At 34.0% G+C, this 72,089-nt stretch overlaps 2 protein-coding genes across 5 annotated transcripts; both read left to right on the forward strand.

The window, feature by feature from the left end:
* Positions 1-29,903: 29,903 nt before the first annotated feature.
* On the forward strand, positions 29,904-32,427 carry LOC120085183 (oxygen-evolving enhancer protein 2, chloroplastic). Its single transcript, XM_039041072.1, has 4 exons — positions 29,904-30,255; positions 30,723-30,955; positions 31,649-31,699; positions 31,967-32,427. The coding sequence occupies exons 1-4, from the start codon at positions 30,003-30,005 to the stop codon at positions 32,225-32,227; spliced, it is 798 nt and encodes a 265-aa protein (XP_038897000.1). The 5' UTR covers positions 29,904-30,002; the 3' UTR covers positions 32,228-32,427.
* A 7,215-nt stretch (positions 32,428-39,642) lies between these two features.
* LOC120092403 (DExH-box ATP-dependent RNA helicase DExH6) lies at positions 39,643-59,979 on the forward strand. 4 transcript variants are annotated; one of them, XM_039050513.1, is made up of 16 exons: positions 39,643-39,941; positions 40,938-41,028; positions 41,261-41,540; positions 41,707-41,781; positions 41,981-42,025; positions 42,767-42,857; positions 42,982-43,040; positions 43,479-43,646; positions 52,194-52,246; positions 54,562-54,595; positions 54,773-54,862; positions 54,940-55,941; positions 57,469-58,575; positions 58,687-58,872; positions 59,048-59,481; positions 59,642-59,979. In XM_039050513.1, exons 1-15 carry the CDS (start codon positions 39,827-39,829, stop codon positions 59,234-59,236), a joined length of 3,585 nt encoding a protein of 1,194 aa, XP_038906441.1. In that variant the 5' UTR covers positions 39,643-39,826; the 3' UTR covers positions 59,237-59,481; positions 59,642-59,979. The 4 variants fall into 4 exon arrangements, with proteins under 4 accessions (XP_038906441.1, XP_038906440.1, XP_038906444.1 ...); XM_039050512.1 differs by having other exon boundaries at positions 39,827-39,941; positions 58,687-59,481; XM_039050516.1 differs by lacking the exons at positions 39,643-39,941; positions 40,938-41,028 and having other exon boundaries at positions 41,521-41,590; positions 58,687-59,481.
* The last annotated feature ends 12,110 nt before the right edge of the window (positions 59,980-72,089 follow it).

The raw sequence follows: 72,089 nt of genomic DNA on the forward strand, positions 1-72,089 counted from the left end.
ATAGGGAAAAGCTGATTGGAACAAGAGACTAAAGCAACCTTATCCATTTCTGGAGATCAAATAAGGCATCATGTACTACAACCATTCTTTAGGGGACACCCACGATGCATAAGGCAATGCATGAAACTTTATTCTACGTAATGAGAAAGATCGAGGGATGTGTTGTCACACGTCCCGCTCTCACTTACTATAAACACTCTCTCCATTCACCTTGTTATTGACCTACCTAAATGCCACCCGTAGGGGGACACCTATGGTGCCTTGAGGCCGAGAGTAGATCTCACAGTGTGAACTTTTAGGGAGAAACGTGTAAAGGTTAAAATGAAGTATCATGTACCCTATTTTCCTCCCACTGGGTGTTCTACCTAGGGTTAATTAACTTAGAAAAATCTGGCTACTGATTTTATCTAAGTGTTTGTTTAGTTTGCTAAAAAACAACTTTTGTCTTTGATGATTAAATAATTTTGATTTAAGTCTCCTTAAACTCTTTAATAGACTTGCATCAAACTTGCATGCATGTAACAAAACTATCTAATTCACCTTTCCAAGTAGGTTCCTAGGTAGGGGAGCGACGTTTCCATCGACTTAAGTACCCCAGCTTAGCCAGAATCCACCTTAGACAAAAGGTCCCTTATAGATACATTTGTTACATATTTAATCTTTTATCAAGAATCAATTTAATCCTATTAAACCGATTTAAAAGATTAGACTTAGATTTCTAATCTCATTAGAAATGTGATCTTAGGTCTATCTCAATCATATTCTAAAACAATTTTAAAAAATGATTACAGCATAAGGTTTGCATGCAACTCTTTATTATTGATTTTAATTCTAATTTCATTTAATTATAACAATTATAAATAAATGAAACAATTAAAACCAACCATAACATGATTGATATATATTAGTTAATTATAACATTTATAATTTAACCTAAGGTAATGTCATGCTTCATGCAATATTCATTCATTACTAATATATAACATTTGTATAACTAAGTAATGAATCATGTTGTAGCATACATTCCATACAACCATTCAACTTTATATTATAACACTTATAATATAAATGATGCATGGATATGCTATAATACATGCATACATATACTATAACATTTATACTATATGATGCATGAGCATGCTTTATGTAATTTAAATCATGCATACTAATATATTATGACACTTATAATATAAAATGATGCATGAAAATAAATGCATAACCTATGGTGGGTTTTAAAACTATATGACATACATTATGACATATAATATAAAACATACATCACATGTATATTTATTCTAAAAGTTGATAGACTGGGATAGAACCTCTCTAAAAAAAAAATAAAAGGCTAAATATTACATAATTGAGTCAACCGGTTCAGAACAAGTGAACCGGGTCTTGAATTGCTCAAACCGAACCACCCTTTAAAGACCACCTTGCAGCTGATCGTGTAGCAAACGCAACATGTTGGGGTTGATGCCCTAAATCTCATAGGGTCTTGTAGTTTGTAAATATGTGTATGAACAAACATTTGTGATGTAATAATATGAGATATGTTCTTCACTGTTGTCTATGAAATATAAGATATTTTAGTTGCATTAACCACAAACCAATAAACTAAGATCCCTGGTTATCGTTATAACTTAAGCATGTATGTGGAGACATACAAGTAGATCATGTCTTAAATGATAACCTAAATGGTCTGTAGTATATGGATAAAGGAGGGAAACCTTATCATGGTGACACTACGGATACGACCCGCTTTGTAGATGTTACAAGTGTCGTAAAGTGCTACAGATGGTCTGATTCTGATCATTTATATGGAGATATACGAGCGGGGGTATCATATACAAAGGAGTTTGTATAAGACCGGACCACAAAATCTTTAGTCTCATTATATAACATCATTAATGACAGAGACTTTCATTCACTAGGATGACCATAGAGAACATGACCTTAATCCTGAGTGAGTTGGGAACTCCTGCCTATGAAGGCGGTCCTTTGATTTGCATAGGTCCAAGTGGCCAGATTGCCGACTCAAACTTACCACTTTGGGGATACGTTTGATTGAGGAGCTTGGAACTCAGCTACATAAGATGGAATTCATTCCTTCCCCAAAGCAGGGGTAAGTAGATAGATTGCTCTCTTAAGGACTGGTTTTGGGGCTTGAACAATGTGGCGCCACACACTTTCTCATGGCCCAAGAGGTATTCACTCATAGTAGGACTATGATGTATTGTTCATTAGAGGACTCAGTGGTACTTAAGGAGTTAGATTTAACTACAGAGGTAAAATGGTAAATTGGTCCAGCTGTACTTACGAGTGATCTGTGAAGGGTTATCGTACTGTTGATTGGTTATATCCAATGGGCACATAAATATATTTGTAGTACAAAGAGTGTAATTGTCAGTCTTTAATGGATGCCTGACAATTAACGGATGGTGGATATCGTGATTAAAGAGTTTAATCAGTTATTCACATATCATTGGAGCTTCAAGCTACAAGTCCATAAGATCCCCTTGGTAGCTCAATGAATTCAAGTTGAGAATCAGTTTTTGGGTTAGTTTGAAGTGTTCAAATTAACAAGAGGGAATTTGATTATATATGATATAATTAAATTGGTTCAATTATATGTGATATAATTAGTTTGATATATTAGATATATTAATTGGAGGAATTGTTATAAATATTATTTATATTAAATAGAGGAGAAAAGAACTATGGTTTAAATATTACATGTGATATTAAAACTATAGGTTATAAATATAATATGATAAGTTAGTTATTATATTTATTTATAATAAAAACAATTGTGAGATAATTGTTTTAGTTAGTTATTTCTTTTCTCCATTAACTGTGCAAGTGGGAGGTTAATTTCAGTTTTTAATAACTGAAGAATAAAAATGAAAAGAGTTTTCATTTTTTGTTGATCGAGTCATTATCGCATTACTAATCGATTGAGCGAAAGAAAGCTGTACGATAGCCCTTTCGAGAGACTAAACGACCAAGAGAGAGATTGCTAGACGATTGCTCATGAGAGCGAGAAATTGCTAGATGATCGAGTACCCACTGTCTATATGATAGACTAAACCTTTGTCCCACTTACTTGATCGTGTAGCTCGATCATATACATCATTCTTCCCTCTACCAAATTCACACAGAGCTCACACCTCCTGGATTCTCACTCCGAGAATACCACGAGTGGTAGTACTGAGGGTTGCCGTTTAATGATCAGATAGTTCGTGATTACACTAGGTGTTCATTACTTTCGTGATCGTGTAGACTTTGTTGGGACGCCTGACCAGTGTAGTTCGAGGGAATATGTGAAGAAGAGTTCTTCAGAAGTATGTCTCTTGATTCCCTTTATACTAAGTTAAGAAAGCATGCTGTAATTTTCTCTAAGATACATTATTGTTCTTGTATGTTTGTGAATGCGTTTATACTTTCACAATGAGCTTGGAAAGATCTTGCTTCCACTCACTGGTTCTCTTGAATAAGAGATCCTTCAGAGCAACTATGCATCGAGTATGAAATACTATGTGATCACATAGCTAATGACTATGCGATGAGCATGATAATCTACGTGATCGTGTAGCACACAAGCATGTGTCGAGTATCGAAATAACCGCACAATCATGTAGCCAAAGCAACACAATATTGTAGCAAACTCTACATGATCGGGTAGCATTAGCTATGCGATCATTTAGCAAATGCTACACGATCGTGTAGCAAATTCTACACGACCGCATAACAAAAGTTACCTGATCGTTTAGCTCTAGCAACACGATCTGGAATCTCTGTTTCGTCTTCTCCATCGAAACAATGATCTGTAACCCTTCTTTGAAGCCTTTAAAACACCACGAGCGACTCAAAACTTAACAAATTATAGACTTAATTGTAATATTAGTGCCCAAAAACGCAGGGGCCCTTTACAAAACAACTTTGTAAATTTAAAGAAAGCCTTAAACTGAGAGTTCCATCCCGAAAATATCCATTAACAATTCATCCACAACCATTCATTACATAAACAGAATGCAGATTATAAAAGCCATCAATAGGTAAACGATTCAATACAAGAATTGAATTTGGAATCAGAAACCAACACCTGTCTCTGATACCAATTGAAGAAATTCTTGTGAGGAGAACCTTGAGTGGAAGTGGATTGACCAAATTCCATTAATTATTGAATACAAAGTTTACAGTAAACATACAAATAGATATGCATTTAAATTAAATTACAGCATGCTATACAAGAAAATGTTTCACGAAACATTACCTTTGAAGACCTTTTCTTCACGAATTTCCCTCGAACAGTCACGAACAACTTGAAAACCTTCTTCAAGAATTAATCTCGAACCAAAACCCGAACATTACCACAGTGAAACCTTGGTATTCTCAGGGTGAGAACCCAGGAGTGATGGACTCTGACTATTTTGGTTTAGAGGGGAAGATTAGGTGGAGGAGGAGGATTGAGAAGTATCACACAAGGACTCAAAAGTCACAGAACACTTCTGTTAACAATTCACAATCGTTCAATACCAACAACATTTGTAGAAGAAAAAGAAAAACTATTTTTCTTTTATTCTACTTGCCATAAAACATAACCACCACCCACTAATGTGGGTGGAGAGAAAAGATGGGGAAGGGAGTCAACTCCCTTCATTGTTATTCAAAATAATAATAATAATATAAATATTAAATTATATGTTATATCAAATATAACATATAACATATAATTTTAATATTGAATTACATACAATATAAACTATAGTTTCTTTTCTCTATTTTATAGCATTTAATATAAATAATANATATAACATATAACATATAATTTTAATATTGAATTACATACAATATAAACTATAGTTTCTTTTCTCTATTTTATAGCATTTAATATAAATAATATTTATATTAAATTTAAGAACTATGAATCTCATTCATAGAAAATATATTTGAGTCTCATTCAAATATTTATTTCCTCCCATTAAGCTATAATGTATCAATATATTATAACAATTATATATCACATATAATTGAAATAATTTAATTATATCATATTTAATTAAATCCCTCTATTAATTTGAACAATTCAAATTAATCCAAAAACTGATTCTCAACTAAATCCTTTTGAGCTACCAAGGGGACCTTATGGACATGTAGCTTCAAGCTCCAACAGTACATGAATAATTAATTAAACTCTTTAATTACATTATTCATCATCCGTTAACTGTCGAACACTCCACTAAATACCAACGGTTGCACTCTTCACACTACATATATATTTCTGTGTTCATTGGATATAACCAATCAACAGTACGATGACCCTTCACAAATTGCTCGTAAGTACAACTCGGCCAAATTACCGGTTTGCCCCTGTAGTTACATCTAACTCCTTAAGTACCATTGATCCCTCTAATGAACAATAGATCATAGTTCTACTATGACTAAACCCCTCACAACCAGGAGAGGATATGGCGCCACATTGTTCAAGACCCGGAATCAGCCCTTAAGAGAGCAATTTATCTACTTACCCCTGCCTCAGGGGAATGAGTGAATTCCATCTTGTGTGGCTCTATTTCCAGCTCCCCAATTAGATGAATCTCCAAAATGGTAGGCTTGTTGAGTCGGCGAGCTGACCACTCTCACCCATACAAATCAAAGGATCGCCCTCATAAGCAGGAGTTCACAACTCACTCAGGATTCAGGTTATGTTACTATGGTCATCCTAGTGATATATAAGCCTCTATTATGAATGACGTTATATAATGAGACTAAACATTTCGTGATCTGGTGTTATACAAACTTCTTTGTATAGAATATCCCCGCTCGCATGTTGAATACATGAATGATCGGGATCAGATCATTTGTAGCACTTTACAACAATTGTAACACTTACAAAGTGAGTGATACTCGTAGTGTCACCAGGATAAGGTACCCAGCCTTATCCATCTACTATTGACCATTTAAGTTATCACTTAAATATGATCCACTCATATGTCTCTACATTCATGTTTAATTTATAAAGATAACCTTGGATGTTAGTTTATTGGTTTGTGGTTAATGCAACTAAAATATCAGATATTTTATAGACAAAGTGAATAAAATATCATATATTTTATTAATCACATAAAGAGTTTGTTCAATAATGTTTACAAACTATAGGACCCTACGAGATTTAGGGCATCAACCTCAATAATAATGTCGTTCATAATAGAAATTTATATTTCACCAAGATGACCATAGGTAACATGACCCGAATCTTGAGTGAGTTGTGAACTTCTGCCTATGAAAGCGGTCCTTTGATTTTTATAGGTGAGAGTGGCCAGATCGTCGACTTAACAAACCTACCATTTTGGGGATTTGTCTGATTGGGGATCTGGGAATACAGCTACACAAGTGAACTCATTCATTTCCCAATGTCGGGGCAAGTAGTTAAATTGTTCTTTTAAGGGTTAATTCGCGAGCTTGAACAATGTGGCCGCACACACTCTCTCCTGACCCGAGAGGGGTCTGGTCATAGTTGGACTATGATTTATTATCCATTAGAGAGATCAGTGGTACTTAAGGAGTTAGATGTAACTAGGGACAAAATGGTAATTTTGGCTCAACTGTATTTACGAGCAATTTATGGAGGTCATTGTACTGTTGATTGGTTATATCCAATGAATACAGAAATATATCTATAGTGCGAAGAGTGCAGTATATGGTCTTTAATGGAGTGCCCAAGAGTTAACGGATGGCGAATAATTTAATTAAAAAGTTTAATTAATTATTCATGTACCGTTGGTGTTTTAAGCTACAAGTCTATGAGGTCCTCGGTAGCTCAAGAGTTTAATGAAGATTAGTTTTTTGGATTAATTTTGAATTGTTCAAATTAATTGTATATGAGATATAATTAATTAAATTTTAATATTATATGATACAATTACTGTAATGTATTTGATACAGTATTTTTTTGAGAGAAATTTAATATTTAAATATGATTCAAATATTAATTATGTGAATTTGATTCATAAAATCAAATTTAATATAAATGAGATTTATATTAAATATTATTGTTGAGAGAATTAAACTATAGGTTATATTGTATTGGATACAATATTTGAACTATAGGTTATGTATTATATTTGATATAATATACAGTTTAATATATATTAATATGATAAAGCAGTTATTATATATATAATATAATGTTTATTATTAAAATTAATATTTTAATAATAATTATTTAATATCAGATTTTTAAGGAGAGAGTTGTAATTCCCTCATCATTATTCTCTCCACAACATACAAGAGTGGGTTTTAGGGGGCTTCAGCCTTCTTCTTCCTGGAAGAAAAACACAGAAACGTTCAAAGGAAAAACTCTCTTCTTCCTCTCCTACTTTCTTCTAAGAAAATTAACCCTTCTCTCTAAAATCCAAATTAATCAGAGCACCAAACACTCCTGTATTCTCATCCAGAGAATACCGAGGACACCTTTGTGGTAGTGCCCATTTGAAGTTGGAGGGTTTTCAATTGAAGATTTGGTCTTCAAAGGTGAGGGTTCCAAACCCTTTTCATTTGCATGCTGTAATTTATTTGTGAATTGCATAATATCCTTTTATTTGCTGTAAATTATAAGGTCCCTCGTAGTGTTCCTTCAAATCCAACATTCATTCATTGGTGTTTGAATTTTTTTCTCATTTGTTTTAACATTCACCATCATAGACATGTGATCTTCTAAATTTACTCCCAATTAACCAGTAATATAAAAGAATTATACTTATTATTCAAATTTTACTTTTATAAACACAAATAAATTATCCAAAATAAACTTCAATTCTTTTCTTTTTTTTTTTTATGTCAATTTGACATAGTTCACTTGTATAGTGGTATTAATGCATTATAACCTCGTTAAAAGGTCGGAGTTCCAATCTATGTTTTGTATATGTTGTTGAACTCAAATCTTCCTCTTCATACCTTTCCGTTTTGTATGACCAACAAGTTCAATACTTTTAAAATAACTCATGAATCTCTTAGAGATTCAAAACTTATTAAACATTTTTTTAAAACAATATTTTTAACAAGTTAAAAAAATACTTTTTACCCTTGCATTCTCATAAAAATAAAAATTTAGTCTCTAAAACCCTAAACTCTAGTTTATAATAATTTAATTCATATACATTTAATTTTGTTACAACTTAATTAATGAAGTTTTAATCCATAACTACATTTTTTAAACTGTAACAGTTTAATTCTTATTATAAAATTCTTAATCAAAATTAAATATTAAATTTTATTATTTAATTATGTAGAGTCCGTAGCTTATATACAAATTGAGTTACTAATTAGTTTATTGATCTTCCTAGTCAAGAAATTTCATTAAATTTTAATATCTATTTTTACGATAAGGACTAAATCGATACAAACTTTAAAGTATAAAAAGTCAATTGTTACTAAAATTCAAAAAACTAAATTATTATGAAATTAAAAATACACAAGCTAAATCGTTATTTTGATGAAAGTTTAGAGATGATTAAACTTAATATTTGGATCAGAAAAAGGAGCAATTGGTTTAACTCTTGAGGTCGTGGACTTTCTGTCTTTTCGTTGATAAAGAATATTATGACTAGATTTTTCAATTAAACATACTTTCTTTAACATTCACAAAAGCTTTATTTTTTTTAATGCATGTGTTAATCACGTGAACGAACAATTTTATTCTTTACGTGGGATGGAAGAATCCAATTTGAAGATTGATGGTAACGTTTGTATTAATTGAATTAAATTCATGTTGACTACTTAAATAAATAATAGATAATTCTCAAATGAATTCTTTTCTAAAAAACATATTTTTTATCTCTAAATTTTTTCGTCTAGTTTTCATATGGTCTTTAGGTTTTAAAATATTACACAAAGTTCGTTTGGATCACAGATATTGTTTTATGGGTATAAATATTAAATATATGAAATTTGAATGTCTGGGATAATTAGATGTTTGTGTTTTGATATCCAGGATAATTAATGCTCGGAAGTTAAATGCTTGTGTTTAGTTCAATAATTTGTATATTGAAACTAAAAGTAAATAATTACTTATGCCCCATTTTGTAGCAATTTTGTTTTTTGTTTTTGTTTTTGAAAATTAAGCATATATCATCCACATTTTCTTTTACTATGATTTGCATCTTTCTCGAATATAATGGTTGGAAGTTAATAAAATTATTTTTCTATTATGTACAAAATGGACCCTTTTAGTCATTTTAGACCATGAGGCTTCCACACAATCCCATGCAATCATTTTCTATACATAATAGAAAAATATTTTTTTTTTTAGAAAAAAGTTGTCACACGGTAGATTATTATTGGGTACGATTGGAGCTGCACGGCAAGTTTTTTTTCCTTTAGTTTTTAAGTTTTAAGTTTGATTTTAATTTAATCGCTAGATTTCAAAATGTTTAATCATATGGTTAGATTTGAACTTTGTATTAACACGGTTCCTATATTTAAAGGTTTACACTTTTAACTTCCATTTTTCATCAAATACGCACCTTCAATTTAACTAATTGAAACTTTTATGAAGTGAAATTTTAAGATTAGTTTGACAGTGACGAACAAAAAATAATGAAACTTAATTAATTATAATTCTTTTAAATCAATGCATTAAAAACTAAAGATTGAAATGTGAGTATTTAGTGAAAAATCGAGGTTAAAAGCGTAAATATTGAAATATAAGAACCATATTGAAATAAGACCCAGTTCTCATAATGTAACATTTTGAAACATATAAACTAAACCCAAAACTCATACCAAAAAGGTGCTTTATTCAATTCTTAAATTGAACAATTTATTCATAAATTAATTGTGATGGTATTTTTAATAAAATCATTAGTTTTTTTAGTACTATTAGAATACAAACATTTAAACCACAAATTTTGTAATTTCTAATACATTCGTATATCGATTAAACTATGCTTGATTTGGCTAATAAAAATATTAATTCATACTCTACCGACAAAGTATCATGTAGAATACAATTTGTCTAATAAAACACAAATTCCCATAATATTTTTGTAAAAACTTATTTTTATTCAATAACTTGGGATGAATATTCAAATTAGATATTTTAACTATTAGAACATATATACATAATACACTTAGGGTATGTTTGGTGACCCGTAATAGGATGGGATTGTAATATAATGTAATTAAAAAAAAAATCCATGTTAGGATTGAGCATTTTAAGTCCAATTTGTAAATCAAAAACCATTCCATTCTGACAGTTTTCAATCTAACCCTTTTTTCTCATTGTTTTCATGTTTCACGATCTTAGTCTTGTTCCGTCTTTGATTACTTACGTTTTTTGATACTCCTCTGATTTTCAGTAATCATGATTACATTTCTGCTCCCCAAACACACTCTTACTAGTTAAACTATGCTAACACGATTGGTATGTTTGTATCAAACACAATATAAAATTTAACAGGTTATGTTTACATATCATTTTAGTCTAGGTAGGATTCTCGTTCCATTTTAGAATTTTAGTTTCCACATTTTCCGTCCATCTTAAAATTAGTTCCAATGGTAATTGGTTAAATAATAATAGCTTTTATGAGAGAAGAGATGGTTGATAGATTTTTTATTTTGAAAAATTAACAACAAAGTAGTTTTAAGGATTGAGTTTAATACTCCAAGTACTTTAACAAAATTTGGACATCTTAACACTAGAATAGAAATGGATGTGTCCTCCCTCTTTTACGGTATGAGATTAGATCCATGTACATGTAAATGTTGTATTAAAAAAATATTTTATAATTGTTTAATGATTTATGAGTCGAATTTTATTACATAAATATTAAATTTCATTTCATCCTCAATTGTTTAGAAGAAAAGTAACTCAAATATCTTGTAAAGATGGTGAGATATCTCTCCCATTCACGTCATATCCCTAATTTTTTTAACAAATATTTTATTAGATTTCTCAAACTCTTATACCATATTAAATAAGCATCGAATTCTATATTAAAATCAATCTACAATAGAGTGTGTACTTCAACGGTTACTGTACTTCAACGGTTACTGTATACTCTAGATTACATATATTTCTAAGAAAAATCCCAAGGTTTGTATTTTATTCTTGGGAGGGTGTCTTATATGGAAAAATTGAACTTGGCTAGTTCATCGAACTTTATGTGTGCATACATAAATGCAAGGGATGGGAAAAAAAACAGTGGTTTTTTTTTTATATAGTTTGGACCAAATGATAGTTGAAGTCAACGATGTTTGCACACATAATCTCATGTATGTATTGTACAAACTTTAGCATTATAAAAGCCAATCTAAACATAATTTAATTAATTAACTAAGATATATTTTCTCCAACAATAAGTTGGAAGGTCTAAAATTTCTACCTACACGTGAATATAACATTTTTTACCTTTAAAATATAATTTATAGATATTCTTTGGAAAAAAAAAAATCAATATTTATAGGCTAAATATACCAAGTGATTTATAATGCAACTCTTATTTTGATTTTTTTTTCTTTTCTTTTTTTTTTTTTTTGGAACTATCAAGTTTACCTTTAATGTGTTGAAAATTCTCAACAAGTAAAAAAAAAAAAAAAAAAAAAAATTGAACTTTGTTAATGAAACATGGTTAATAAAATGGCTTTTTATAGGGATGATCCAAATTGGGATGGAAAAACGAGATCTACCTTGCTTTTTGAAAATGTGAGTTTTTTTATCCTTTGTTGACGTCAACATCATATGAAATTAGCTTGAAATCCTAGCGTGCATGCGGAAATGGTCAATCTAGCTCTTAGCTCTCTCATTCTTGCTCCCTCGCTTCTCTCTCTCGTTTCCTTTCTTTCTTACATAGATCACTCTCATTTCTCATTGTCTCGCTCTCCTTAGTCTTCACTCTTTCACAAATCCATCTCTTCCCTTTTCTCAGTTTCACTCTCTTCTCTCTCGCTCCTTTCTGTCTCGTTCTTTGATGTCTCGTTCTGCAAATTCATCGAAGAAGAACGAATTTGAGCGCTCGTCGGAGGAGGAGGAGGAGTAGAAGAAGAACAACAAGATAGAAGAAGTAAAGAAGAAAAATAAAAAAGAGAAGAAAACACAAAAGAAGAAAAACAACAAATAAGAAGGGAAAATAAAAGAAAAAAAGAAGAAGAAGAAAATGCAGAAGAATGGGAGAAGAAGAAAACATAAAAGAAATGTTTGAGATTTGATTGGTTGGCTTTATATTTTTCTAAGACATTGGTTTTTGTAGTCGTATCAAATAAAGTCTTAACATCTGTTTGTGATATCAGAGTATTTTCCTTATCTAGAAATACCATACTATATTATTCCATTCAATATTTTTCTTTATCGAGGCGCGACTTTTCTTTTCCAAATGAAGATTTGTTTCCTTTCTTGGATTCGATTATGAAAGGAGAATTATGCTTATCATTTACGGTTGTCATTTTTGTTAATCGAGCAAGTCATTTTCTGTCTTGTTCGAAATATTCATCTTGATGTTTTTGCTCTTTGCTCACTACATTCTGCTATGCAAGTTCTTCATTTTTTGTGTACAACGTCGCTGTATGAATCATTAAAAATGTAAAGATTACTCTCTCTTAGGGGGAGCTTAAGCATAGTTGAAGAAAAGAGATTCTCGATCTTAGGGGGAGCTGATGCTTTTTATTGTATGCAATAGTTAAATGCTCTATAATGTATTCAAGAACGCATTATTTTGCCTAATTAAATCCAAGTGTAGATTTAACTAGGAGCCTGGTGAGTCCAGGGTCGAACATAGGGATGCTTGCTATTGATACAATAACGTTACTATTTCGATCTTGATGCTAATTTGTCGTTAAAATAAAGGCAATGAATTTATGTTCCTAAGTATTGAAATGAAAGATGATGAATGCATTGGAAATCACAATCATAACGGAAGCAGCTTATGCAATGCGATGGAGTTTTCTAATAGATGAATTGTGTATTCACTAACATTCTATAAGTAAATGTATATACCATGCGTTCAAGCAAACTACTCGCAAATCATAACTACACTTCTCAGTGTATTTAACCACATTGTCCTATTTCTAGGATGCATGCGGTCAGTTTTTAATGCAAAAGATATTTCTTTATTTCTAAAGGTAATCTCCTTTTGTTTTATGCAGTCTAAATTCTTTACTTTTTCAAACATAAATTCAGTCGATTTAAAGCAATATATCAACCTATTCAAATAGCTAATAAAGCATGCATAAAACATGTTGAACACATGATCAGGCTTTACTTAGTTCATATGAGTTGCAATGATTCTCAACCCATAGATAAATTAGTTATTCGTGGATAAAGATGAAGAGATAGAAGAATAATGAACTATGAATGCATTCATAGTGATAATGAAGGAGGGATCGAATCTTGCAGCAAAAGCATTCTGTGAGAACGTCTTACATCCCACAACTTCGATTTTTACATAAACATAATCATTGAATTAAAACAAAATATAAACATGTAAACTAGCATGCATTAGGAAAAAGATTAGAATGATTCTTACCTTCGTAGATTCTCTAATGTCATGAACAAGCCTCTCCAAGGTTCCAACGAACGGATCTCCAAACGGTCTTGATCACGAACAACTCCTTGAGTGATCTTGAACACTACCACGAGAGTAACTTCGTTATTATCTTAGAATTCCAATAGAGAATAGGTGGTATCCAACTATTAGAAAAGGTGGAGGAGAATAAGGTTTTTGAGAGTAGAGAGTCTCATAAAGAATTCTGCACAATAACACTAGGGTGTTGTCAGAGTTTCTCTGCAATGAGACTGTATGAGAATGTGTATTTGCAGAGGGCTAAAAGAAGGTCTTATATAGAGAAGGGTCAAGCCATTTTCCTAATATATTTTTCTTTTCTATAATTAATTAAATAATATTTATTTAATTAATTAGCTCATTTAATTACATAATGCTTATTTAATCAATTAGCCCTATTTAATTTGCACAATTAAATAACACTTATTTAATTTTAATTTGCACAATAATTAAATAATTATTTATACATTAAACCCAATTTAATTTATATATTTATTATCATATATATCCTATGTATATGTACAAAATCTCTCTATTAATTAATTATTTATGAATCTAATTCACTTTAATTAATTAATTTGAATCTTATTCAAATATTACTTTTAAATTTAATTGTGGGTCGTATCCATAATTAATTATATATTAATCTCATTAATATATAGTTTCCTCAAATTAATTTGAACAATTCAAATCATCTCTCTTGAGTATCCTCTAGTAAGCTAACAAGGGAACCTGGTGGACCTGTAGATCAGAAGCTCTAACGATATGAGATTAATTGACTAAACTCATTAACCAAATTAAATCAATATTCGTTAACTATGGGTACACTCCACTGAAGACCCACAACTGCATTCTTCTCACTACATATATATTTCGATGTTCGCGGATATAGACCAATACCAGCAAGTTAATCCTTCATGAGTGTTCGTAACTTCATCTGGGTCAAATTACTGTTTTACACTTGGGTTACCTTTGACTCCTTAAGTACCAGTATTCCTCTAGTGAATAACCTGTTTATGGTCCAACCAATAAACAGAAACCCCTTTCAGGCTAATGAGAGGGGTAAGACTATTTGTTCAAGTCCCGGAGATACCATTCAATGGAACATGCATCTACTTACCCTTAAGGCAGGAAGAAGCAAATTCTATCTTGTATTATTATGTTCCCGACTTTTCACTCGGTCATGTCTCAAAAATGGTAGGCATATTGGGTCCGCAATCTGGGCACCCTCACTCATACAAATCAAAGGACAATCCCTCGTGAACAGGAATTTATGATATACTTAGGATTAAGACTAAGTCGCCTAGGTCATCCTATTCAAATGGAAACCTAACTAGTCAAGGTGTTACATCTAGCAGTTACTATTTCGCGATCCAGTCTTATACAAACTCGTCGCATAGAATACCTCTACTCACGTGTCACCTACACGAATGTGTTGGATCATTACGTTTGTATCAAATACAAAGTAGGTTATATCTATAGTGTTACCAAGATAAGGTACCCAACCTTATCCCTGTACTATAGATTCTTTAGGTTGTATCTTGAACATTGATCCCTATATGTCTCCATATATAGTTCAAGACTCATAAGACAACTTTGTATGTTAGTTTATTGGATTTAGGGTTATTAAGAAAAAGTAGACAACAATACAAGTAATAACATTTATTGAATTAATATCCATAACTCTTTATCGATGACGGTTAATTAATAACATTTATCATCTACGAGTTTTAAAGCATAAAACCCAACAGATAAAATGAGTTTTTCAACGTTTTATATAATATGAACAACTATAAAAAAAGAAGATATAGAGATAGAGATTGAAAGTTAAGCCGTAGGTGACAGTTTCTTGCTCTTTCCAGCTCTTTAAACAACTGCTTCTTAAGAATTATGTTGAAGAAGATGGTTTCCCTTCTGTTCCAAGAGAGCTCTCGAGCTTTCACTCAAGATTTCACAAGGACTCGAAAGAAATATGTGAAATGAAGATTTTTGTAAAGTTTTTCCAACGTCTCCCCTACTTTTCTTTACATGGAAATCTTGTGGGGTATTTATAGGCGTCATGAGGTAGCTTTTCCATCTCTCATTAATGATTGTTCTGATGGCATGCATTAAATTCAATACCCCGACACGCCATCTGCTTCGCATCATAAGTTCATTGGTTTTACCGTGAACCTTTCTGTCTTTGATTTGACTTCCACCCCCTATGCGTCATGTCACCTTCCTTTTTTCTATCGCATGAATCTATACGTCTCCAGCTATGTGGTTTCAATGTGGCATCAGGAATTTCCCTCGCGATGAACTGTTGATCGCATGACAGGATTTCTGCATTTCAAAAAGCATAATTTTATAACTTTTAAGGGTTATGAGATGTTGTATACATGTAATCATATAATATAATGAAATCGTGAATTTCTTACCGCTTTTGTCGCATTGTCCATGATTTTTCTTAATTGTTTTAGATAAAAGAGGTAAAATAATATGTATTTCTACAAGTTATCAAGAGCCTAAGACTCGTTTCAGAGAAGAAGTTCTCCATCTTAGGGGGATCCTAAGATTCACTAGTGAAGGGAGTTCGGACTTGAGGGGAAGATAACAACGTTGAAAGGAGTCTCACACATTGTCGAAAACCGAAGTGTTCAACACTAATATTACCAAACTTAGGGGGAGCCTAAATACATTTGAGATGGAGTATTACATCTAGAAGAGCCTAGGTGATCAATGAGTTGAGCTCTACGTGAGTTGTTGTAGTAGTCGTGTATTGCAGATAAGTTGTAACATCCCAAAATTTTAGTTGATTTTTTTAATTTAATTATCTTAAATTATTTGGGTGTTATGTTGAGTGTTAGGGCTAAAATCGAATTATCGAGACTAAGATGATCCAATTTAAATTAGGTGTTCAAGATTTAAAATTTGGTTTTAATTCAATAGTTGGATTTAAATTTGAGTTTGAAATATTTGAGGAGATTTGGATATTTTGGGTTTAATTGATAAAAGGTCTATGAATTCAGAAGATATTCGTGAAACCCCCAATTTCAGCGTATGCACTACCCCTCCCCCAACCATCTTCTTCACAATGTTTCCTTCTCTCTTTCTCTACCAAATTTTAATCGGTTCTCTTCCCTCAGCAAAATGCCAGCCACATCTACGCACGTCAGAGCTTGCCCTCGTCGCTAATCGAAGCGTTGTTTTCCAACGTTTCCATCACCAATAAATTTTCATCGATCTCTCTCTCTGTCATTTAGATTGTCAGTGGGTTTTCTCCCAGACACCAATCTCTCTCTCAATCTCTCTCTAACAATCATTGCAATCATATCCGCCTATACTAGAAGGTCGTCCATGGCCGTCGCCGAAGAGAGCAAAATTTTGTGGGTGTTATTGTTTTTTTCCCCTCATTCGATCTCTCTTAGACAACCACTCCTTTTTTTCTTCAGATTTTGTCACTGATCTTTTTGCAGCACCACCCACTGGTGTCTCTCGTGTTATCGCCGCTGTAAGTTTCACAGACGTAGTGAGCTTCAAGATGGGTATCTTTTTGTTTTTGGATTGTTTTTCAGCATGTTCTTCCAACACCCAATTCCATTTCATTTGTAGTAATTCACTCACTTCGTTTTGGATTTAGATAACTTTTTTAAGAGGAACTTACACTAGTGAGATTTGAAATCAAATGGTGAGTTTTTGGTAATTTGAGGGGTTTCTTGTTTATTCCTTGAGAACCCAATTAATTTGGCATGAATTTAATTATTGATTGGATTCTATATTTTGGGTTTGAAACCCATCAATTTTGCTTATGTCTAGATTGAATTTTGTAATTGAAGCTCAAGTGTAGCTCTTGTTAAGCCAACACTTTGGGTAAATAGATTAAAATTCTATGGATTAAATGTATGAATTAGAATTGGAAGTTAAATATTAAAATTTATTTATGGTTCATGCTTTAGGATTTGATTCATATGTGTGGGAATTAGAAGGATTGACTTGCTTGAATAACAACGTTTAGGCCTAAGTTGAGGTAAGTTACCTACTGTCGTTCGCCTTCGAACCCAAGCATGTATTAAGTATTGGTTCCTATGTTGGCTTAGACTATTATGACATGCTTGTTGATTAGTTGAAATTTTGGAAGCTTATGTTTATGCCATGAAATTTCGATACTATGTATTGTTGCAATGTTTGATTGATTGATGAATTGTGAGACTGTTCTAAAACCTAAGCATGATCGAAGACTTTGATTTTATGTTTATGCCTATATGAGACTAATAATGACTGTTAGCACTTCTATTGGCCTATGCACATCTCATGTTACGAGTTTTCGGGTTCACACCTTATGCCTATGTACGGTACTCCCTTGGGATCACCACTTATGTTTATGATTGTGCCCTTTGGGGTCACTACCTATGAAAACGTGTCTTTGGGTTCACTTCTTATGCTTAAGTCTATGCCTATGATGCGTTTCGTGCACCTGAGTCCCGACAAGGAGGCTAACAGTTCACCTAGTGGACCTAATAGTAGGCCGCTTACTAGATATATTTATATATTCATTCTTTTCTCTTCATGTTTTTCAGATAAAGGTAGAGATAGACCTACGATTGATATAAGGGATCCATGATCTGGCCATTGAGACATGATGTCGCTTACGCACTTATGTTTTTATTTATTCAATATGTTTTGGTTTAGGAATACAACATTTAAAACTCTTGGTTATTTCATTTATTTGCTCAATTTGTTTTAAATTGAAGTCAGAGGCACCTCAAACGAAGTTTTCAGGATTTTATTATTTGAGCTTTATTTAATGAAATAAAAGTTTTACTTCTTTTATTTATTTATTTTTTTCTTTGTGAAATTTATTGTCAAGTCTATGCATGCATATAGTAGCATCCTAAAAGCATAATAGAAAGTTGGATCATTATAGTACTGCGTTGTAAACTGGTTGACTCTTTAATATTAGCGGATTATCTTTCTCGGGCACATTGCCCCCCAGACATAGGTAGATTTCACCGAATTAGGTTATCAACTTCTGTGTCTCTTTAACTGCTTACTTATTGTTGGTATTTTGTTGAAAACATTTGCGTTTGGTGGTGAGTCACCTCAATGCTTTTTTAATTGGTATCAGGAAGGGTCACCTTTATATCGGGTGCTTCGATCATGAATAAAATCAAATAAGGTGGCTCCACCACTCGACCCCCTATTCTAGTGAAGGAATCAAATTCTCGCGGAAGAGTATGAATACCTTGCATTTAGATATTCGTTTTTATGAAAACAAAAATAGTAAAATAAAATATGAGTTTGTAGGATAAACATTCAAATAAAAATATAGGCATGCTAGAAAAGAGGAAGAATAGAAGAGAACAAGACTCACCTTTGATGATTCCTCTAGCTTTCTTCTTCCACCGTTATCAATGATCTCGAACTTCTCCAAGAACAAGGACACCACCAACAAAGCTACCTTGTTATTCTCTAGGATTCTAAAGAACTTGGAAGAGTGGTCTTTAAGATCTTTTGAAGAGGAAAAATGGTAGAGAATTTCTCGAAAGAAGTTAGACAGAAGGTAGGTGTTGGAGGCTAGGATTTTGTGTAATAAAAATCTCTTGCCCTAAATGGGCTATAAGGATATATTCATATGGATAAGGATTAGCTCATTCTCCAAGTATTTCCCTTTTTACCCTTAGTGCTAATTAATTAAATAACCCTTATTTAATTAATTAACACATTAATTAAATGGTCATATATTAAATTCGATTTAATATATATACATTTAATTAATTATCATAAATATCATATATTTATACTAACCTCCAATCTCCATAATTTCTTAATCGATTAATTAACTATTAATTAATAAATTAAATAATTATATTAAATCATGTTTAATATGAAATTAATTAACATATAAATATCACATATTTATATGTATACATCTCTTTATATATCCAATTCATATAAATCTAATATTTGAATGTTATTCAAACATATCTCTCTTATATAATTTGGATTATACATCATATCTATAATTAACTATTATATATTGATCTCATTTATATAAAATTCCCTAATTTGATTTGAACAATTTAAATCATTCCTCATTACTATCCTTTATTGAGCTAACAAGAGGACCTTATGGACCTACGGATTAGAAGCTCCAATGATATGAGATTAATTTATTAAACTTCTTTAATCTAACTAATTGATATTTATTAACTACCGATCACTCCACTAAAGACCGATAGTTACACCATTTGCACTGTAGATATATTTATGTTGCTATAGAGATAACCAATCAATAGAGCGATGACCCTTCACAAATATAAGTCTTTTCTAGTAACAGTATTATATAGAAAGCCTATTCATTTCATGGTTCGGTCTTATACAAACTCTTTGTATAGAATACTCCCGCTCGCATGTCTCTACATGAACGATCAGGATCAGATCATTTGTAACACTTTACAATAATTGTAACATCTACAAAGCAGGTCGTATTCGTAATGTCACTAGAATAAGGTACCCAACCTTATCCATCTACTATAAACCATTTAGGTTATTACTTAAACATGATCTACTTATATGTCTCCACATACATGTTTAAGTTTCATAAAATAACCTTGGATCTTAGTTTATTGGATTGAATTATTGCAGTCTAAATGTCAATAAAATGCCTCTTATTTTATTAGATATGCAATTTTTCTTTAAAAACCACGAGATACATGAGATTTAGGGCATAAACTCTAACATCTAAAACAAATTACTCATATTGGAAGGTTAGAATGATAGCTTTCTTGTAGTCTGTTGATCATACAATTTGGAAAGTAGTGAAAAATAGATGGACTCCTCCTCAGATTATTGTTCCTAATGTTGGGAATGCTCCTAAGCATAAAGCCGAATGGACTGTTGTTGAGAATAAAGCATCCACAGGGAACTCTTGTACCTTGCTATCTTTAACGGTGTAGACAGAAATATCTTTCATCTGATTAATACACGTGCCTCTGCTAAGGAAGCTTGAGACATTTTGGTTGTTGCTCGTGAGGGAACATCAAGAGTTAAGATGTTTAGACTTTAGTTGTTGACCACTAATTTTGAAGTTTGAAAATGCTTGAAGATGAAACAATGTTGGCTTACTTGACATTGCTAATGGACCTTTTGCCCAAGGCAAGAAGATCTCAGAAGAAAACCTGGTTAGAAAAGTTCTCAAATCTTTGCTTAAGAGATTCGATATGAAAGTAACTGCTATAGAAGAAGCTCAAGATATTGTCAATATGAAACTCGAGGAACTCATGGGATCATTACTTACTTTTCAGATGAATTTTGATAGGTAATGTGTCAAGAGAAAACAAGGTATTGCTATCCAACCCTTTATAAATGATCAATTTGAACTTGAAGGTAAAATTGTAGAATTAGAAGAATCTCATGCAGACTTGATATCTTTGCTATATGAACAGTTTAACAAGGTTCTAAAGCACTTTGAAACTAAATTTAGAAATTATGTGCTTCAACTTGTTAAAGAAAGAGGAGGCACATATTCAAATCCATACAGATCTCAGAATCAGAAGAAGAATGTCGATAGTATTTATTAGAATAAAAGAAAATTCTTCTGATGCAAGGAATGTGAAGGTTATGGTCATTATCAGTTTGAATGTCCAAGTTACCTCAAACGGCAGGATAAGAGTTATGTGTTAACTTTGTCTGATAAAGACTTTAAAGATATAAGTGAGTCTAAAGAAGATGTCAGAGCCCTTGCTAGTAACATTTATGAGGATATTCATAGGGGCATAAATCAAGAAAAGTTGTGTAAAGACAGTAGTAATGAAGAAGATGAAGATTCCTATGAATCGATTGAAACTTCTTATTGTACTTTATACCAACAATGCATAGAGGATGTAAAAGTCATAGATATTCAAAAAGAAAGAATTGAGTTGCTTCTTTCTGACAATCGTAGACTGATGACCATTGTTTTTTAACTTAAATGTGAGCTGAATCAAGCCAAGACTAAGCTAGAATCTATGTATAAGTACATAAAGATGTTGAACTCAAGAACGAATGACCTTGATAAGAATTGTCTTTAAAAGAAGAAAATTGGTGATTTAAAAGGTCTTGGAATCTCTTAAACACGGAGAAAAGTTGATGATGAGTCTATTTCTAAGAGGAAACAAAAGATTACAGGTGGATGCGATCAAAAGCAAATGTCAACACTTGTCTCCTTTACATCTGCTCCGACATCCTCTCTGAAGTTTATAAAACATGTCAAGAGGGTGTGGATATGTCATCACTGTGGTAAAAAAAATGTCACATTAGACCTCATTGTTTTAAATTGTTTGGTTTTAATAACAATTTATCTTGGCTACCATCTACACAGGTAAGCAAACGTAATGTTCAAAAGCCCTTTGCTCCTATGCTAAAACAGGAATGGCATGTAAAAAACGGAGTTCGATGCAATATGGTACTTACATCTTTTAAATTGTCCACAAAAGATGATTGATATTTTGACAGTGGATATTCTAGGCACATGACTAGTGAGAAGTATTTTGTGACAAATCTCAAATTTGTGAAATCTGGCCAAGTGACTTTTGGAGATGGTGCAACTAGGAAAATCATTAAAAAAGGGAATCTGCAATATCTTAATCTCCCACCTCTAGAAGATGTAATGTTGATTGAAGGGCTCGCTACTAACCTTATCAACATAAGTCAGTTATGTGATCAGAGACTAAATGTTAACTACACTAAAGATATATGTCTTGTTACAAATGATGTCAGAGCTCTTTCCTTGACAGGTAAGCACTCCTCTAACAATTGTTATCTTTGGTCGCCTAATGTTACTAATGTTGTTTGCAACATTTCTAAACAAATAAAAAATGCGTTATGGCATAAACGCCTTTGTCATGTCAGTATTAGATCTATTACTAAAGCTTTAGCAAAGAATGCTATAGTTGGTTTACCCTCTTTTCATGGTATTCACGGAGTCATCTGTGTGAACTGTCAAGCTAGAAAGCATATTAAAGCCTCTCCCAAACAGGCTACTCAGACTACCACTGACAGAGTATTCGAGCTTCTACACATGGATCTCAGGGGCCTAATGCAATTTATAAGTCTTGGTGGGAAGCGTTATATCCTTGTTGTAGGAATCGGTGAAGGTCCAGTGCGGAAGCGAGATCAATCTCAAATTCCAATTTTCACATAATAGAGAATTTTACATGATAAACTGAAAAATTATGCATTGAAACTTAAATTTACAGCATGCATTTAGAAATGAGAAAAGAGAATTAGAGACTTACCCTTGAAGATCAACCTTCTTCACGTAATTCCTTTTCTATGGAATTGATCACAAACTGTTATGATCTCAAATCCTAATGGCCACCATCACGAAAATTTCCTCTGTATTCTTTGTAGGGGAAGAGAATCTGCAAAAGATGTGGGCTTTGTAATATTTTGGGTGAGGAAGAAATATTTAGAATAGAGGATTTTTTAGAGCAGAAAACCAACCTGGGAGAAATCTTACAGAGTGTTCTGTATATTTTCAGTCTTCTATGAAGAAGATGAAGATGTGAAAAACCAATCCTCACGTTCTTCCATCAAAGAGAAAAAGAGAGAGGGAGTTTAATTTATTAAACAAAATTAATTTAATGAAATAATTCAATTAATTATTTTAATAAATTAATTAATTAATTTATATATATATATATATAGTGATAACCATCTTATCATATATTAAACTATATGTTATATCAACTATAAACTATAATATATAATCTATAGTTTAATATTTTATCATATATAATATAACATATAGTTTTCATTTTCTCACTAACAGTATTTAATATAAATCTCATTTATATTAAATTCAATTATATGAATCCAATTCATATAATTAATTTGAATCATATGCAAATATTTATTTCCTCTCAAATAAACTTTATATTATAATGTATCAAATACATTATATTAATTATATCACATATAATTAATTCCCTCAAATAATTTGAACAATTCAAATTAATCCAAAATTGATTTTCATTTAATACTTGTTGAGCTATAGAGGGGACCTCATGGACCTATAGTTTGAAGCTCCAATGGTAATTGAATCATTAATTAAACTCATTTAACATATATATTTTTATGTCCATTGGATATAATCAGTCAACAGTGTGATGGCCATTCACAAATTGCTCGTAAGTATAACTAGGCCAAAATTATCGTTTTGCTTTTATAGTTATATTTAACTTCTTAAGTACCACTGATCCCTCTAATGAACAATAAGTCATAGTTCAACTATGATCAAATACCTCTCGGACCAGGAGAGGGTATGATGTCATATTGTTCAAGTCCCGGAATCAGCCCTTAAAGGAGCAATTTATCTACTTACCCCGATATCGGAGAAGGAGTGAATTTCGTCTTGTGTAATTGTGTTCCCAGTTCCCCAATCAGACGAATCCTCAAAATGGTAGGCTTATTGAGTCTGCGATCTAGCCATTCTCATCCATACAAATCAAAGGACCGACTTTACAGGCAGGAGTTCACAACTCATTCAATATTCAGGTCATGTCACCTCTATGGTCATCCTGGTGAAATGTAAGTCTCAATTATGAACGACGTTATATAATGAGACTAGTCATTTCATGGTCCGGTCTTATACAAACTTCTTTATATAGAATACCTCCACTCACATGTCTCCACATGAATGATCAGGATCAGATCATTTGTAGCACTTTACAACAATTGTAACATCTACAAATTGGGTTGTATTCATAGTGTCACCAGAATAAGGTATCCAACCTTATTCATCTACTATAGACCATTTAGGTTATCACTTAAACATAATACACTCATATGTCTCTACATACATGTTTAAGCTACGAATGTTAACCTTGGATGTTAGTTTATTGGTTTGTGGGTTTAATGCTACTAAATGTCAAATAAAATGCTCCATATTTTATTAAATAAATAAAATGTTTGTACAATAAAATTATAAACTACAGAACCCTACGAGATTTAGGGCATCAATCCTAACACTTGTATTTGTGGATGAATTTTCGAGACACACTTGGGTTTGATTTGTTAAAGAAAAATCTGACATCTTTTTTGTGTGTCAAACTTTGTGTATTCAACTTCAGAGAGAAAAAGACTTGAAGATTCTTTGCATTTGTAATGTCCACGACAAAGAATTTGAAAACATGCAATTTGTTAAATTTTGTTCCTCCAAAGGAATACATCATGAGTTTTCAGGTTCTATTACTTCCCAACCAAATGGTATGGTTGAGCATAAAAATAGGATCCTCCAAGAGATGACTTGTGTTATATTACATGCCAAAGACCTTCCTCTTCAATTATGGGCTGAAGCTCTCAACACTACATGTCATATTCTCAATTGGATTACTCTCTGTCTAGGTACGACCTGCATAAATTATGAAGTTTGAAGGGGGAGAAAGTCGAATGTCCAATATCTTCATATCTTTGGGAGTCTACATTATATTTTAACAGGTCAAAAACCCATACGAATATAGGATTTAAATCGTGATGAAGGTATTTTCTTATGATACTCTATAAACAGCATGACTTATAGAGTGTTTAATAAACAAACTCAAAATATAATGGAGTCAATCAAAGTTGTAATTAATGGTTCAACAAATCCATTAATCTCTACTACTGAGGAAGAATAAGATTTCAGTGTGCTTCCACTTGTCAATACAGATATTCTTAACATCTCCTCTGACATGTCATCTGACATGAATTCTAAAACATCAGTGGAGGATAACCAATCGGCTCCTAAATAGGTTGAAATAATTAACAAGCACCCATCCAACAGAGTTCATAAAAATCATCCACATAGTAATATCATTTAATCTTGATGTAAGAGTGACTACCGGAAAGAAGGATAGGTTGACTATCTCTAGATGAATAACAATAGATGTTTTATATCTCCAATTGAAATGAAAAATGTTAATGAGGTTCTAAGGACTACTTTGGACTTGTAAAAAATTGAATTTTAGCAATTAGTGAAAATTTCCGTTTGGGTTGTTTGCTGCTCAAAGCCCATAACCGAAGTTGTTGGTGTGTATGCCTTAATTGAGAAAATCAACATTCCTTGTACAGGTTGTGCCAATTTCTCTGTTATGGTCCCTAAAAATATCATTGCATCTATCTTTGGCTCTGATGGAGATATTTATGAAGTTAGTTCTGTTAAGTTTGATGTTATATGGAAGAATCTTGACGGTAATGTTGTGCTTGAAATATCTGTTATTTGTCTAGAAAGTCCTATGTTGAAAATATTGTTTTGTCTGATTTCAACCATTCCTAAAGTCTCGGTTTTTCTATTCTATTGAAGTTGTCTTTGACTGTTTTGTAAGTAAAAAAAAGGGAGAGAATGAGTTTGGTTCAACACGCCAGTCCTACAACTTTTTATCTTATGTTGACATGCTTTGTTGTTTGGTTTGTTATGCCTTAAAAAATATCAACCAAAGAGAGAGCTTGTTGGAGATTTGATTGGTTAGATTTATATTTTTCTAAGGCATTGATTTATGTAGTTATCTCAAATAGAATTTCAACATCTGTTTGTGACATCGGAGTATTTTCCTACAGAATATTTTTCTTATATGGAAATATCAGGTCGTATTAATACATCCGATATTTTCTTTTATTTAGGTATGACTTTTCTTTTATAAATGAGGACTTGTTTCCTTTCTTGGATTTTCTTATTAAAGGAGAATTATGCTGATCATTTAGGGTTGCCGCTTTTGTTTATCGAATAAGTCGTTTTTGTCTTACGGTTGAAATACTCGTCTTGGTGTTCTTGCTCTTTGTTCACTACATTCCACTATGTAAGTTCTTAATCCATTTATGTGCAATATTGTTGTGTGAATCGTTCAAGAACGTAAAAATTATTCTGTCATGGGGGGAGTCTAAGGTACAATTGAAGAGAATGGATTCTCAATCTTAGGGAGAGTCTAAGATTCAGTTTCGGAGAAGGAGTTCTCCATCTTAGGGGGATTCTAAGATTCATCAGAGAAGGAAGTTCACTGACTTGAGGGGAAGATAACAACGTTGAGAGGAGTCTCATACATTGTCGGAAGCTGAAATGTTTGACACTAATATTACCAAACTTAAGAGAAGCCTAAGTACATTTGAAGGGAGTCTCACATCTAGAGGGAACCTAGGTGATCAATGAGTTGAGCTCTACATGAGTTGTTATTGTAATCGTGTATTGCAGATAAGTACTACGTTATAAACTGCTTAACTTTTTAATATTAGTGAATTATCTTTCCCGGGCACATTGCCCCCAAACGTAGGTGGATTTCACTAGACTGGGTTATCAACTTCTGTGTCTCTTTAACTGCTTACTTGTTGTTGATATTTTGTTGTTACATTTGTTTTCAACGCTTTCCTTTTAACATATGCGTCAACAACGTTTTTTCAAGAAAAAGAAAGCAAAAAGAGAGAGAGAGAACGTGGAGGAAGAGATAAAAATAAAATAGGAGTAAGTTGGTAAAATTGCTCGAAGATGATGTAAGCAATGGATAAAAAAAATCTTTAGTTTTAACTAAGTGAGGCATTTTTCATTTTGGGCCTCCCAAATTGGCCATCCATGTCATTTTCTCGTTAATAAAAAGTTAATGTTCTAAAGGGGATCTACATGGGGGGTTAGATGAGGCACCTACCCCCTCAAATAGTTAAGTTTTTACACAATTTTAAATTTCATCTATGGTTCATTGGTCACATAGTCGTTAGTTGAATTTGTGCACCCTCGGCACGTTCACATTCATAATAATTCCTTTACAAATGTCTAATATCACAAACTTTAAATTTTGTATGAAATAGATTTGTGACACTAAAAAATTTAAAACTATATTAGATATATGCTCAATTGAACTTTAAAATTCTAATTTTGCAACTACTAAGATAGGATTTATTTTTTCTTTTTTTTTTAAAAAAAAAATATACAAATGGCCTAAATTGAGAGGAGAAAATGAAAATTGCCCCACTTTTTGAAAATGAGAGTTTAACATTTTGTTAATGGCAACACCGGGTGAAATAACCAAAATAAAACCTTCGCGTGCATGTGGAATGACCAATCTCGCTCTCCTCTGTCTCGTTTTCATCTCTCTTCGCTTTCTCACAAATCGCTCTCCCCTCTCCCGTTTTCTCAGAATTGCTCCCTTTCTCACTTTCCTCTCACGATCTCGCTTTTTGGCGTCTCGTTCTACTATTTCGTTGGATTTTAGCACGATCTTACTTGTCGAATAAGAAGAATGAAGAATGAGATATATGAGAATGATGGGCACTCGTCGGAAGAAGAAGAGGAAGAGGAAGAAGGAGAAGAAGAATATAATGATGAGGAGGAGGAGGAGGATGACGATGACGACGATGGAGGAAGAGAGAAAAATAAAATAGGATTAATTTTATAAAATTGCTTGAAGATGGTGTAAGTAAGAGGTAAAAAGTCTTGGGTTTTAAAAAGGAAATCAGTTGTGGGTGGTAAATCCAAAATTTATAATTAGGGACATGCTTTCAACATATAGAAAATTATAGATATGGTAAAAGTCTCACATTTAAATTTTCATTTATTTTGTATTCTAATTTTTCCTTTTTAACAACTCACATTTTTTGTTTATCAGTCAACTAATATATCACATTTAAAGTACATCAATGTGTATTTTTTTCATTGATTTGTATATTTTTTTGTATTTTTTGTTTGTAGTAATATGAGTTACTACTCACTTTAATTTTTATATTTGCTACATATTTGTATCCCTTTTGTAGTTTTTTTTCCCTTTTTAAATGACATTGTTTCTTTCATTTTTAAGTACAAATGTACAATAGGCTGGGAGATTTAACTCACTAACACTCAGTTTAGTATACTCATTGATAATTTGGTCATGTTTGGAATAACTAGAGAAAAAGTATTTAAAAAATGATTTTTTTAAGATTCTTAAATAAATGATTATTTTCAACTGTGTATTAATAGTATATCAAGTGTCTATTAATAATATATCAAGTATCTATTAATAATATATCAATAATTTATCAAGTGTATCGGACATAGACGAGTAGTATATCAAGTGTATTAAGGACATAGAGTGCATATCAATAGTGTATCACGTGGATGAAGCTTGCTTTTTGTTATTTTTGCGAAAGTAATAAGTTTGGGTATGGGGTCTAATTTTTAAACTTATTTTACTAAATCTACAAGAATCCCTGGGACATTTTTCATTTTGGACCTTCAAATCCTGGACCTCCAAAATGTGTCAATCATGCCATTTTCCAAAAAAAAAAAAAGTCCAATAAGACCTATTATATATGCAATGTTTAAATTTTATTATATTATAGCATTTAGCTTTAAACATTTTTGGAATATATAACATAATTATTAGATTAAAAAGTAAAACATTAAAAATCCATTAGACACAAAATCGGAAATTTAAGAATCTATTAAATAGATCATATATAGACATAAATTTGGGCTAAACTTCTAATATTGTGTAAAATTGTACTCTCCTAACATGAAGTTCTAGATCTGCCATTATATGTAACATTAAATAAAAGTTGTTTAGAAGTTCATTAGAGTCTAAATCAATTCACATTTGTATTTTTTTTTTTTCATCTGAGGTCCCTGTCTGAAAATTTTCACATTAGTTCTTTATATTTGACTATTTTTCAATTTCTACATTTTTTTTTTAGTTAGGTGAGTGTTAACATTAGATGATAATGATACAAAATAGTTAATAAACTTACATAAATTTAAAGTAGGTAAAATCACATGAATTTAAAGTATAAACTTTAAACTTCCATTTTAAAAAAAAAAAAAAAAAAAAAAAAAAAAAAAACCTTGAAGAGGAGGAATTCAATTCCTCAATTTTTATCATTCAACTAAATTACCACCAACTAACTTGTCATCATATAAACTAAAGCAAATTTAGACTAATTCACTACGTAACATGTATAAATCCAAGAGGTTAAGTCTATGAATTAGATTAATTCTAATTATATCATTACTTCAACATTTTTTTAAATAATTTGAAAGTACGTCTTCATATTCTAGTGTCATGTTGAATTACCAGCCAACCTAAAATTTCAAGGTGATGAGTTAAAAATAAATTTAATTACATTGATGCTTAACAAAAATGGTAGTTATTTTTCAAAAAGGCTGACCAATAAGACCATGACACGTGCACAAAATGTTGACAGGGCAAGCCATACTTGAGGACAAAAATGAGTTAGTGAGTGGGAAGAGAGGCAGAGTTCTCAAATATTGCTGACTGTGCAGCAAATGTACAAATGGCACCAATCAGAACCTATAAAACCTTATCCGAAAATCAATAATCTTATCCCTTCTTCTTCTTCTTCCCCAATCCAAACTCCAACCATTTTCCTCCACACACATACACAAATCCCTCGAAACATTATTCTATACCCACTTCCCACTTTCCATTTCATTTTACAATTCACCATTCTCATTCACTCCAAGCTCCAACAATGGCTTCCACCTCTTGTTTCCTTCACCACCACGCCCTCACCGCCGCCGCTGCCGGAAGATCATCGTCTTCCCCACGCCAGGTGGCCCCACCCAAGTCTGCACAGCTGCTCGTCTGCCGTGCCCAGAAGCAGCAGGCAGCTCAGGAGGAGGACGGCGCCGTTGTCTCTCGCCGATTGGCTCTCACCGTCCTCATCGGAGCCGCCGCTCTTGGCTCCAAGGTTTCTCCGGCTGATGCTGCCTATGGAGAAGCTGGTAATCGAATTCACCCTCAAACATCTTCTGCAATTCACTTGAAACCCTAAGCAATGTGTTGATTTTGTTTGTTTTGTTTTAGCTGAATTTTGGATGGTTCTTGAAAATTTTAGTATTAAGTAATTGCAATTCTAATCGTGAGATCCCTCTTGAGGAAGTAATTTAATAAACTGTTCTTGATTTCTTTTGATTTGTATGTTGAAACCCACGCGGAACTCACAAATGTATACTCTAAACAATCATTTTGTTGAATTATATGAAATTCCAATAATATGTATTGAATTAGTGTTGGTGAAGTTCTACTTGAACTCTCCTCATTTCTTATTCTCATCAGTAGCAAGAGAAATTCTGTTTTGTAATCTTTTGATTGATTACTCTATCTAGGCTGTTTTTGGGAATGGGATTTGATTCTTAGCATAGTCTGTTTGTAATGGAAGACTGGTTTTTCATTGATATTTAAATTGCAGCTAATGTGTTTGGAAAGCCAAAGACCAACACAGACTACTTGCCATACAATGGAGATGGATTCAAGCTTTCAATTCCTTCCAAGTGGAATCCAAGCAAAGAAAGGGAATTCCCAGGCCAAGTTCTTAGATATGAAGACAACTTTGATTCCAATAGCAATCTTAGTGTAATTATCAACCCAACTGACAAGAAATCCATCAAAGACTTTGGCTCCCCGGAAGAATTCCTTTCCAATGTAACACTCTCCCTCACATTTCAACTCTCAACTCTATTTTCACCTGTTATATAGTCCTTACAATACCTTTGCCTGACAATCGGGAGATTGATTTTGAAATATTTAAAAACTTAAAATAATTTATTTCAGGTTTAAAATCACGTATCATATTTTTAATAATTCAAAATCAATTTTGGTAGTATGAAAATTGCGTATAAATGTGTAAAGCCGAACATTAAATTTATTTTGAATAATTAAAAAAAATATTTACAGTAATTTTGTACATGATAAAAGTGATTTTAGTACTTTAAAAATCATTTTCAAATATGCTCTTACTTAAGTATATTCGGGTTAGTTGAGGATGTGGATTTTGTAGGACTAAAAATTTGAAGTATAGTGGAGTGGGTTGTAAAAGTTAATTTCACTGTCTACTTGGAATCATTAATTGCAGGCTTATGCTTCTTGAAGTGAGAATTCCTTTAGTTACTGTTATTCTTAATAGGCAAGAATCAAACACACGAACTTTTAAGAATAGTTACATAAGCAAACGAACTCTTTTTCTTAGGAGAAGAAAAAAACAACTCCCAACAGCCACTAAAATTCTTGATGTTTGGAAACCTTGTTGGCTGTTAGACTATGTGAATGTTAACTTCATGTCAGATTTGGTCTGAAACTAGACAAGAAGATTTAATTGACATGCTTCACATTGGCCAGGTTGACTATTTGCTGGGAAAACAAGCCTACTTTGGAAAGACTGCTTCTGAGGTAATTTTACAAAAAGCACATTATAGAGTTAACAAATGATGCATTGTCATTGCAGCTGATACAAACTTAAACAGAAACCTGCTTAACAATGGTCTATTTTGTAAACTAAAAACGAAATCATAATTAAACGTGATCTAAATTTTCCAATTAGGCTTGAACTACTCATTCCTTTGTTTTTGGTCCAAATAACAACTCTAAATGTTGCATTTCGATTAACCTGAATCAAAACACTCCGATTTCACTCAATCACGTCTTAAAATTGATCAGGGTGGATTCGACCCGGACGCAGTAGCAACGGCGAATGTATTGGAGAGTTCGGTGTTGGAAGTGGGAGGAAAGCCATACTACTTCTTGTCTGTGTTGACAAGAACAGCAGATGGAGATGAGGGTGGGAAGCACCAGCTGATCACAGCAACTGTGAGTGATGGAAAGCTTTACATTTGCAAGGCACAAGCAGGAGACAAGAGGTGGTTTAAAGGAGCAAGGAAGTTTGTGGAGGGTGCAGCTAGTTCTTTCAGTGTTGCTTAAAAAGAGAGAGAGCACTGTTGTTTGATTAGTAATGTGTGAGAAAGAGAGAGGTGTTTGTTGTATATTTTGGAGAACATTACCTTAACCAATGAAAGGGATTGTCAATGTTTGTGTTGAGATGTTAATGGCCTTTATTTTTTGGTTCTCCATAAAATTGTTTGAGGATTGGGTTATTGAATCTTTAAGGAGATATTTCTACTTCTCTCCGTCTCTCTCCCATCATTTATACAAATGGTCACATGTGTTTGAAACTTGTTAAAATTATTGTGAAATTGAGGAGCACGATAGGAATACGGATATAGAAAAAAATATTATATAATATAATAATGCAATTAAAATAGGGAACCCACGAATAAAATAACTAAAATTATAAAATTAGATATGAAAATTAGTGGAATTCTCACCAACGTGCATCATTTTAAGATCCACCAAATGACACTATTTATAGGCAAAGTGACAAATAGGATGTGGACTTATATGGACACCAAGCATGAATTATAATATTCCCCCTTATATATCCATATATATATATATATATATATATATGAAATATGTCTCGTTAAAACCTTACTATGAAAGACCCAATGAGAAAAATTCTAGTAAACGAAAAAAAGTACATATTTGATATAATACATACTCCTAAAAGAATACAATATATTTACTATCCCTCACAAAAACATCACTTGAGATCTCTGAGTCGTCGCGTTCCAATGTTGTGCACCAATTTTTCAAAAGTTGCGGTTAGTAATGCTTTTGTAAATAAGTCTGTCAGATTATCTTTCGAACAAAATTGTTGTATAGTGATGTCGTCATTTTCTTCAAGATCATGAGTGTAGAATGTTGGGGTTGATGCCCTAAAGTCTCGTGTCTTGTAGTTTGTAAACAATTTGTACGAACGCTTGTGTTGTATAATATATGATATTTACTTCACATCTTGATTTTGTTCAGTTATTTGTTTTATTTGTTTTACCACAAACCAATAAACATAAAATTTCTGGTTATCAATATGTAACTTAAGCATGTATGTGGTGACATACAAGTGGATCATGTCTTAAATGATAATCAAAATGGTCTGTAGTATATGGATATAGGAGGGAAACCTTATCCTGGTAACGCTACGGATACGGCCCGCTTCATCATTGATTAAAGAGAAATCCAATAGATCTATTCAATAACACCTTTATTGAATTATTAGAATAAACTCCATTGCTTACATACCACGAGTTTTAGGACATAAAACCCAACAAACTCCCACTTGGACTAAAACTCCAGTGGTAACTTATACATCCGATATACAAGACCGAGTTTTTGAGTTTTATAGAGAAATACAATAAACTAGGGCATCCCATACCCATCTTTTTCCATTCGGTATCTCTATACCCGATATTTCTCCCACTTGCCCTAGGTTATTTGGTATTTCTAGTCCTACTAGGTAATTCTCAAACACTTTAGTTGATAGAATTATTGTAAACATTTTAGTATACAATAGGCTTTTGATAAAACTATAAGGGGATTACATCTTAATCTCAGTAAAGGCCAGGAAGTACACTTTCCTCCCAAGGTACTTTCAACTCTTTGAGCAAGATGCATTGGATCTGTCTCAACAACTCTTTGTTAACAGTCAGATCTAGAAATCTTTAAACTTTCTATACTTTGATCTAGCCATTTAGATATCTAAATATTTACAAATGGCTTTTAATAATTTGATTCTCAACAGAGGTTGCCAAAACAAACATAATTTTTGAAAATGAACGTTTCATTTGTCACAAAAATATATATAATTTGTTCTATATAAGTTTTAACAATTTTAAACAAGTAGCAACTTCTCCCACTGGATGAACTAAGCAAATGGTCCCAGGGTCAAGTTAGCCTGGTTACCTTTCTCTGCTCTCTTTACGATAAGATACCGAGGGCAGTGTCTCCTCTAGTGCCATTCTTCGTTGCAGTGGAAACATTTCCCTTTGCAGTGTTATCTTTGCGTTTCTATCTAGTGGCTTATTTTTCCCTTTCCCTTTGCCCTTCTTCACAAGAATACTCTTACTTTTCGAAGAGGAAGCAACTTCAGGTTTGGAGGACATTCCTCACTTTTTGGCAGTAGTAACATTTCCTTTTGACACTAGACCCTTTGTTCTCAACATTGTCTAGTAAGCCTGTAGCTCATTCAGTAATGTAGTCAAATTTTATTCATAAATGCATTCAGAATTGTAGAAAACTTTTCAGAAGAGATTCTAGAATAAAACCAACTTGACTTCTCTCGTTCATGACAATACTGTTTACTTCTGCCATATGAAAGTGGACCAACATGTCTAAGACATGTTCAAAAACATTGGTCGATGCGACTGTTGTAAACGTACTTAATGGCATCTCATTGGCAGTAGTCATATCCTCATGCTTCTTTTGTGAACACATCAGATAAGCTGGTAAGGATATAAGCACAGGCTATATCATTAGCCTTGACCCATCTGTCATATACATCCAGAACATTTTGGTTTAGAGCTAGGAATGGGAGTACAGTCCTCAGTTAAGACAAACCACAAATGGTCCATCACAAGTATCGTGTTCAAATTTTGATTTTCAATTCACATAATTATCCCCAATAAATTTATCTGACGCCAACACTTGTATTATTGAACTTGTCATTATGAAATTAAATATCCAATCAAGTTTTAGCAATTTTAATAATTTACCCAAGATTATTCTTTTGCAACGATACTACATCAAGACATTCTTGACTAAATACTACCTCCAGAATAACTCATATTCCGATAGTCATTTAGGTACCACTTTTGGTTAGACATTATTAACACTTAATAATTCTGTAAATGTAGACCCGCCATTTTCGGACGTCTTAGGCCACTAATGACCAAAGAAATCCTATCCATTTCTGGAACTTGAGTTGTTTCGAATCCTATGTTACAACCTTCCAAGGGGATAGCCTTCGTTAAACGACTAGCAAAGGGCCACTTAAAGCTAACCAGCAGGTGCAACATAGGAATCTCACGGTCTAAACTATAGAGGAGATCGCAAAATATGTTGACACATTTCCTTCATCCACTTACTATGAACTACTTCCTCCGTTCACCTTGGTATTGACTCATACAAAACACTTTCTGAAGGGAGGTCGCTTTAAGGGTGACAAAAGCGTCATATGAATCTCACGGTGTAAACTATATGGAGACGTGGTAGTTGAAATCATACCCTTGATCTCTGATCGAACAACTTCCCCTTATTCACCCAAATCTAAATTTAAGCTAAAAAATACTTTCCGAAGGGAGGTCACTTCTAGGATGACACGAAGTACCGCTTAAATCCAGACGTGAACTTTTAGGGATGCGAGAGCTAAGAATAATATACCGAGTAGGTTATTAATCTCCTGCTGAAGTTTTCTAATAACTCTATCATATAGAAGTTATTCACTACCACTAAAGTGTTCTAATGTTTGGGTAACTACATACTTAGGTTCTTTTCCGGCTAATTAAAAATAGCCCTAAGTCTATATGGTCTATCCATGTATAACTCTTATAAATGGACTTAAACCTACGATGTCTAGGTGATAAATGCTTTTATTACCTCACATCACTCATGGATACTCATAAAACTGGTTACCAACACTCAATTATTCGGCCATAATCCCTAGGTAGGAGGTGTTCCGTAGACCATCAACTTAAATACCCCCAATTTTCGACAGGATTATATACCGGTTGAGTTTGTAACCCTAGTTTTTTAACTAATTAAAACGAGTGGTTAACCTACGTGAGGATGCAGCTGTTCTTCGTTATGGATTTTAAATATCTAACCTAATTTTATAACAGCTTATAAAACTTTAGATAAGCTAAACATCCACGACATACATGCATTCAATATCTAATATAACACTTATATAAAAACAAGAAATCCTAACATGCATACTATATATTATAACAAATTATAACATACTTTCAATGCATGTTGCATGCTTCCTTTGGTGAGATTTTAAATCTAAATGGCATACTATATGCACGTACAATATTTATTTAATTATAACATACATCCAATGCATAAATAATTAAATACATACTAATTGTTAGTTTTGGCAAAAAAATAAGCAAACAAAAGGCTAACTATTACAAAAACAGCTTCAATATCGCTCAAATCGCTCCAAAACCACTTGAATCAGACCCGAACTGTCTGAACCAGACCAGCAGAGGCTGAACCGGACCAACCACAAACCATTTGAACCTGAATTGGACCAGATCTTAAAAGAACCGGCCGAACCGGCTTCTCTTGCTCTCGCCCAAAATCTCGCTAAGTTAGATCGTTTAGCATTGATGACCATCATCATGTGTTTGGCTTGATCGTTTAGTGTTTATTTGATCGTATAACAACCAACGCCTATCGTTTAACAAAGCTACACGATCGTGTAGTGTTCGCTTTCTATCATATAGTGCCATCGTCTAGCTACACGATTGTGTAGTGTTCGCTTTCTATCATATAGTGCCATTGTCTAGCGCTGGAGGACGCTACACGATTGCTTATTGTTAAACACCATCGCATAGCTCTCGTTTAACACGCGCCCGAGGTAAGCGATCCCCTAGTGCGATGCTACGAAGCTACACGATCGTTTAGTTTTTCCTTCATATCATCTAACGCATGAAGCTAAACGATCATTTAATAATATTAAGTCTAGATATCCTAAAAGTCAAAAGAAACACTTGCCTTGAATGCTTTTTATAAGTGAAAGTTGTCCCCATAAACCAACACGGGTCCTTTCAGCATGCTTTTCCTCACTCACATGCATCATAGGAAAACTCCCAGGAGGTCACCCAACATAAGATTGCTCCAAGTTAAGCACATTTAACTTTTGAGTTATTATGATTGAGCCACCGAAAAGAAAGGTGCACTTTATTGGTATAGGTAGTAACTTTCAATTCTTTTTAAGCCTTTCTTAACCATACTTTCATGTTCTCAATATCCCTCTCATTCGGATGTGATCTTGGTTCATTCATGTACCCCTCATGAACTCGGGTCATTACAAAAGTAGTCTGCCACATCCAAATTTTTCATGTGGGATGGGTTAAATATGTCATTATCTTGGTATGCAAAATATGCTTCCACATTTTATCTTTTTCCTTCAGGGAGGATTGAAAGAAGTCAACTAAGTGTTTTGACGCACGACAAGTATGTGACTAATGCCCAATTATTCGCATAAGAAATATTTATTTTCAGCACTCTTTGAACTATTATCTTGTGGAGTTTTTCCTTTGTGATCATCATTTTGTGTGGTTCTTTTGAAATTTAAATGATTAAAATGACCACCACGAAAATAATTATTATTTATTCATCTACAACAGTCATGACGTCGACCACGACCTCGACCATGATTATTAACATTCACAACATTCACTTCAGAGAATGGTGTTGTTCCAGTTGGTCGAGATTCGTGGTTTTTCATCAATAACTTATTATTTTGTCGACCACGAGAAGACATGAAATTAGTTCGGAATATTGTTTAAAACCTTTCTCTCGATATTGCTACTGCAAGAGCATATTCGAGACATAAAATGTAGAAAATGTCTTCTCTAACATATCAACATCAATAGTTTTTTCTCCGTATAACAACAATTTTGAACCGATTTTAAATAATGCGGAATTGTAATCACTTACTGATTTTAAATTTTGTAGCCTCAAATGCATCCACTCATAATGGGTTTTAGGAAGAATAACTGTCTTTTGATGATCATACATTTCTTTCAAATTTTCTCACAAGATATGGGGATATTTTATGGTAAGATATTTCATTTTTAATCCATTGTGGAGATGATGATGAAGGAAAATCATAGCTTTTGCTTTGTTTTGACTGGATGTCATATTTCCTCCTTGAATGGTTTCTCCCAAGTTCATAGCATCTAGGTGAATTTCGGCATCGAGCACCCATGACAAGTAATTATTGCCATTAATGTCAAGGGCTGCGAATTCTAATTTTGTAAGATTAGTCATGGCAATACTATCACAAAATATTGTATTTATGAATTAATATGTACTAAATATGAAAAATAACATTTAATTTATTAATTATAACAAAGAGGAAAAAAAACCCCGACCTACCTTCAATGATGGAAGCAACAGGAGCTCGTGTTGATAATGTGTTGAAAAATTGAGGAGCACGACGGGAACACGGATATGGAGAAAATATAATATAATAATAATAAACATAATATAATATAATATAAAATAAAATAACTAAAATCATAAAATAACTAAATTTATAAAATTGGATAATATGAAAATTAATAGAATTTTGAAGTGGATTTCTCACCAATGTGCATCATCTTAAGATTCACCAAATGCTACTATGTATAGACAAAATGCCAAGTAGGATGTGAACTTATATAGACACCAAACATGAATTGTTACAAGGCACGTGGACAATATGAAAAATAACACATGACTTTTAGGATACTAAGCACTGGACATCTATTTTTATGATATTTATAATAAAAATAATATTTTATTTCCTATACTTTCCAATTTCATTTCATAACCAAATTTAATATATGTAATTATACATATATGTTACGATTAGTTATTGTAGTTATTTTGAAGTTAATTTCTAACACTAAGGCCTACTTTTAACATTTATTGAAAGTTTGGGGATTAAATTTTAAACTTTTGAAAATATAGGTATTAAAATAAATAAAACTAATCCCAAATTACAAGAAACAAAATGACATGATAACATTTCATATATTATCATCCTCTCATTCATGACTAAAACTTAAAAGATAAGGGAATAAGGAAAGTTTAAGGTTAAATTATACAAATACTTATTAGAGGTAGGTTTCAATTGTATTGACTCTGAAAAGTTTCACAGTTATCTTTGAACTTGGAATTTTTATTTCCATATTACATTTGACCTTGAAATGGTTCAACCATTCCCTCAAATCCTTCATGCATAGGCATATATACATTTGAATTTGATGAACATAATTCAATTGTTAAGGCACATGTTCTTAACAAATTATTTATTAATATAGTAAAAATTTTTACGGCATATTACAAAAATCTATGAGTAGTTGTAATTACACTCTCAAATTTTGAATTCTAAAAATTGAGCTTTCAAACTTATACGAGTGTTAAAATTAAAGCCTTTAAACTTATTATAGTTATAGAAATTAGACCTTCAAATGATGAAAATTAAACTCTAAAACTTATATAATTGCTATATTTTATACGATTACTTGTATAAATTTAAGAAATTTGATGTATAATTATAACCATCAACATACTCTATGGTTTTTGTAATTTGCCCCAACTTTTGACACGTTGGGGGTAAAATTAGAATTTTCAAAAGACGAAGGTGTTCCGAAATATTTGGGCCTGCAACCCGGTACGGTGCATCAGTTCGGCAATGGCCCATTTCAGACACACAGAGGGATAAAGGGAGAAGAAGAAGTTATACGTTGATGAAAGGCAAAGAAAAAGCAGGCGCCATACACACGTTAGGGCACTACCCAATGTTTCAAATGTTGTTTCTGTCTCCTGTCTCTTCTATTTTTTAGTTTCCTTATAACTGAAGAAAAAAGCAAGCTCCTGAAGGAAGAAGCTACAGCTAGAAAAGTAATGGCGAAGAAGAAGCAGAAGAAAGGGGAGCAAAAGCTCAAATCCAAGCCAATTCCAGACGTGGGTTGTGCAATTACACAGGCACTCGAACGGTTTTGCTTGTCCAATGACGAAGGTAAATTGGAAACCATGACCCAGATTGAAAAATGAGAAGAAGACGGAGTTTGTCAGTTGTGCTTATGTCATATTCCAATGGAATGAATAAATAATTTGTGGGTTTTAATGGGTCTTGCGATTTTTGGTTGTGGGTGATTGCTTCTTCTTTCATTTGTTTATTTATTTATTTTTCATTTCATCAAATATAACGTGGGAGCTTCAAAGCAGGGACTGTTCTTTGGCTATGTTGGTTGCTCCCGAGTAGTTGGTCAAGGCAGTGAAAATTGAAATTGCTTTCAAATATGAGTTTCTTAAGATATCTGGTATGGTGGAAGGCTATTCAATGGAGAAAAATGATCAGAACTCTGAAATTTGAGTTTATTGTTTTTGACTTGTCATTCTATTCATAATAGATTCTTCTATAATATGGGGCATGGTTTCTTTTTCACTTTGAAAGCTTCTGCCGATATTTCACAATCGCAAGAAGTAATTGCAGAAAAATAATCTAGCCTTGCTAGGTACGAACTAGAGGTTTTCTGCCTTTTCAGCTGTCGAGTAGCAACTTTTTGATAAGAAAGGAGGTTTCAGGGACGGGAAAATAACACTGGAGGAATGCCCAAACTAGTGTTTTCTGAGGTCTATGTTTTCACCTCTTCAAATAGATTAATTTAGTTAATTTATCTTTCACATTTTTCTTCAGTATTTATGAGTTTGACATGTCTGCTGTGGATATGGATTATAAGTCAAACTTTACGGGCTTGTTTATGCTGGCCCGGCAATGAAGTTGGTGTTGGATGTTATAGGTAACATGACTTGGATGATCGTTGGAGATTCCCGCTTTCTTAAGTGCGACTTAGTAGTCATTCTAATCTTTCTCTATAGTCCATCTTTCTCACATGTCTTAAAACCCTCAACTCTTTGTTATTCCTCATGCAGCATTGTTCTCCCATATACTAATATTGGAGTCTGTCATTATCTGTTGTTTAATTAGCAAGTATTTCGATGTTTCATGCAGTTTTCACTTTTGAAGCTGATCTTTCGAAGCGTGAACGTGCTCTCGTGCATGAAGTGTGCAGGAAAATGGGTATGGCATCAAAGAGTTCTGGGTAAGTTTCAATTAGCAATGTCTCCTCTGAGTTTAAAAGGCATCTAGTCATATATAGCTATATAGGTAACTTCATACCCTTGAAATGAAAATCTTCCCCATGTTTGAGAGGCATCTAGTCATGTACTGGTAACTTCCATATTCTTGGAATGAAGATTTTTTTGTGCATCTAGAATATCTTTGGCCCCTGGAATATTTTGCTTTAGGTTTCTCAGTTGCTCAACTCTTTGTAGGCATGGAAACCAACGACGTGTTTCTGTTTATAAATCCAAAATGCAAATGGAGACCATGAAATTTTCCGAAAAAACCAAAACTGTTTTGGACGATTTATTCAGTATGTATCCTCCTGATGATGGAGATTTGGGCAAGGAGACAGCTGGGAAACACAATAAAAAGGCTGATAAACAAAGGCGAAAGAAAGATGACATTTTCTGGAGGCCGTCAATGAACAAGGAAGAGATAATGAAGAAACTGGGATCATATACTATGAAGAGTGTTGCTAATCTGAAAAAGGTTTCTTTGAGTACATGAACAAAAGTGATGAAGTTTACTGGTTTTATGCTGTACCTTCATCTCTCTCTCTTTTAGTTTTTCTTACATAGGAAATTCGCCTGAAGTTTATAAGCTTATCATCTTAACACCAAAGTAGCTGAAAGTGAACTTTTGATTCTTTTTGTAGATCTCAGAAGAGAGATCTAAACTTCCAATTGCATCATTTCAAGATGTCATTACTTCAACAGTTGAATCTCATCAGGTTGCTTTTAATATACAATTCTATTCAAAATTACTTATCATCTTTAGACTGCCAAAAAAAAAAAAAAAAAAAACTCCCTTGTTCTTATGCATTTTTTACATGGTTCTATGGAGCTAGTGTTGGTTGGTCTCTGACTTCCTCATCTTAACCAATGCATCACTTTCTATTCCAATAACAGTTTGATCATTGCTTTAAGCAGGTCGTTCTCATATCTGGTGAGACTGGGTGTGGAAAGACAACACAGGTTACTCAGTCTTTCTCTTCAATGACTGCCACTTATTTATATATTTATTTTTCTCCTTTGAATTCATCATTGCTTGCTTGCCTAACACTCTATTTTGGATGCAATGAATTCTTTTCTAATACGTATATTTATCCCTGTCCTTGGTCCCGTATATGAGTTGCATGGTTTGTTGGCTTTCTATGTACTTCTTGACAACCCACCTTTTTGGATAGGAATTAGAAAGAAACAGATGTGAAGTTTGAACGAGATATTCTATCCTTGCTCTACCAATATTGACGTCCTCATGAATCACCCTAGTGGCTTATGTTTTGGACTGTTTCATGTTTTTAAGCTCTGTTTATCTTCCAAAAAAAAAAAAAAAAAAGGGAGAAGAAGAAGAAGAAGAAGAAAATAATCACCCCTTAAGCGAGTATCTACTTGTTCTATAGGAAAATCTGGTCCTCCACAAATTAGCAGCTGGCACATATATATCCTGCTGATTTTGCTTTCCATTTTGAATATGGATAGTGAGAGGAAAATTATGATAATCATCACAATGCTGTTTGTCTTTTATGGAATGAACGCCATAAAGCTTGATGCTCTTTCATGTTCTGAATCTTCTGATATACGATACTTCATTAGTAGATACTTTTTCTCTTTAAATTTATATATGTGTGTATGTGCGCGTGTGTGTTAAAGTTATTTAAAATGAATTTAAAAATTCTTGCATAAAAATATAATTATTTTGGTAATATGGTATAGGTCCCTCAGTTTCTTTTGGATTATATGTGGGGTAAGGGAGAGACATGTAAGATAGTTTGTACCCAACCTCGACGAATATCTGCTATATCAGGTTAGCTCTATTTATTACCTTTTTGGGTTCTTCTTTTATTTTTGAAATTAATTGTTTTACAGACTTTAATATTATTAGTTGTTTTACTTCCATTTTCTTTGAATGTTGTCTTCTTCTGTTTTAGTTTCTGAGCGAATCTCCTATGAAAGAGGAGAAAATGTTGGAAGTGATATTGGATACAAGGTATTCTTCCTGCTGGTTGTTTACACAGAAAGATATCTAATTAGCTAGTTCGTGTAGAGTTTTATTATCCACTGGAGTTTCAATGAGGGGATCAGTTTTGATCATTATCTCAAAGTAACTGATGTTGGGAAGATGTTTACGATGAAAACAGGATAGGACTTTATCAATTCAATAGCTTAGTTCTTGGTGCTTGTATGATCTGCATGCATGCATGTACCTGTTGTTTGGGGTTCAACTGGATTGGAGCTGTGAAAATTTCTTATTTTATAGCTTATTTTGAGAATTTGTACAACAGAAGTTATTTCTTAATAGCAAGGGGCACTTTTGGAATTCTCCACTTAATTATATGGTGATGTATATAACATCTGGTTAATTTTGCTTTCATAAACAAACATCATATCAGCTGACATCCTCCCCCTTCTTTTTTCATTATGGAAGATACGGCTGGAAAGTAAAGGCGGAAGACACTCATCTATTGTACTCTGCACGAATGGTATTCTTTTGAGGGTGCTGATTTCAGAAGGTTTGGGCAAATTAACAATGGAAGCTTCTGAAAAGAGTAGGAAAAATAAAAATGTTGTGTCTGACTTAACTCACATTATTGTGGTACGTATTCTATTTCTCGCCTTTTGGTTCTGTCATTTTTTTTGTGACATTGCTCGTGGTTTTGTTGCTCTGAGTTGGTAGGATTTACTGCTGGAAGATTTGGTGTGGGTTTACTTTTGGATTTTGGAGAGTGTTCTTTTTTACCACATTAAATAGCCAACTTACTTTTCATTATGAGATTATTACCATTACCATAATTATAATAATAATAATAATAATAATAATAATAATAATAATAATAATAATGGTGGTAGTAGTAGTAATAATAATAATAATAACATCAAATAGAAGAGACTTAATGAGGATAAAGTTATGCAACTTAGCAAAACAAAGAACCTTCCTATAAATTATCTAGGATTCCCCCTTGGCGGTAATTATTGTGGGTCCGATGGTTGGTAAGTTCAGAAGTACATTGCTAAATGGAAAATCTCCTTTCTTTGTAAAGGCCGGTGGCTCTCTTTGATTACTTCGGTCCTTGATGGGCTCCCTTTGTACTTCTTTTCCATCCTCAAAGCTCGTAAAGGTTTTATTAAAAACATGGAAAAGCTATTAGAGATTTCTTCTGGAATGGTCGTCTAGGTTGCCATCTTGTGAATTGGAAGATTGCCTCCCTTCCTATCTCCCAAGGTGGGCTTGGAATTGGTTCTCTCGAACATAGAAATCTAGCCCTCCTTACTGAATGGTGATTTTCTAAGGAGGATAACCAGCTTTTGAGACAAATGGTAATTAGTATTTATGGGTGAGAACCACTTAGGTTGGAAGGTTTTACCCAAGGAAGCTTGGATGATCGGCCTTGGTTTGACATCTCTAAGACTATCCCTCTGTTTGATAGATTCACTAGTTTCAAAGTTGGGAATGGGCAGCTTATCAGGTTCTGGTATGATGTGTGGGTTGGCGCCTCTCCTTTTAAAGACGAGTTTTCAGATATCTTTAATCTCTCTTTAAATCAGATTGCTACTGTGGCTGACTGTTGAGATAAATGATCATGGAACCTGGAATCTAAGCATTAGAGGAGGCATTTTTGATAGAGAGACGGAAATCTGTCAGTTTGACTACTAAATTGGAGGATTTCCGTTTGGGTTCCTATGAAGATAAATTATGGTGGTCTCTTGATTCCTTGGGTCATTTTTCTACCAGTTTTCCTTTCTCCAGCCTGATTAATGTGAGACCAACTCTTAAAGGTGAAGGTTTTCTTGTGGTTGGTGCCTCATAGAAGCTTGAATACTTATGAAAGGCTCCGAAGAAGAAATCCTATGCTCGGTCCTTCTGCACTTGATGTTTCTTAAAAAAAAAAAGAGAACTGCAACTTAGGGCCCAAAGAAGAGAGAACTTTATGCCAACAAAGGCAACTTGAAACAACAAAAAACTACTGTATGTGCTAGAAGTTTGGAACAACACTTCAATTACTAATTAAAGGCCGTAGCTCTAAAAAGTTACACACGAAAGAAACCCTTCAATGTTTCAGTTGTCTAGGGAACTTTGGATCTTTTTTTCTAACTAAACCAACCTTGGAAAATTTATGACTATACATTCCCTAAATTCATCCAAGAACCAGCTATCTGAAAAGATTTCAGGGAGCTAATCTGTAAAGTAATCAGTTGGTACAGTGAGATGCCAAATTTCTGCAAAAAAAAGAAGGAAGACATCCGCTTATCTGCAAATCACAATGGATAAAGGGGCAGCTCTGAGTCTTCTCATTCTTGCAACACAAGCAACAAACTTTAGTAGACGGAGAGAAGCGAGGCTTTGAACTTTGTATTCTATTAAGGGTGTTTAAGCTTCAATAATTGATGGCCGGAGAAAAAATAATTGATCTTCTCATGCACTTTTTATCTCAAACCAAATTTATTCAGCAGCCATATTTGTTGGTCTGAGAACTGTCAATACAAAAAGTGGAGCCTGAAGTTTCAAGGGTCCAAACCACACCCTATCCTTAATCATAGAATGTCTAATGGCCTCCGACATACTAATTAGCTATGAAGCACGGACATGGACAAAAACACAGGGGCACACCCATTTATGAAGATGTAGGGAACGGACATGTGAGGATACCTTATTTTTACTATTATTTTAACTTTTTAAATAATATCAAAAGATAAAATCTAAAATACTTTTAATTTTTTCTATTAACTATTAAAAATAATTATAAAAGAATTGTGAAGGAAAAGTAATTATCAGTCTGCTAATACATTTTATTATACTGCTTCAAGATAATAATCAGAAAAGAGCTGAATATAGTAAAATGTTAATGGTGCATGGAACCCAATAGTTTATTGCCCACTAAAACTAAATAAAGACAAAAGCTCAACAACCCATAAAAACACACATTAAAAGGCCCAACACTCGTTAAAACAAGATAACTTAACCCTGTTCTCCCATTCCCCTTTCAGCCGGCCATACTACTCTTCCCTTGCTTGATTTTGTTCTCCCCCCTCCCCCTATTCTACTCTCCTCCCTCATGATCAATTTCATTCAATCTCCCTCCGTTTGCCACCCCTCTGCCATTGCCACAAACCATCATCGTTCTAACCAATGCTAATGCCGGCCGATGCTCTCCAACGTTTGACAATGTAGCAACAGTCATCAGACAAAAGAAAAGAGAGAATCAAAGGGAAAGGGAAGGGGAATAAAATATGGAGCTTGTCTGTGGCATGTTCGAGCATGTCGCCCAGTGCCCGATTATTAGAAAAAAAAAAAAGACATGCATAATTGTGCATTTGACTTGTGCTTGGTACGTGTCTGAGCATGTCATTTTTGGACACTTGTCAGACATGCACATTTCTTAAAAAATGTAGTATTTGTCCTTCCTTGTTCATTAAGAACTCCCAACCTTCTAATCTCCCTATTACTCTCGTCTTATCTCAAAATCAAATTTCATTATTGATTATTGAAATTTCAATCATCTTTGATTAAAATATCTTCTCTATTGTAATAACTTGTTGGTGTTGGACATTCTTTTATTTCATTCTTCAATGAAATGTTTCTATTACACAAAAAAAAAAAAAGACTCTACAACAAATGATGCGCATCCTTAGACATACATCTATAAAGAATGTACCAATGCAAAAACAAAATAAGGGAAGTGTGTGTAAGACCCTTAGTTATGGAGATAGTAGGATTATTAGTAGAATATTAGTATGGTTAGTAGAAGGGGCATATTAGTAATTAGATGGTAAGTTCGTTAGGGCTTCTAGTTATAAATAGAGGAGTGGGTTGGGAGCAAGGATGTGAAGAATTTTATTGTGATTTCCTTGGGAAATATTGAGAGAGTAGCTCTCTCGAACGCCTATGATATATTGTAGTTTCTTCACTGAAATTACAATGTAAATCTATCTTTTAGTGTTCTTGTTAGGTGGTATCCTAACAAATTGGTATTAGAGCACGTCATCCTAGGAAGTCAAAAGCAATGGGAAAAAGCAAGTCGAAGAAGTGGAGACACACGACAATGGATGGAGAAGAAGACTTATAACCGAAGAGACCATTTTCAAGAAGAAAAGATGCAGAGTAGGGGCTGTAATAGTGGTTTAGTTAGAGGTGGAAACCAAATAAGGAAGTTGAAGAAGAAGAAGAAGAAGAAGAGGTTGAAGGTGCTGAAACTTGCAGAGGGAGGTTGTTGGCGATGGAGAGAGATGAAAATTTGGAAATGCTGCAATGTTCAACAAAAGTTGGGGTTAGACACGTGTAAACAGTAGGAGAGGAAGGGAAGCCACTGATTAGAGTTTCGTTAGGCTATGAGGATTTTTGATGTTGTGCTAAAAATTAGGCCAAGCAACAAAAAAGGGCTCAATATAATTTTTATCTTAAAACTGGAATGAGTCTGTTGTTTAAGGAAAAGCTTATGTGTGGTTTAGAGCAACAAAATTGTTGCGAAATCGATAATTAAAGAACACAAAAAGGAACGTAAAGATAGGGAAGATTGACACACAGATATACGTGGTTCACTAACAGTATGTTAGTTACGTCCACGGGCAGAGGGAGAACAATATTATTTGAGAGAATGTTTTCAGAAAATTACATTAAAACGGCGCCTCTAGGGTTAGAGAGTTTATATAGCGCAGTACTCTAAACCCTATGGTCAAAGTCGTAAATAACTACAAATAAGTAAATATGCTGAATACGAAATCTGAATAGGTTTCGGGGTCGTTGCCCCCGAACCCCCACCAGGGTGCACGCCCTTGGACGATCCCCATACTTGGTTGTTCGAAGCGCCAACAAACAGATTCAAGGCATTTCAACAAAAATGATTCTGGGTTGGGTCCATTAGAGAAGAAGGGAAGCAACAAATTGATCTTGGGCTGCTTAATGGGCTGAAGGTAAATGGATTAATTGAAGCCCAAGTGCTCTCAAAGCTTAAGGGATGCAATTTTTTTTTCCAAGATTGAAGAGGAGGCTATTAGGTTTTGTGTTAAAAAAGGTTTTATAATTCTTTTTTAGGTTTATGTTCTCTCTTTGGGATTTAGGTTATTTTGTTAGTACTTGTAATAGTTTTGTTACAACCCACACCTTGAGGACAAGGTGTTTTCTGAAGGGGGTGAGTATTGTAAGACCCATAGTTATGGAGATAGTAGGCTTATTAGTAGAATATTAATATGGTTAGTAGAAGGGACATATTAGTGATTAGATAGTAAGTTTATTTGGGCTTTTAGTTATAAATAGAGGGACTGGATTCGGAGCAAGGGTGTGAAGAATTTTGTAGTGATTTCTTGTGGAAAATATTGGAAGAGAGTAGCCCTCTCGAAAGGCCATGGTGTATTGTCATTTCTTCATTGATATTGTAATATAATCTTTTAGTGTTCTCATATGTTCTTTATGTTGTCTTCTTGAGTGTTCTTGTTAGGTGGTATCCTAATAAACTGTCTCTGAGGGGGTTAATGTTCTTGTCTGGGGAGCCTTTTGGATTAGGGTGAGGGGGTTGGGGTGCGCTAGCATCAGTCGGAGTTCAGAAGGTGGAGAATGAAAGTGTCAAAAAAGGTAAGAATCTTTCTAAAAGTCAGGGTGTAGGTAGAAAGACAGGTGGTGAAGGGATCAATAAGGTTGAAAGGGAGCTCAAAAAATTGGAAAGTTTGGTTGAATTATGAGAGGAAGAGGGCTTTGAAAGAAGCGGGTAAAACTGTTTCTCAATGTTAAAATTCATTTCTTGGAATGTTATTTTCGGCGGGGCGGGGCGGGCACCGGGGGGGGGGGGGGGAGGTTGGGAGGGGTTAAAAGAAGTATTATAAAGGATTTCCTTGAACAAGAAAACCCAGTCATTGTTATTTTGGTGGAAACGAAATGGAATGACTTTGAGTTGCAATTAGGGTGAAGAAAAGTGAAGCTAAAGGTGTGGAACCGAGAAATTTTTGGAGACATTAGGGTGAAGAAAAGTGAGCTTGTGGCTCGAATAAAAGAGATAGATGAGTGGGAGATGGATGGTCCTCTAAAGGAAGCCTTAAAGGTGGAAAGGGATTCTTGCAAATGTCAATTTGCTGAGGTAATCAGAAAAAGGCCTGTTCTTGGAGGCAAAAGATGAAAGTTGCTTGGGCTAAAGATGGAGATTGTAACACTGCTTTTCCACAGCATAGTGGCAAGAAAAGTAGGAATATGATCGATCCCTTGGTTAAGGATTATGGGGAGACAATTAGGGAGGACATAGATGTTGAGGAGGAGGTTGTACTTTTCTTTGCGAGTACCTATGGGCTAGAGGTTACTCCTAAACCGTTTATTCAAGGGATTGATTGGAATCCAATCTCTCTTTGGGAAAGGGAGGGGTTGACGATCCCCTTTTCTATGGAAGAAATCAAGCAGGCTGTTTTTGCTAGTGACAAGTCTAAATCCCTAGGTTTCAACAACTTTTCTTTAGCTTTTTATCAAGATAATTGGGATTTGCTCAAAGCAGATTTGTTCAAGGTCTTTTAGGAATTCTTTGAAAGGGGTATTCTGGATAGATTGATGACTGAAATATACATTTGTCTCATTCTTAAAAAGGATAACGCGACTAGGGTGAAGGAGTTTAGACCAGTCAACTTAATTACAAGTGTGTATAAAATTATTGCAAAGGTATTGGCTAACCGCCTCTAAAGGGTGCTCCTGTCGACAATCTCAGAAACACAAGGTGCTTTTATAGTCGGGAGGGAGATTTTGGATCAAGCTTTTGTGGCTAATGAAGCTATTAAGGAGTATATGCTTAAAAAGAAAGAGGGAGTGTTATTTAAGATTGATAGACGGCCTAAGATCATGTGGATTGAGACTTTTTGGATGAAATGATGGAGAAGAAGGGTTTCGATTATAAATGGAGAACGTGGATGTGGGGCTGACCGAGTAATGTGACTTTCTCTTTTCTTATAAATGGCAGTCTTAGGGGTAAAGTGGTGGCCATGAGAGGCTTAGGCAAGGAGACCCTTTTTCTCCTTTCCTTTTCCGTCTTGTGGTGGACATTATAAGTAATTTGGTGAGGAAGTGTGTTGAAGGCACTATTTTTATCCTCTTTGAGGTTGGGGAGGAAAGTGACTCTTTCGCATCTCCAATTTGCAGATGACACGCTTTTCTTTTGTTCGGGTAATGAGAACTCATTTTTAACTTTGAATCACATTCTAGCTATTTTTGAAGAAATCTCGGGTTTGAAGATCAACGAGGGGAAGTGTAGCATCATAGGGATAAATTGTAAGGAGGAGAAGCTTAAGAGATGGTCGGAGTTGGTAGGGTGTGAGGTTGGGTTGCTTCCCTCTTCCTATCTTGATCTTCCTCTTGGGAGTAACCTCAAGGCGATTGCTCTTTTGGGATCCGGTGGTGGATAAAGTTAGGAAGAGATTAGCGTCTTGGAAAAAAGGGTATTTTTCTAGGAAGGTGAGGTTTTTCACCTAACAGGTGTTACATGGCCATGGCCATGCAAATACTTGCGGTGTACACGGGTTGGGTTAGGGGTAAATTTTGGACCAACTCGAAAATTTAGGTTGGTCGGGTTGGCTATTTGAATGACCCAAATAGGGTAACCAACCCAACCCAACCCTTAAAATTTAGGTTGGGTTGGGTTGGGTTGTCGGTTGTACACTTTTTTTCCCCTTTCTTTTCCCTTCCTGTTTCTTTTCTTTCCCCCCCCCCCCCCCCCCCCCCTTGAAATCAGCCATTGGTATTGGAAGTCTATAAAAAAACTTGTGGAGATTTGAAATTAAAAAAAAATGTAAGAGAGGAAGGCAGAAAACATGTATTTTAAATCTGAAATTAACTTAAGTGATTTAAATTAAAAAAGAAAAATGGAAAACGGTGAACCGCGACAGCGAGACGAACGAAAGTTAGGCTGAGACGATGCAACAGTGAACGACGACAATGAACGAGGATGACGAACGGCGATAGTGAATGGCGATGACGAATGACGATGAACATATGAGAACCCTAGATCGCGACACTCGACAGAGAGAGAGGCTGAAAACGTGAGAGTTGAGAGAGATTGAGAAGTGAGACACGCTTGGGCTTGACGGTTGGATTCAAAACCTAAAAACCCAAAACGAAAATAGTTATATATATGTATATATACTTTAAATATTAATATTAGTAATTCGGGTTGGGTTGGGTCAACTCGAATTTTTTATTACCAACCCGAGGCCCAACCCAACCCAACCCAAATTTTAAACTAACCAAACCCAACCCTTATAATTTGGATTAGGTAGTCCAGGTTGTTCAGGTTGTCGGGTCATGAACACCCCTAGCAAATACGATGGATCATTTTTCTAGGAAGCTCTCCTCGCTTGTTGGGCCGTTCTGTTGCATCCTTTATTGGAAGGCGGAGGAAGATCTGGATCATATTCTTTGGCGTTGCGAGTTTGCTAGCTCTATGTGGGAACGTTTTGTCCAGGAGTTTTCTGTTTCATTCGCTCGTCAGCGGGATGCTGTTGCTATGATCGGGGAGTTCGTCCTCAATCCACCTAGGGGGGAGAAGGGTCACTTTTTGTGGCTTGCGGGGGTGTGCACTATTGTTTGGGTTTTGTGGGGGGAGCGAAATAGTGGGATTTTTAGGGGTGTGGGTAAAGATCCTAGTGAAGTTTGGTCGATGGTTCACTTTCATGTTTCTTTGTGGGGTTTGGTTTCGAAGACCTTTTGTAATTATCCTGTAGGTGTCATTTTGCATAGCTGGACCCTTTCATGTAAGGGGTTACTTTTGTGGACGGGTGTTTTTGTTTGCCCTTGTATTCTTTCTTTTTTTTTTCCCTCAATGAAAGTTGTTATTCTTTAAAAAAAAAAAAAAACCCTTTGAGCCAATCATTTCAGTCCATAGTGTAGTTGCTTCTGATTTTTCCATGAAATGCCTAAACCATTTGAGAAGGAAGGATAGATTTCTTTTTCCGTTGAGGCCATCATTTTAATATTAGAAGATTGTAAAAAGAAGAGGCTGCACAAAAGATAGCCCATTCAAGGGACCACCAAAAGATATGTACAAGTCCTCACACACAAAAGGACATCCTCCAAGATTTGCTCTGATACTAGTTAATGTTGCAATATTACATGTTTCTCCATCTTTTCATTATGAATACGTCTCTTTTGGCCTTTATATTAATCTTATTTTTATGTTTGTAGGATGAAGTTCATGAAAGGGACCGTTACTCTGACTTCATTTTAACAATTTTGAGGTATACTTACGTTAATTCTCTCATACGCATGCGTTATTTATTACCGGTCTTTTTTTGACTTCTGAAATACTAACTTTCGTAAGAAATTGGATGAATGAGAAATATTGTCGCACGGTTCTTGCTCTCACCCTTACTAAAGTAGAGTACCCAAAAAAAAAAATCCATAATTGTTATGTCACACGAATCCTTTGGTAAGAAACTTCATCTAGGAGCCAAGAGGAATTGAAAAAAGTTTTCAATATCTTTCAATATTTGTATGGTATATAATTAAGTTTTTATGAGTAATTTTGGTCCATCGTCCACAAAATTTGCTACTTTTGCAATTAGCTAGGAAGTACAGACATTTTTTTTAGCAGTGTGTGACTGTGTGTCCAACCATGTTAGACTTTTATTTGGTCAATGGATATGTGCTAGACACTCCAACATAAGCGTGTACGAGTATTTAGACTTCTATAAGCAAGGTACAAGAGGAAGATCTTAAGCTTACAGACAAAGCTGACCTTAGGGAAATTATTTTACGTGACCCCTTTGTCAAGTTTTGGAATGCAGACTTGATAGAGAACCTGCCTGAGGAGTTGCTCTTCAAACATAACATAAACAGTCTCTGTTTCTGTTCACCATCCAAAAGAAAGCAGCTAAGGAAGAGCAATGAAGCTACTAGTTTCACTATCAAAGAGGCTTTTTCTCAACCCTAAGTTTGGTCCTCTCCCCCTCCATTTGCTGTCTTTTCCCTATACATCTATAAACTTTGGATCATTTGTTTTTGCATTGTGAGTTTGCTTCTAAAGGGTTGCATATTCTTTTTAGTACTCTTGGGGTGGCTAACTGTCTCCCTAAGAAGATGGTTTTTTGGATGATGGATGGTCTTTGATGGTGGAAGTTATGTGGAAAGGAAAAATCCTTTGGAGATGTGCTACTTGTACACTTCTGTGGTGTCTTTGGAAAGAAAGGAATAGTAGGATGTTTGAAGATAAGTTTGCTTCTTTTTGGGCATCTGTTCAACATACAACCTCTTGGTGATGCACAAACTACACCAAATTCTTTTGTAATTATAGCCTTCATATGTTTATTAACAATTGTAGGGCTCTTCTTTATTAGTTTTGTGGGAGGGGGTTTTCTCTACACCCTGGCCTTCATCTGTTCTTTTGATGAATATACACCTATGTTTCTTAATAAAAAATGTATATATGAGTGTGCACTACAAATCAAAAGAGTAAATGTTATTTTATTGGGAGCTCCTGTTCCCAATAAATTATTGAAATTTCTCTACTCGATAATATGTTAAATGAAAAATCATCCACTTAAGCCAAAGTAAGCTTGACTCAATTGTATTGACAAGACCTCCAGAGGTCGGAGGTCCAATCTCCCCCCTTCTCCTGCAATTGTTGTACTAGAAATCATCCACTTATACCTAGACTTTTCTGCTTCTCATTTTCTCCCATACATCTATGGTTCCTTCATTTAACAATTCAGATTCTTTTGTGTGAAAGAGTTCCTTGATGGATCACCTATGTTAGCGGAGGGAGAGTAGAGAGAAAGGTGGGTGGGAACTGGGAAGTAGAGTTGTTTGGGTTCTGAAAGAAACACAAAAAATGTAATTTTTATCAGTATAGATTGGCATCTTATTCACTTAAATTGGAGGGTTTTTTCTTTCAATTCCTCAACTTAGGCTTTGGGACCTCTCATCCCTATGGCCTTTAGGCTGTGTTCTCTTTTGATCAATATGTTGTCTTGTTACTGATAGAAAAAAAAATGTAACTTTATCAATATTATGTTGAAAGGGTGGTTCGTATCTTTTTCTAAAAATGTGGAAAAGGTGGTGTGCATTGAAATGCTTTTGGGAGCCCATTAAAGTTTCATAATTCTATGTTGATCAAGTATAGTAGGGTCCAATGAATGGGAGGTCACTTCTCAAGGATTGCCACGAGTCCTTTTATAGAGCCATTAGTGAGAGATGATGATACAACTTAATCATAATCATTTTATTATCCAAAGGGCATTAGATTGATGGTTTAGAATTTTCAAAAAGGAAAACAAAAAAGACATTGGAGACTCAAAGTTTGATGGTTCTTAGATGAATGACGTGGTTGATAGAACTGCCACATAATCAATGTTATTTGATGGTAATGGGAGCATTGTGAACAAGGTATCTATAGCAAGGCCAAGATTATTACTATTGTGAATAGGATCAAGAAAACTCGTGGGACTATTTTGTGAATGTTGCTCATTTTATTTATAGAAACTAAAATTGAGCGTCCTTATTTTATTAAAAGTTCTGGGTCGTCTTCTTCACTTCTTTTGTTACTTGTTTGCAGAGACTTGCTTCCATCATATCCTCAGTTAAGGCTGGTTAGTTCTATTCTTCTTAGCTTTTACTTGAGACATTTTTGTGTTTTTCAACTATTCATACTGCTATTCAAATTATCCATACTTCTCTTGTAATTGTAGAAAACGAGACAGTTTTGAAGATTTATTGTGGCTTGTCATTTGATTGTCACTGCATGCTTTTGTGTTATATCTTGACAGATACTAATGAGTGCTACAATTGATGCTGAACGGTTTTCAAAATATTTTGGTGGCTGTCCAATTATCAATGTTCCTGGATTCACCTATCCTGTAAACCTCCCATTCTAATCTTTCAGTTTTGAATTGGTATGTAATTTAGGGCCACATTCTAACACTTAAATATTCAGGTAAAAAATTTCTATCTGGAGGATGTACTTTCTATAGTGAAGTCTTCGGAAGAGAACCACCTTGATGATAGTATAGTGGGTGTCTCAGATGAGGAACCTGAACTAACTGACGAAGACAAGCTTGCTTTGGATGAAGCGATTGACATGGCTTGGTTGAATGACGAATTTGATCCCCTTCTAGAATTGGTTGCTTCCAACAGATCCTCTCAAATTTTCAATTATCAGCATTCTGTGACTGGACTAACACCTCTAATGGTTCTTGCTGGAAAGGGTAGAGTTTCTGATGTTTGCATGCTGCTCTCTTTCGGTGCCATGTGTGAATTACGGGCAAAGGATGGCACAACTGCATTAGAATTGGCTGAACGAGGAGATCAGAAAGAAACTGCTGAAGCAATCAGAAATCATTTGGAAAGTTCCATGTCCAACTCCAAGGAAGAACGTCGGTTGATTGGTACATATCTTGCAAAAAATTCTAATTCTGTCGATATTGGTCTTATAGAGCAGTTGTTAGGAAAAATATGTCTTGATTCGAAAGAAGGAGCTATTCTTGTTTTCCTTCCTGGGTGGGATGATATCAGCAAAACTCGAGAAAGATTATCAGTCAATCCTCTTTTCAAAGATGCATCAAAATTTTTGATAATCTCTCTTCATTCAATGGTTCCTTCTAAAGAGCAAAAGAAGGTATTCAGACGACCGCCTCCTGGTTGCCGCAAAATTATTCTGTCTACTAATATTGCTGAAACGGCCATTACAATTGATGATGTGGTTTATGTTATAGACAGTGGATGGATGAAAGAAAAAAGTTATGATCCTTACAGTAATGTTTCTACTTTTCAATCATCTTGGATATCAAAGGCCAGTGCCAAGCAGCGTGAGGGTCGTGCAGGTCGCTGTCAGCCTGGGATATGCTATCACCTTTATTCAAAGTTTCAAGCATTGTCTCTTCCTGATTTTCAAGTTCCTGAAATTAAGAGAATGCCGATGGAAGAACTCTGTTTGCAGGTGCATCTTTTCCTAGTTCTTAGTAATATTTACTGAGATCACATAACCATTCTCTCTAAAGCATAATTGTATGTTGAACTGTTTATTGATTTGTTAGTCTGATGCTTAATTGTACCGAAGCTTAATGTGACTGAGTAGTTGTGACTTGTGAGAAGAGTGGCATTGAACTCAACTTGATTGATTACCTACTCAACTGATTTGCTAACCACCGTTAACAGTAACAACAATAACCCACAGTGAGTAGATGATTTTTTTTTGAACCTCACTAAATGTATGAATTAAATTCATTAAGACCTCGTTTGGTAACTATTTGGTTTTTAGTTTTTATTTTCGAAAGTTAAGCCTATATCCACTAATTTTACCTCAAAATTTCTTCATTTGTTATCTATTTTTTACCAATGGTTTAAAAAACCAGGCCAAAATTTGAAAACTACAAAAAAAATAGCTTTTAAAAACTTGTTTTTGTTTTTGTTTTTGAAATTTGGTTAAGAATTTAACCATTGTACTTAAGAAAGATACAAATCATTGGAAGAAATGGGGAGAAAATAGGCTTAATTTTCAAAAATAAAAAACAAAAAACGAAATAGTTACCAAACAGGGCCTAAATTCCAACCAACTGATTTCAGATCTCAGTTTTACATTTTCCATATCATACATTTCTTAGATAAGTTGATATGTGGTTGGGTGTTTTGTTGTTACTAGTGAATTGGATTGAACTTCATTTTGTACTTAGTGTGTTGTATCCCCACAAATTTTCTACTGTTTCATATTGAATCCTTTAGGATAACATATAGTTTTTTTAGGTATGCATAGTGCAAAATGTAAGAATGCAATAATGGTTGAGATGATAATGTTATTGTTTGTGTTATCAATTTTTGGACTAAATTTCCTTTGGGCTTCGGTCACTACCATTTTGTAATTATGATCTTGGTGTGATTCTTTTGGATTGAAGTCCATTTCTAGAATTTGTTTTAGGCTCCTTGACAGACATGTTTTTGGTACGCCTTATATTCTTTTGTTTATTTTAATGAAAACTTAGTTTCATATAAAAAAGACTAATTTAATGTATCCTGTTATACCTTCTAATACGAATACCTATGATGTTGCCAATATTTTGTTTAGCAGTAAGAAAGTAGCCAAAAAACAGTCATGTTCCATCCATGGTATGATATATTTGGAAAAAACTATCATTCTATCTGCATAAACTAATCTTGATGCGCATGCAAATTGGTTCCAACAGAGCGATAAGTTTTCTTTGGAGATTTCATCTCAATAACATGCTTTCTTGAAATATTAGGATCCCCTTGTTTAAAATATAGTGAAAGCTATTCCTAGTTTTAGAATCCACTTTGATTGTTTTTGCCCATGCAAATTGGTTCCAGAGTTATATGTATTTTGCAGATATAGCCTGAGCCTGAGTCATGTACTTTCTTGAAGTATTAGGAACCCCGTGTTTAATATTGAATAGGTATTCCTTATTGTAGCGTCCCCTTGTTTAATTGTTTTAATTATGTATTTATTTCACAGGTGAAATTGCTTGATCCCAATTGTAGGATAGAGGATTTCTTGCAGAAGACTTTGGACCCTCCAGTTTTTGATACTATCCGTAATGCAATCTTAGTCCTCCAGGATATTGGGGCTTTGTCACTAGATGAGAAACTGACTGAGCTTGGGGAGAAATTAGGTTCATTGCCTGTCCATCCAGTCACAAGCAAGATGCTTATCTTCGCCATACTGATGAACTGCCTTGATCCTGCTCTAACTCTGGCTTGTGCTTCGGACTACAAGGACCCTTTCACTCTTCCAATGTTACCAAGCGAAAGAAAGAAAGCTGCTGCTGCTAAAGCAGAGCTTGCTTCTTTGTATGGTGGGCATAGTGACCAACTGGCTGTTGTAGCTGCATTTGATTGCTGGAAAAATGCTAAAGATAGGGGTCAAGAGGCCCGCTTCTGTTCTAAATACTACATCTCCTTGAGCACTATGACTATGCTATCTGGCATGCGGAGACAACTTGAAATGGAACTAGTTCAAAATGGTTTTATACCTGAGGATGTTTCAACTTGCAGCGTGAATGCTTGTGACCCTGGCATACTCCACGCTGTCCTTGTGGCTGGTTTATATCCGATGGTGGGAAGATTACTTCCACCTCAGAGAAAGGGAAAACGAGCTGTTGTAGAAACTGGTTCAGGGAGCAGAGTGCTTTTGCACCCGCAGTCCCTTAACTTTGAACTGTCACTTAAGCAAACGGATAACCGCCCTCTAATTGTTTATGATGAGATAACCCGCGGGGATGGTGGTACACACATAAGAAATTGTACTGTTGTTGGGCCTCTCCCAATATTAATGGTTGCAAAGGAGATTGCTGTTGCCCCTGCTCAGGAGAACGATAATTGTAAAGATGGTATTGAAAATGACGATAATGGCAATGATGAAGCTGGTATTGTTGAAACTGTTGAAGAGAAGATGGACATAGAAAATAAATCAAATCAACAACCAGAAGAGATGATTATGTCCTCCCCTGATAACTCAGTAACTGTGGTTGTTGACCGTTGGCTGCAGTTTTGGTCCAAGGCACTTGATATTGCTCAGTTATACTGCTTGAGAGAGCGATTATCTTCAGCAATATTATTCAAAGTAAGTGGGTTATATACTTTTATTCTTGGTTTTAGGGAGCTATTTAATTGTAACTGTACAAACTTGCTCGCACTTTCTGCATTATTGTAATGACTTTTTTCTGCGTTTCAGGTAAAGCATCCAAATGGAGTTCTTCCTTCTGTTCTTAATGCCTCTATGCATGCCTTATCTTGCATCCTATCTTATGATGGCTTATCTGGTATTTCATTAGAATCAGTAGAAATGTTGACGTCGATGGTAAATGCAACTGAAATTGGCCATTTTGCACCTGGGAGGTCCATAGGATCGCATAAGAAAGTAAGTTGGTTTCTTAAATCGCATTCAAATTATAACGAGTTTACTGTTCCTGAAGCAAATGGAACATCAATTTTGAATGATCCGTTAAGTCAGAATCTTTTACCACCACCTGATTTTAGAAAAGGAAATCCAAGTGATCAATCAACCCCTAATTTTAGGGCTTCACCTAATTCAGTCTATGCAAGGTCGACACCGCAGTCACATAGAGAGCATAAGCCTTTCAAGCCAGGAAAACCCTCTCGAGACCAAAGTGCTACCGAGCAGCAGCATGCTCAAGAGAACAATACACGTAAACAGAGAAAGCCCCACAAGGAGCACATGGCAGCTAAACAGCAGAAGCCTCCATCAGGAGACCTCAGTTTAAATGGGTATGGATTGAACTCGTATGGACCATATGGCCCTCGGGGTATCTCTCTAAAGCGGCCTCGTGGTAACGGTGTGGGATAAGATCTAATAAAAAAAGTAATCAAGTAATCTTCAGGTGACTGAACTCGGTGAATGTATTGTAATATAGCTTCACATGAGCATCCTATGGTGGATGTGGCGTCTCTGTAGTCTCTGACCAATGGTTAGTAGAAACTATGACACTCGGCTCAGTTATGACTGGAGGTAAAACCATTGCCTTGCATCCTTGGTTTGTTTTATGTGATCTTTTTGTTGTTTTTTTTAGTATTTTTCTGATGTAAAACAACAGTTCTTTGTTTTTACTAGTAATCTTGTAAGCCAGCATCTTATCTGTTTCAATTTTTCCTTTTCTTCCCTTCAACAGATGTCTAGTGATTCACGCCTCTGGGAATGGAACTCTATTGCTTTTGTAGATGAGACAAGCATCATCCGAATCCATTCATTATAGTTTGCTTTCAGGTACAATTGTAAGTATAGTAGTAGATGACTGAGCTCGGTTTTCGCCTTTCTGAGCATCCAATGCAATACAAGTTCTTTTGGGTATGTCGTTCTGGGTTTCAGCACATTAGAATTGATGTGTTAGTATAATCATATGATTTATCAATGAGAGGATATGCTTCCTCTATAACTCTTAATTCTCTCTGTATACAAATCCCATTTACTAGCCATGCTATGAGATTGGGACTGGTGGCCCTTTAGTTACTGTTCCTTTCTTCTCTCTGCCATCATATTAACTGAGAAGATTACTCTTTTGTTTTTAGATTTTCTGATAGATATACAAATCTTTTTCACAATTTGGATTTAGATTCTCTTTTATTTTCATTTTTTTTCTTTGGTGTAGCTAGGTCATCATGGCCTTGTACCAAAACCTTGCTCGTGAAATAAATCAAATCAAACCAAATGATATAAATCAGGAAAATCAAGTCAAATTTGGAAAACTAAAAGAAAATGGCTTTTAAAAATTAAAATGTAGGCTCATTTGGTAATCAGTTGGTTTTTAAGGTTATGTTTTTAAAAAATTAAGCTTATAAACACTCATTCTACCTTTGAATTCTTGAATTGTTATCTATTTTTTACCAATGTTGTAAAAAATCAAGCTAAAATTTGAAAACTAAAATTCGGTTGGGTAACTATTTTGTTTCTTATTTTTGGTTTTTTAAATTTAAGTCTTTATATATATATAAATTATTTATATATATATATATATATATATATATATATATATATATATATATATATATATATATATAAAATAATGGTTTGATCTTAAGTTGGATTTTTAGCTAAATTTCAAAAATAAAAGTAAGGTTTTGAAAAGGGTAATTGGAATCGATATTTTTAGGAATAATAATCTATTAGCGATAGACTTCAATTTTTGATAGATTCTTACCAGCAATATGGTCTATCATTTATAGACTTCTATTGGTGAAGGACTTCTACCAAGTTGATAGATTATCTAATTATTTCCATATTTGTAATTTTTATTTATATTATATTGTACATGTTAATACTTTGGGTTTGATTGCCATATTTGTAACTTTACTTAAAATTTTTTTTTTTTAGTTTTTGAAATTTGACTTGGTTTTTAGAAACATCGGTAAAAATTAGATAATAAAACAAGAAATTTAGAGGTGGAAGAGTTGCTTTTATAAGTTTAATTTTTAGAAACTAAAAGCCAAAACCCGATATTTATATTAAAGAAAGATACAAATCATGGTAAGAATTAAGTAAAAATAAGTTTAGTTATAAAAAATTATAAGAAAAAAATGAAATGATTATCAAATAGACTGGTAAGTTTTTAAAGATGAGTTGAAAAGGCGAGTTTAATGTGTATTTTCTCTGATTTTTCTCATCTAATTTTGTTTTATTTCTCGGATTTTTTCTTTTGACTTATTAATATGTTGCGTCAAATTATCATCCGTTAGTCTAATTATTGTGCTATGTCAATGTTTAAAAAGGTTGATGTTGATGATATAGATTCACTGGAATCCAATTTGAAAGATTGGGTGTAATTAGTAATTCTTTTCCCGTAAATATCTTCATGTTTCCTTTTTGCTACTCTTTGCAATTTTCTTTTTAAAATGTTTTTTTAAGAAAAATTGTATTTTATGATAAATACATTTTAAGTAACTAAAGCTGTGATTTCAACTTTTTTGTAATTGCAGTTGTGACAATTATATAACAATCACATAGAAATCAGATAACAATTACATAGAAATAAGACAGTAATCAAATTTTCAGGCGGAAGTCATTTGCCATCTTTGCAAAAAGGTAAAACCTAGGGACATGCACCAAATTTTCAATTTATTTTTTTAAAGTTTCCATTGCTTTTTTTTTTTAAAAAAAAAAAAAAAACTGGTAAGAAAGAAAGAGCAATATACGAGAAAAAAAAAATTTATTTTACAAATTATGAGATGAGAAAATCGAAGTTTGATATCGGGGTCAATAGACAAATTTATTCTCAAAACACAAACCTCTAATCTTAAAAAGTAGAAAATCATTTTTGGATTATGTTGTCCTAATATCTTAAATTTATAAAGCATGACACTAAGTTATAAGATTTATCTTTAATAAAGCAAGAGAATATGAAAAGTATTATAAATATACGAATTATATATAGATTTCCATAGATTACATATAAGATCCTTTCTATTATCTTCTTCATATATTTACCAAATTCTAGTCATTGGGACATCCGAGAAATACAATTGAATAGAGAATACATTCACTCTCTCCTTTTTCTTCTCAATATTATGAATCTCTACTCTTTGAGATCTTGAAGATCAGAGTCGATTCATTAAAACACCAAAAACGTTAAAGGTCCTATATATTATGTTCAAAATTAAAGTTCAAAGAAGGTGAATACTCTATTTTAACTATTGTTGCATATATGCTGATTGTGAAATTGATTATTAAGGTATGTTTGATATTAGTTTTTAAATTTGATTTGATCAAATTGTAAAACCTTATTCATATTCTTATGTTCGACGAAAGTTGCACTAGTCGCACTTCACCCGCATACTTTTACTAGCAATGGAATATTAATTTGCCTATCATCGAATGAACATTCAATGTTAAAACCTTTTGGTGTTAAATTTTGGGTTGCATGCATATCAACCTGACATATTTATGTTGGATAAGCATATATGTTCAACTTGAAATTTAATTTGAAGTATATGCATTTATTGGTGCGCTCGAGTAGCTTGGAGAGTTTTTACTGGCCAACTTTTTCAAAGCAATTGATAACATCTAGGGTTTTTAAAACCTAATTTCTGGAATGTCTAACATAAATGAAAGATATAATATCTTGAATTTAAACTATTGTGTAATTTAAATGGTCTCCAATTTCTTAAAGCTACCAAATTTGTTTTAAGGATTGTTCTAATGAGGTATTTAAGTTGACGGAACACCTCTGTTTGAGAACTAACCTATAATTGAATTAGTAAAATTTTTATTCACTTATTGAAATTTATTTGATTGTTAAATATTTAAATTCTTTTCTTGTGAATTTTGTGAACTTTAAAATTTTTTATATAGTGATTTATTTAATTAAATTCTCTCACGACAAAGTTTATGGAACTTATGTATAATAGTTTATTATTCTTCTTAAAGCTAATTTTGATTATTTAATGCATCTGAAGTTGCATAAATCAATAGTACGCATTGTATTTGTCTTGCACCTTTAGTTATACGTATTTTATGTCAATAAATGCTTATAATCTTGTACCCAAAATAAACTTTGATAATTTATTTGAATCTTTTGAGGAGATCATAACTTATCATTTTAACCCCTAAATATGATATTATTTGGGTATTACAAATTTTTAGAATCTCCTAGAGAGATGATTATTATTTTTGTCTCAGATTTCTTTTGAATCTCCTGAAGAGAAAAAGGACTAATATTTATGTTTTGCATATAATACATCTATGCATATTATATATAAAAGTAGACAATATGATATTACATTTTCCAAAATTCAAATGGTTGAAGCAAAAAATCAATATGATATTAAGTCTTGTAGACCTGATAAAAATTTTTATAAAAGAAAATATTATTTTTCCCAAATGAGCCAAAAATTTACAATCGATATATGATATCATCTAAAGAGATTGACAATAAGAATAAAATATGATATTTATATAGTATATCTATTGTCTCCAACGAGAAATGCATAAAATAAAGTTGTCTGTTTTTCCTTATAAATTGTACTACACACATATTCGTGTAATTAATAAAGGAATGAAATTTTTTGCAGAAGCATGTGAACGCAGTTCAAGAGAAGGTCAATTTTAAAATACTCAAATTATAGAGAAAGACCATACACCAAATACAGGATAAACAATTAAATTCTAAGCATGCAATTCTAGAGAGGAAGAGGGAAGGGAAAAATGTACCCTTGAAGATCACTTCTTCTCGAATTTCTTCTCCACTGATCACGATCTCTTCTATGTATGACAACAAAGAACTCCTCCCAATTTCACGAATGCAACGACCAAGGAAACTCCGGACACTACCACTTAAAGTTCTCACTATTCTCAGGCAAGGAATCGAGGATGTGTGAACTCCTTTCTTGTTTTAGGTGGAGAAAAAAGGAAATTGCATAGAGCTTTTGAGAGAGTTCTTGTTGAGGGAGAAAGAGAGTTTTCAACCAAAACCAATTTTCACGTCTGTTTATATTCTCAATCTGTATTGAAAAAATTATAGATGAAAGGGAAAAGGGAGTGAGTTACAATAACTCCCCCCACATGAAAAATAACTTCTCTGCGATGGGGAGTTAATAATTATATTAAAATAAAATAATATAATTGAAAATAACTAATTAATCATTAATTAGTTAACTATATTATATGTATTTTAATCATATGAACATACAACTTTCTCTTATAAACTATATTTTTAATATAAATTATATTCACATTAATTTTTAACCTATAGTATTTATATGAATCTCAATCATATAATTAATACTTGATTCTTATTCAAATATTTATCTCTCACATATTATAAAGTATAATTTTGAATAAGATTGTAATTTCGAACAAAATAAATTTTATATGATATTGTATCTACATACATTATATTAATCATATGTTATACAATTAATTCCCTTATTTAATTTGAACTTTAAATTATTTAAAAAACAATTAATTCCTTGTTTTATCCTTAATGAGCTAGTGAGAAGACCTTATAGACCTACAAATTAAAAGCTCCAATTGTGTTGAACGTCAGGCAAGCGTCACATCGCTGCCTTGATGCTTGGTTGCGCACGCACTAAGGCTGATCATTCGTAAAACTACGTAGCGTCGCAACGCTCTGGAGGAGCATTGCAATGCTGCCTATTCTGTCCAAGAGCGTTGAAGTGTCGCGTTGAGCGAGCGATGCGACAGTGGCATTGTGACATCTCTAGAGCGTTGCAACGCTGCCCTGCATCCGAGCATTCTGTCTTCCAGCATTGAGCTAGCATTGGATTGAAGCATATGAAGAGCGTTGCAACGCTCGGCATGGCAGAATTCATCATTCCTTCTTCATTTGTTCAATTTGGCTCCTAATTTCATCATTTTAACCCCTTTTTGTCCCGAACGCTTAATTCGACTACTTGTATGCTCGAGTCCTACAAAATAAGAAATTTAACCAAATTAAGTAGCTAAAAAACTCAGAGTTAAGTAGAAGAAGATGACACATTTTCGGTGCTATCAAACACCCCCAACTTAATTCTTGATCGTCCTTGAGCAAGTTAAAACAAGTAATCATGCAAAATAATCAGTTTGTCAAACTAGAATGTTCTTTACTCAAGCCTCAACAGTCAACTAGAATCAAATTCACAATTGATTATGTAATCAAAAAGCACTATATCATTTCAAGAACGGTTTAAAATTTCATTTTAAGATTTGTTATGCATGTTCAAGCTCAAAGTTATTTATTTTGAACAAGAGCGGGCCCAGAATAGACTTATGAATCTTCCATTTGTTTTCCCCTACACTGGATCGAAGGTTCCAGAATTAGTTTTCCTAAATTCAAAGTGGTAATGATATCACAATGGATTTGTCAGAATCTAATCATCCATCGCCCTTACTGCATGCTTTTCCTTCTCATTTTTTTGAATCACAAAGGAGAAGCTTAATCTAGGAAACTGACTTTCGTTTTGGCTTGCCCGTACAGGTGTCATGCGAGTCATCCAACTATGGGCCAATTTCCCTTCAAAAGTGCCTAAACTTACTCTTTCCTCTAGGATACTTTAGCATAGAGGGAAACCACGGGTGTCATGGCCGCCCCAGGTTAATCATACCCTTGAAGAAGAGGAGTGGGATACATGCATGTATGAAAATTCTTTTTTTTTTTTTACTAGGCGATAGCGATATCAATTGACTACATCTTAAAGCATGCATTACTAAATTGAACCATGGGAAGACTAATATCTATCATCAAGGCCTATCAGAGTGACAACAAACTTATGGTCTCATAATTCAATTCTAAGCAAGCATACAGGGTCAAGATAGATATGCAAAGGGCGTGGAGATGTAATAAAAAAAAATTAAGCAGAATTTTCAAAAACATCATGAAAATTATGAATCCTTTCATCCAACCTATTCTAATGCAAAAATGATTCATACGAGTGCGTCATAGACTAGTAATTGGAAGGAATAAACAATAAGACAAACTACAATCAAGCAAACATTGTCCGAGCATAGCACTCAAGGACTCCAAATAATTCAAATAGTAAAAAATCGCCTAAAAATCCAAACATCCCACCCCCAACTTTTAAAACACACATTATCCCCAATGTGATTAAAATAAAGCATGAGGGATAAGAATACTTCCCTGAACAATGAAGTGAAGGAAGGATGTCGGACACTCGAATCAACTCCTTTCTACCAAAAATCCTAGCAAAACAAGAATGATAGAAAGAATTAGGCTCAACAAAAATAAAAAATTACTGAATTGAAATCTAAACTAAGAAAGCAAGTAAGTTTAAAGCCTGGTTGCCTCTAGAAAGTGCAAATATTTATGGTCGATTGCTCGACCGTGATGGCTCATTTTCATATGTAGATTGGTGAGTCCAACCGGTAGGCGATGTCAAAGTAATCCAAAGATTCACCATCATGGAAGACCTTCAGCCTGTGCCCATTTACTTTTTGAACTTTTCTTGTCTCAAGATTAACAACGTCTACTGCACCATAAGGATGAACGTGAGAAACACCAAATGGGCCAAGCCACTTGGATCAAAGTTTACCAGGCATAAACTTCAATCGAGAGTTGTATAGAGGACTTTTTCCCTACCTGAAATTCTTTGGGTGCAATCATCCTGTCATGAAAATCTTTCGCCCTTTTCTTATAAATCAGAGAATTGTCAAAACATTCTAACCTGAGCTCTTCCAACTCTTGAAGCTGTAAAAGTTTGACGTCCCCAGCTGCCTCTAAATCCTAGTTGCACTTCTTAACTGCCCAATATGCCTTATGCTGGATCTCAACTGGAATATGGAAAGCTTTTCCATAGACCATCCTATAGGGAGACATCCTAATAGGAGTCTTGAAGGCCGTCCTGTAAGCCCACAAAGCGTCGTCAAGTCGAAAACTCTAATTCTTCCTTCCTGGGTTGACCACCATTTCCAAAATATTTTTCACTTCCCTGTTGGACAACTCTGCCTGCCCATTAGTTTGAGGGTGGTATGGCATGGCAATACGATGTTGTACACAATGCTTATTCAACAAGGAAGTAATGACTCGACTGCAAAAGTAGGATCCTTGGTCACTGATTATTGCTTTAAGGAAACCAAACCTACACAAAATGTTAGTCTGCAAGAAACATGCAACTATTTTAGGATCATCAGTAATAGTGGCCTTTGCTTCCACCCACTTGGAAACATAGTCCACTGCAAATAAAATGTACTTGAATCCACAAGAAGAAGGAAAAGGTCTCATAAAGTCAATCCCCCATACATCAAATACCCCACATAAAAAAAAAGGGACTTGTGGCATTTCAATCCTACGGGACAAACCTCTTGACTTTTGACAACGTTTGTAAGTCTTACAAACAAAGTATGCATCCCTAAATAAAGTGTCCCGATATCAACCTGTATCTAAAACTTTTTTACCAGTTCTCTTGGGATTGAAGTGTCCACCATATACATGCTTATGACAGAATTCTAAAATAGAAAAGAACTCATCATTAGGGACACACCTCCTAACTACCTAATCAGCACAAAATTTCCAAAGAATAGGGTCCTCCTAGACATAATACTTGTTGGGGTTAATACCTTAAATCTCGTAGAGTCCTGTAGTTTGTAAACACTTGTATGAACAAAAATCGTTGCGATTTATAATATATGATATTTTATTCACTTCAGTCTATGAAATATTTGATATTTTAGTTGCATTAACCACAAACAATTAAACTAAGATCCATGGTTATCGTTGTAACTTAAACATGTATGTGGAGACATATAAGTTGATCGTTTTTTAAGTGATAACCTAAATGGTCTGTAGTATATGGATAAGGAGGGATACCTTATCCTGGTGACACTATGAGTATGGATCGCTTTGTAGGTGTTACAAATATTGTAAAGTACTATAAATGATATGATCCTGATCATTCATGTATTAGACATGCGAGCAGAGATATTCTATACAAAGGAGATTGTATAAGACCGGACTACGAAATGTTTAGTTTCGTTATATAACGCCATTCATAATTGAGAATTTCATTTCACTAGGATGACCATAGGTAATGTGACTTTAATCCTGAGTGAGTTGTGAAATCTTGCCTTTGAGGGCGGTCCTTTGATTTGTATGGGTGAGAGTGACCAGATCGTCGAAACAAGCTTACCATTTTGGGGATTCGTCTGATTGCGGAGCTGGGAACTCATCTACAAAAGATGGAATTCAATCCTTCCGCAAAGCAGGGGTAAGTCGATAAATTGCTCCCTTAAAGGCTGATTCCGGGGCTTGAACAATGTGGCGTCACATCCTCTCTTAGCCCGAGAGGGGTTTAGTCATAGTGAGATTATGATCTATTATTCATTAGAGAAATTAGTGGTACTTAAGGAGTTAGATGTACTTACGAGCGATTTGTCGAGGGTCATTGTACTGTTGATTGGTTATATCCAATGAACACAAAAATATATCTGTAGTGCGAAGAGTGCAGCTATCGATCTTCAGTGGAGTGCCCGACAGTTAACGGATTGTGGATAATGTGATTAAAAAGTTTAGTCAGTTATTCACGTACTGTTGGAGCTTCAAGCTACAGATCTATAAGGTCCCCTTGGTAGCTCAATGGATTCAGGTTGAGAATTAGTTTTTGGGTTATTTTGAAATGTTTAAATCAACAAGAGGGAATTTGATTATATATGATATAATTAAATTAATTAAATTATATATGATATAATTGATATGATGTAGTTGATATATTATTATTTGATTGAAGGAACTAATGTTTGAATACGATTCAAATATAATTTATATGAATTAGATTCATAGTAATTAAATTTAATATAAATATGATTTATATTAAATGCTATAAAAAGAGAAAAAGAACTATGGTTTATGTATTGTATATGATGCAATATTAAATTATAGGTTATAAATATAATATGATAAGTTAGTTATTATATTTATTTATAATTTATTAATTATATGATAATTAAATTTATTTTTTTCAATAACCGACCTTAGTAGATGGTTATACGGTATTATGGCAAATGAGTGGAATAAAGATGAAAAATAGTTTTATCTAATCATTCAACATAACATAGCTCACATAATTAACTATCGAGTGACTATATGATAGCATCGAGTTTACTACACGATAGCCTTGAGTCTAAACGATCGAGTATCAAGTCTATGCGATAGACTTCCATCTTCTACACGATAGTTCACTCACTCACTCGATTGTCTCCTCCTCCACTCCAATCTTTCCCTCTAACCAAAATAAGCTAGAGCCCATCCCTCTTGGATTCTCACTCTGAGAATACCAAGGTAATCTAGTGGTAGTGTCCAGATCTATTTGAGGATCGAGTTGATACTTGTTGCAGGTGTTCGAGGGAGTTCGAGTTGCTCGTTGCGTTCGAGTTTGATCGAGGGATACACTTGAAGAAAGGTTCTTCAAAGGTATTGTTTCTTAATCCCTTGTATTTATTTCAAAGCATGTTGTAATTTATAGGTCCTCTGTATTAAGAGTTCCTTCAATACTTTGACTCACTTTCTATTTTGTCTTGTCTACCTATTCATTCTATAAGGGAACTCACCAGTGGTCAAGTAATTCACAATGTCAGCATACCAGGGAGTTATAGAAATACCATCTTCCTGCATCAGTGCATGGTTAGGGAAGTCTCCATCAAAACTGAGACAACCTCCATCAGCTGCAATCCTGCTCAGGTGATCGGCGACATTATTCTCACATCCCTTTCTATTCTGAAGTTTCAGGTTAAACTCCTGGAGGATAAGAAACCACCTCATAAATCTGGGCTTGGACTCCTTCTTGGACATCAGATAGCGTAAAGCTGCATGATCAGAAAAACAACTACTTCATATCTAATAATATAAGAACGTTTCTCAAGAGCAAAGTTAACAGCTAAGAACTCATTTTCTGTCGTGGTGTAGCTGCATTGAGCTGGGTTAAGGGTCTTCGTGTTGGGGTTTATGCCCTAAAGTCTCATGTCCTGTAGTTTGTAAACAACTTTGTAAGAACACTTGTGATATATAATATATATGATATTTACTTTACTTCTTGCGTTTGCACATTTAGATGCTTTTATTTTACCACAAACCAATAAACTTAATATCCCTTGTTGTCTTTATGTAACTTAAGCATGTATGTAGTGACATACAAGTGGATCATGTCTTAAGTGACAACCAAAATAGTCTGTAGTATATGGATATAGAAGGGAAACCTTATCCTGGTAACACTACGAACGCAACTCGCTTTGTGGAATTGTTACAAGTGTTGTGACTTATCACAGATGATCTAATCCTGATCATTCGTGTAGTGGACATGCGAGCGGAGGAATCCTGTACAAAGAGTTTGTATAAGACCTGACCTCGAAGTGTTAACGTCTCGCCATATAACTCCATTCATAATTGAGACTTCACTTCACTAGGATAACCATAGGTAACATGACCTCAATCCTGAGTGAGTTGGGAACTCCTACCCTCAATCCTTTGATTTGCATGGGTGCCAGTGGCCAGAGCACCGACTCGAACCTACCACTTTGAGGTTTCGTTTGATTTGGGAGCTGGGAACTTAGCTTCACAAGATGGAGTTCACTCCTTCTCCGAAGCAGGGGTAAGTAGATAGATTGCTCTCTTAAGGGCTGATCCCGGGACTTAAACGATGTGGCGCCACACATCTTCTCATGGCCTGAGAGGTGTTCACACATAGTAGAACTATGTTGTATTGTTCATTAGAGAGATCAGTGGTACTTAAGGAATAAAATGTAACTACAGAGGGGAATGTCTGTGAAGGGTCATCGTACTGATGATTGATTATATCCAATGGACGTAGAAATATATTTATGGCAAGGAGAGTTCAACTGTCGGTCTTTAGTGGAATGCCTGGCAGTTAATGGATGGTGGATATCGTGACTAAAGAGTTTAGTCAACTATTCACGTACTGTTGGAGCTTCTAGCCATAGGTCGATAAGGTCCCCTTGGTAGCTTGGATACAAGTTAAGAGTCAGCTTTTGGGTCATTTTGAAATATTCAAATTGACAAGAGGGAGTTTGATTATATATGATATAATTAAACTAGTTAATTATATATGATATAATTAACTTTATGTATGAGATACATTAATTTGGAGGAAATTGGATGTAAATATGATTTATATCTAGTGGAGGAAAAATACTATGATTAATATATGATATTAATTCATAAGTTATGAATATAATGTGATCATATTCATTGTCTATTAATTGGACGGTTAAAAAGGTAATGGGACGACATCTCTTCTGTTTTAATTATGGATGAGTAAGTTGAAAGATCATTTTGAGATGCATAAATAGCTCACGGTGTGTTAAGCGTGGGATGTGCGGACATTGTGTTGAAGTGTGTCATCGCTTAGAAAATCTGTGTCTATATGAGTGCCTGAACGATCGCTTACCTATACGATAGTGCTAAGCGATCAACAATTACAGCCCCACGCGCTATTTACTGAATGATCGTTTACCTTTTCTTAAGCTATCGTTTAGTGCCCGATATTTACTAAACGATCGTATAGACGATCGCCTAGTTTTTTTACACGATCATTTAGACGATCACTTACCTTTTCCCACCCGATCGTATACTTCACCTAAACGATCAAGGATTTTTCTATATGATAGACGAACATATCTCCCACTTGCTTGATCGTTGTATACGATCTCTCTTCCTCCTTCCCTTTACCAAATCCGAACAAATCCCACCCTTTGGATTCTCACTCCAAGCATACTGAGGGCTCTGAGTGGTGGTGTCATCTCCGTTTCCTTCTGTTTGTGTGGAGACTGTTCGAGGTAGACGATTGGGTTTTGCTGAGTAATAGTTTACCGTCTCAGCAAAAGCGAGATTTGCTATGAAAAAGAAGCCTTCAACTGGTATGATCTCTCGATCTCTTATTTACTGTTCCTTTGAGTATGTCAATATTTTAGCATTATGAATGTATTTTAGTATGTTTGAATGTATATGTGGAAATTCTGTTACAATGAATTAGAAAGATCCGCTTCTGCTTATAGGTGCTCTTGAATAAAAGTTCCTTCACTTCAAAGCATAGTAGATCATGTGATGTTTCTTATCAATCTTTTGCCCCAAAACCACTCCTACAACATGCTCGCTCGCATCGCAT

The sequence above is a fragment of the Benincasa hispida genome, chromosome 1 (assembly GCF_009727055.1).
Source record: "Benincasa hispida cultivar B227 chromosome 1, ASM972705v1, whole genome shotgun sequence".
Lineage (NCBI taxonomy): Eukaryota > Viridiplantae > Streptophyta > Magnoliopsida > Cucurbitales > Cucurbitaceae > Benincasa > Benincasa hispida.

What these genes read in the sequence shown, in the direction of transcription:
- LOC120085183 (XM_039041072.1), top strand. Translation starts at nt 30,003, where the DNA reads ATGGCTTCCACCTCTTGTTTCCTTCACCACCACGCCCTCACCGCCGCC. An exon ending in TGCTGCCTATGGAGAAGCTG is followed by an intron (nt 30,256 to 30,722) that starts GTAATCGAATTC and finishes TTTAAATTGCAG; the next exon opens with CTAATGTGTTTGGAAAGCCA. An exon ending in CGGAAGAATTCCTTTCCAAT is followed by an intron (nt 30,956 to 31,648) that starts GTAACACTCTCC and finishes CACATTGGCCAG; the next exon opens with GTTGACTATTTGCTGGGAAA.
- LOC120092403 (XM_039050512.1), top strand. Translation starts at nt 39,827, where the DNA reads ATGGCGAAGAAGAAGCAGAAGAAAGGGGAGCAAAAGCTCAAATCCAAG. An exon ending in ACGAATATCTGCTATATCAG is followed by an intron (nt 42,858 to 42,981) that starts GTTAGCTCTATT and finishes CTTCTGTTTTAG; the next exon opens with TTTCTGAGCGAATCTCCTAT. An exon ending in TTCATTTTAACAATTTTGAG is followed by an intron (nt 52,247 to 54,561) that starts GTATACTTACGT and finishes ACTTGTTTGCAG; the next exon opens with AGACTTGCTTCCATCATATC.